We start from the raw sequence: 72,089 nt of genomic DNA on the forward strand, positions 1-72,089 counted from the left end.
TAAAGTTTTTGATTTACAGATTTACCTGATTCATCTTGATCTAATTTCATGATGAGCTCATGGGGGTGCTGATTGACTTGTTTCCTCCATATCAAACTTCTTGAGCATCTCCTTGACATATTTTGCTTGATTGATGAAGATGCCTCCTTCAGATTGTTTGATTTGAAGCCCAAGGAAGTAGTTCAGCTCTCCCATCATGCTCATCTCAAACTCACTCTGCATCAAATCAGCAAATTCCTTCGCAGAGGCGATTGTTAGTAGCACCGAAAATGATATCATCAACATAAATCTGTACTAATACATATCCTTATATTTGTTTTTCAGAAATAATGTTGTATCTACATTTTCCTAGAGAATTCATGTTCTAATAGGAATTTACTAAGTCTCTCATACCATGCTCTAGGTGCTTGTTTTAGTCCATAAAGTGCTTTGTTCAGTTTATACACATGATTAGGGTATTGATGATTTTCAAAACCAGGAGGTTGTTCTACATACACCTCCTCATTAATAACCCATTTAGAAAAGCACTCTTTACATCCATTTGAAATAGTTTGAAGTCCTTAGAGCATGCATATGCTAATAGAAGTCTAATTGCCTCAAGTCTAGCTACAGGAGCAAAGGTTTCATCAAAATCTATGCCTTCTTCTTGATTATAACCCTTTGCTACTAGTCTAGCCTTATTCCTTATAACAATTCCATTTTCATCTAGCTTATTTTTATATATCCATTTTGTACCTATAATTGGATATTTAGAAGGTCTCTCTACTAGATCCCACACTTTGTTTCTAGTAAATTGGTTTAGTTCTGCTTGCATTGCATTTATCCAATTTACATCATTTTCGGCTTCTTCTATATGTTTGGGCTCAAAGTGTGAAACAAAAGCTAGATGGTTATTTAGATTTCTAAGTGAAGCTCTAGTCCTAACCGGTTGAGATGGATCATCTAGAATGAGTTCCTTAGATGCCCGTGAGCATACCTCCAAGCTTTTGTTAGCCCATGATCCACAATAGCCTCTTGGCTTGATGATTCTCCTTCAATCAACTTTTGATTATCATCTTGTAATTCCATCTCATCTATCTTTTCCTCAAGTATTTCAACATCATCATCAAAATTAACTTCTTACTAGAGGAGATGTCACTAGAGTCATCAAATACTACATGTATAGATTCTTCTATGACTAAAGGTTCTTTTATTAAAGGACTCTATAGGCTTACTAGTTGTAGAATAACCTAAGAATATCCTTCATCAGATTTAGGGTCAAAATTTCCCTAGATTATCTTTCCCATTATTATGCACAAAACACCTACATCCAAAAACATGAAAATAATTAACCTTTGGTTTTCGTTTTTCACAGTTCAATAAGGTGTTTTCTTTATAATGGGTCTCAATAGAACTCTATTTAATATGTGACAAGAGGTATTAATGGCTTCTCCCCAAAAGTACTTAGGGAGGTTACTTTCACATAACATAGTTCTAGCCATTTCCTCTAGTGTTCTATTCTTCCTTCCACAACTCCATTTTGTTGTGGTGTCCTAGGTGCTGAGAAATTATGGGTTATCCCCTTTTTACTACAAAATTCATCAAATGATTGATTTTCGAATTCGGTACCATGGTCACTTCTAATGGCTATGACTGAAGACTCTCTAGCATTTGTTACTTCCTTATGGAACTTCTTAAAAACAGAAAATGCTTGATCCTTATGTGCTAGAAACATGACCCATGTGTACCTAGAGTAATCATCTACTATAACTAGACCATATTTATTTTCCACCTAGGCTTGTTGTTCTAGTTGGACCAAATAGGTCCATGTGTAGTAATTCTAGAGGCCTAGAAGTAGAGACACATTTATGGATTTAAAAGAGTTCCTAGATTGTTTGCCAAATTGACATGCTTCACATATTTTGTTCTTTTCAAATTTTAATTTTGGCAAACCTATCACGGAGTCTCTTTTAACTAGTTTAGTTATTGTGTCCATGCTTGCATGACCTAACTTACGGTGCCATAACCAACTAGCATCATTATCTTTAGTTTCATTTACAACTAGACATTGGTTATGTTTTGCAAGATCTTCTAGGTCTACAACATATACATTCCACGTCTAATTCCTTTAAAAACTAAACTATTATCAATAGGATTGTTATAATGCATAGTGATGGTTTAAACATAACATCATATCCTATATCACATAATTGACTAATACTTAACAAGTTATGCTTAAGGACCATCAACATATCTAACATTATCTATAAAAGTAGAAGGGGTGATTTGAACTTTACCAAATACCAATGATATGACCTTGGTTGTTGTCTCCAAAAGTCACAGCACCTCCCTTCTTAGCTTCAAGGGTGAAAAATTGATCTTTATCACCCGTCATGTGCCTTGAGCAGCCACTATCCAAATACCAGCGGTTTTGTTGACCTTGGCTGCAAGACACTCCTACACAAGCAAATCATGTCATCTTAGGTACCCAAGTTTTCTTGGGTCCTCATGGTTAGTCAAGTTGGTTCCTTTTGGAACCCATACCCTTTTAATTTTCCTTTTGTTTTACTTTTCCTATAGTCACATGCATTTGCCTTATGTCCTATAGTTCCAACAACAAAAGCAGGTTATTTTCTTAGTTTTAGTTTCTCCAGCTTTAACAAAGAAGTTACTAAGAAGTTTTTGTTTATTTCTTGGTTTATACCCTAAACCCGCTTTATTAAATACTGCTCGTTGACTATTTAGTATCATGTTTAATTTTTCAGAACTATATGTAAATTTTTCAACTAAGGGTTTGTATTTGTTAAGTTCTTTAGTTAGTGGTTGATTTTCTGCTTTTAGATCATTAAGTTCTTTTGTAAGATCCTTATCTAAGGTTTGTTTATATTTTTTAAGTTCTGAAAATTCCTTAGTTAGTTTTTCATTATCTTTAGTTAAGGTGTTAGTCTTTTGAGTTAAAGTGGTTGTTTGTTTTAAGTTCAATATTTTCTTTGGTGATTAAGTCCTTATCCTTAACTAATTTATCGTATTTATGTAGGTATGATTGATTAGCTATTTTCAGTTCTTTATTCTTAAGATTTATAGCCTTATATTCTACCATTAACTCATTAAATGCATCATAAGTTCATCAAAAGAAAATCAAGATGCGTATCGGAAGTTACCTCGTTTTCGTTGGCCATGAAGCAGAAATTGGCCTTCTCTTCTTGTTCATCATCTGATGAGGAGGATGATGAGTCGGAGTCGGGATAGTGTAGTGACAAGAGCCTTCTTCTTCTTGTACTTACTCCCCTTCTTCAGTAAGGGGCACTCTGCTCTTATGTGACCCGGCTTCTTGCACTCGTAACACCCAATCTCCTCGTTTCCCTTTCCTTACCTTTGTCCTTGCGGTAGAAATTTGAGGGGCCTCTCCTTTGATGATAGGACTTCTTGTGGTTGATGAATCTCTTGAACTTGCGCACAAGAAGAGCCTCACCACTATCTTCCTCATCTTCTTCTTCTTCACTACTGCTACTGCAAGATAAATCTTTGTTAGATGAAGTAGACTTTAAAGCTATTACCTTTTTCTTATGGGAGGACTCTTCCTCGTTGTGTTGTTTCATGGGTGAGCTCGTGCGTCATAAGGAATCCAAGAAGCTCCTCAAGTAGTAGCTTGTCAAGTCCTTGGCTTCTTGGATTGCCGTCACTTTAGCTTCCCACGACCTTGGTAGACACCGAAGGATTTTCCTGACAAGCTCACTGTTAGTATAGTTCTTGCCAAGGCTTTTTAGGGCATTGACATATCAGTAAACCTAGTGAACATGCATGTGGATTGTTTCATTGAATCCATTTTAAATAGTTCATATTTATGAACCAAGATGTTTATATTGGATTCCTTGACTTGATTCGTGCCCTCATGGGTCACTTCAAGTCTGTCCCAAATTTCTTTTGCAGAATTACAAGTTGAAACCCTATTGAATTCATTACGGTCTAAGGCACAATAAAACACATTCATAGCTTTAGAGTTTAATTGTGCCTTCCTCATGTCATGTTCATCCCAATCCGTTTCTAGTTTGGGTACCTTGACACCATCTACATATATGGATGGGATGTATGGGCCATTCACTACAATGGTCCACATCTCATAGTCTTGGGCTTGGGATGAATATTCTCATCCTAGCCTTCCCAGTATGAGTAGTCAGATCCATTGAAGAAAGGAGGTCTTTGGGTGACTGACCCTCAATGTGAGAAGATCCAAAATGGGGTTGTCATTTTGATCTTTAACTCTTGAGTGGAAGAGTTTTTGGCTCTGATACCACTTGTTGCCCAGATAGACAACCCAAGAGGGGGGGTGAATTGGGTTTTAAAATAATTTAGATAATTAAAACGATGTGGTTGATTAATTAAAAACTATTGCAAGTTATTTAATTAATGCTAAGTGCTGTGAGTGATGTGAGGGGAAGACGAAGAGAGACAATCCAATGCAAACACAGAGTTTTATAGTGGTTCGGAGCTACCCCTTGTTCCTACGTCCACTCCCCAAGTCTCTTGGGAATTCACTATAACCCCCTTGGATTACAGCCGGTTGTTTTGCAAGCTCACAACCAAACTTGTTGTTTTACGAGCTCACAACGAACTCGGTCGGTTTTTTCAGACTCACCGACTAGAACCAACCCCGATTGTTTTTCTCGGGCTCACAATCAAACCCTTACACACGTTGGTTTTTAACTTGGCTCACCAACCCAACCTTAGTCCCCTTGATTCAATCCCCGATTGAACCAAGTAAATACAAGTTATAGAAAGAAGGAAAATAAGCTTCTCAAAAGCAGATGTAAAACAATATAATCAAAAGAGGAGTTTAGAAGCCCTCAAACGCTTTTAAGCTGAAGTAGAGGAATGGCTTCTTGAACTCCGGTCTCCTCTCGAATGTGTAGTCGACTTGAATGCTGGAGGAGAAGGCTTTAATTGCTGGGAAGATGTAGGTGGAGCTGTAAATGCAGATCTTCCTTTTTTCGTTGAAGAGCACGTTGCAGAGCTTGAAAACTTGAATGCTTGGAGTGGAATATCTGTTCTCTGCCTTGCTACAGTCTCTGTGGCTATTTAAGCCAACCCCCATGGAAACTAGCCGTTACTCTGCTTTTTCTGGCCGTTCTGCACACTCTGCGCAGCCTGACAATATGACCGTTGGTGGGTTGGAGTCGACTCGCGCGATCAGGAGTCGACTCGGCTGTAGCGGAGTCGACTCACGCTTTTCCGGAGTCGACTCGGCAACTGTTCCAAATTTGAATTAAAGTTGCCGTCTGACTGGGAGTCGACTCGTCTTGACCTGGAGTCGACTCGCCAACTTCTGGAGCTGACCTGGCAATTTTGGAGTCGGCTCATCCACTGAAGTCCGTGGATCCAATTTTGAATTTTGTCCACTCGAGTCGACTCGACTGTCCTGGGAGTCGACTCGAATCTCAGAGCCCGAACTCCCGATTCTCTGTCTTTTGGCTCATCCAGTCTTGGAGTCGACTCGAACTTCCTTGGAGTCGACTCGGCTCTCAGTTCCGAAAGTTGGTCTTCTGCCTTTGACGTGAAGCTTGTCTCGGAGTCGACTCGAGCTGTCTGTGAGTCGACTCGAATCTCAGAGGCAGTAACATGTCTTCTGTCTGTGATGGTCGCTCAGTCTAGGAGTCGACTCGCGTACTGCGGGAGTCGACTCGAATCTCAGAGTCCGAAAATCTTCTCTGACTTTTCCTTGTGTTCCTCTGAGAGTCGACTCTTACCTTCTTTGGAGTGACCTGCCAACCATCGGAGTCGACTCGCGTTCCACTGGAGTCGACTCGAATCTCAGACCCGAAAACTGCTCTCTGACTTTTCTTTGTGTTTCTCTTGGAGTCAACTCTTACTACCCTGGAGTCGACTCGTTGAACATTGGAGTCGACTCGCGCACTTCGGGAGTCGACTCCGTTGACAGTTTCTGAGTTGAAGCTTTCTGTCCTTCTGTCTGTTCTCAGTCGGAGTCGACTCGTACTGATCTGGAGTCGACTCGAGCTCGTGCCAGTGAACTTGATACGCTTGGAGTCGACTCGTGATACTCGGGAGTCGACTCGAGTCTCAGACTTTGGTTCAGCGGACTTCTTACCTTATCCAAAATACTATGAACCAAATCTAGAGACACTTGGACAGGATTTTTACTGAAACACTCAATTGAATTCATTAGTAATCACAAGATATACTCAAATGCTTTGAGCTCATCAAAATCAAATGGGGTTTTAATCAATCACTCCACACTAAAGAAGTTTGGGAATGAAAATCATAAGGGAGTAGGCACTCCAATGAATCCTACTAGCAAGCTAGACAAGGATGAAAAAGGGAAGAGTATTGATATCAAGCTCTATAGAGGACTAATTGGATCCTTGCTCTATCTTACTGCTAGTAGACCCGGCATCGTATTTAGTGTAGGAATATGTGCTAGATACCAATCGGATCCTAAGGAGTCACATTTAAGTGCTGTTAAGAGAATTCTTAGATATTTAAGAGGAACTACCAATATAGGGCTATGGTACTCAAGGGACTCCTGTCTAAATTTGCTTGCGTATTCAGATGCTGATTTTGCCGGATGCAAATTAGATAGGAAGAGCACAAGTGGCACATGTCAATTCTTAGGAAATAACTTAGTATCATTGTTTAGCAAAAAGCAGAATTCAGTGGCACTGTCCACAGCTGAAGCTGAATATATAGCTGCTGGTAGTTGTTGTGCTCAAGTATTATGGCTTAAGCAACAACTAGAGGACTATGGAGTTAAACTAGATAATATTCCTATTAAGTGTGATAATACTAGTGCCATCAATCTTACTAAAAATCCAGTTCAGCACTCTAAAGCCAAACACATAGAAATAAGGTACCATTTTATTAGGAATCATGTGCAAAATGGAAATATATGTATTGAGCATATATGCACTGAAAAACAATTAGCCGACATATTTACGAAACCATTGAGTGAAGATAGATTCTGCATGCTAAGGAGGGAATTAGGCATATGTGATCCTTTTTATTGAAGAAATATAAAAGGGAGCTAGTAGTCTCATGATACATTCTTCCAATTTCTAAAATCCCATGAAACATGAGTCAAATTTGTTATCTAGAGATTCCTTACTCATGTATCATTGTCCCATAAAGAGTTTATAAGGATTGGAAGCAAGAAAAATTCTTAGAAGCAAAAAGGAAGAGAAAAGAAAAAATTCTGCACTTGGGTCGACCCAACCCAGAATAGGGTCGACCCAACGTTGAGTCGACCCAAGAAAAATCTTGAGTCGACCCAACGTCGGGACCCCACTGTTAAAAGGGGACCCGAGAGCATTGTTAGGGCACTGTTTGCCCTTGTCCTCTTCTGAATACTCTAATCCCCACTCTCCAAACTCCTCCAAACTCCTCCAAACAGTAGATTACCTTGAGATCTTAGAGAAATGGGATCCAAAAGAGCCGTAACCAAGAGATCCGGAAGAGTCACACGGATCCAACGGGAGGAAAGGCAACCTACGGAGCCATCTACCGTGTCTCCACGACGTGAGGCACGTGCGGAGGCCCCTCCTCCTCCTTCCCCCTCAGTGATACTTGCAAGATTTGCGGGGAGACCGGTTACAACGGGGAGAAGGATCCATTCCGAGTTCTTTGATCAAGAAGGGTTTCGGTTGAGGGAATGGATCCAAAGGCAAGGTTGGGAGTATCTTTGCTCCCTAGACGTGATGATCTACCCCGGATTGGTTCAGGAGTTCTATGCCTTCCTCAAAACTGGTATGGGAGGGCTTGTTTCGAAAGTTCGAGGGGTTCGAGTTCGAGTTTCTGAGGAGAGCTTGAGTGAGCTACTTCATCTACCCTGCGTAGGAGCCACTCCGGAAAAGCCTGAAAACAAAATGAGAGCTCTACAGTTGATCATGGAAAATGAGAACTTCGACTTTTCCGTGAAGGTAATAGCTAGTTCTCTTACTGCTGAAATGAGATTACTGCTCAGTATAATAAATAGAATCTTATTTCCAAAGACCGGGAGATTCGATCTCATCACAGAGCGAGATCTAGCAGTGATGGAGTGTATGATTCAGGGGATTCCCCTAAATCTTCCGGCCATGATACTGAGACAGATGAGGAAGGTGATGTGCAACTCCAGGGTATCACTACCTTATGGTATGATACTCACCTTGATTTTTCGACAGCACGGTTTAGCACTCGAGGAGGAGGCATCCAAGAGTCTGCATCATACTGACACATACACTGCACGGACACTTATACACATGGGATATGAGAAAGTGAACGGGCAGTGGATTCACACTGGAGCAGGCATTCAGGGTGAGGCACCAGAGGGAGATGCACCAGAGGATGAGGATGAGGAGCATATGGATCATCCTACTGCACCTTCAGAGGCTGGACCATCATCATCCGTTCCTCCGAGAGATACGGATGAGTTCTGGAGCAGGATGACTGAGCTCATGTCAGCTCAGGCGAGGACTATCACTGACGGGCTGACGAGCCGATTGGACGCCCGATTGGACGTCATGTCTGCTGAGATCAGTGATCTGAGGCAGCAGATAGGAGCACTCCGGAGAGAGAGAGAGACCCATGGACCATCTGTGCCACAGGCTGCTGAGTCAGAGATTTCGGCACAGAGTCATCCAGCTCGTCGTGCTCCACGCCAGACACAGTCTCACCAGGCTCGACCTCCCCTCGCCACGTACACTAGGAGGATGAGGACTAGATCCCAGCCGTTAGAGTCTCCCTAGGCTGATGTTAGCATCTATGTTTAGAGCCTAGGCTAGATATCTAGTTCTCATATGTATTTTGCTTTTATCATGTATCATTAAACTTTGATTCAGGAACATTGTATCTGTTTTTGTTTTTGGCATGAATGTATGAAAATGTTCCCATTTTGATCAATGAAGTTTGAAGTTTGGTATTTATTGCATCTTTCCCATGTATCTTTTTGATGATAACAAAAAGGGGGAGAAGTAAAGAAAGAGTATTTATTTTAGGAGAAGTAAAGATCTTAGGGGAGAAGTAAAGATATTGTTTAGAGTAAATAAAGTAACAAAAAGGGGAGAACTAAAGATATCTTTAGAGTAAGTAAAGAAAGAATAATAAGAGCAAAAGTAAAGAAAGTTAAAGAAAGGAGAAGTAAAGAAAAAGAAATAAGAAGTTATGTAAAGAAAGAGAAATAAGAACTTATGCAAGAAAAGAGAAATAATTGGGCAAACAAATTGAAAATCATATAAGAAAGTTTATACATCTAAGGGGGAGCAATTTGTAACAATGAAAATCATCAAATCAAAAATTTCTATCAAATTTCAGAATTTGGCACATATAATTTCAGAATTTGGCACGCACCTCTCGCACCCCGATACATAACCTGAAACTCATATTTTATCTCAAATTTTTGAAGTTTCATCGTTAATGAATTATAAATGAAAGGGGAAGCAATTCAAAAAGTCAAATTGGCAACATTTAAATGAAATAGGGGGAGATTTCACTCTTATATATGAAAAGCTGAAATTCAGCAAGTTAAGCCCTTTCAAAAACTGATCTTAAAGACAAGTATCAATAGGCTCATACTCTTTATTTTGTAATCATCAAAAAGGGGGAGATTGAGGATGATAGTGTTATTTTGATGATTAACAAGCAATTATCTAGAGTATGTTATAAGTTAAATTGATACTTCATTTATAAGACTATTACTCTCAGGATATTTGTATAAATTGATATAGATACATTTCATTGTTTATTTGAATGAATCTAACCTTGAGATGCAGCAAAGTGTGGATTGAGTCGACCCAAAGGATGATTGGGTCGACCCCGGCACATCAAGAAATCATTTGGCACACTTCTGCAAAAATGGCACAGATGAACAGTAAGTTGGGTCGACCCAAGGAAAGCATGAGTCGACCCAAACATCAAGATCCTCAAAACAAGACAGAACAATGGTTCTCTGGATTCACTGAGAGGGTCGACCCAAGAAGTAGTTGAGTCGACCCAAGCTTGAGTCGACCCAAACCCTGAGAGGGTCGACCCAAAGGCAAGACAGAAAAGAAGACAGAAAATGGTTCTCTGGAATTACTAAGAGGGTCGACCCAAGAAGAAGTTGAGTCGACCCAAGTGAACTTTGAGTCGACCCAAAGAATGGTTGGGTCGACCCAAGGAAAGAAAGGCTGAATTTCAAGTTTCTGTGTTTTCTGAGAGAGTCGACCCAAGGAATGTTTGAGTCGACCCAAGTGAAAGTTGGGTCGACCCAAGGACAGGTTGAGCCGACCCAAACACGGGCTGAAGCATAACGGCTAGTTCTGCAGATGTACTTTTTGTCCTTCCCAAAGTCAGTAACGGCTAGTTTTTGAATTCTAACCATTGGGGCTTGTCCAATGGATGTAGGAGACTATTTAAAGTGGCACTATTCATCAGATAGAACAACTTTTGAAAGGAATATCAAAGAGTACACAAGAAAACAAAAGTGCCCTAATCTTCTTCATCCAAGTGCTTCATTCAAGAATCAAAGAAAGGGGTTGAGCAGATTCAAAGAGTCATCAAGAGCTCCATCCTCCCTTGTAGAGTGAAGCATCCTTGACAAAGAAGAGAGAAGCCACTTCAAAGCGATAAATATTTTCTACACTCTTTTTTGTAGTTTATATTGTTTCATTTGCTCATTTAGGAGTTTAAATCTTCTTTCTTTATTTGTTAAACAACTTGTAAAGGTTGGTTGGTGAGCCCGGAAAACCAACGGAGTAGGTTGATTGGTGAACCCGGAAAACCAATTGTAAAGGTTCGTTGGTGAGCCCGTAAAACCAACAAAGGTTTTGGTGAACCCGGAAAACCAAAGTGTAAAAGTTCGTTGGTGAGCCCGTAAAACCAACAAAGGTTTTTGGATTGTGAGCCTGGAAAACAATCCAACTGTAATCCGCGAGATTATAGTGAATTTCCAAGGGGTCGCTTGGGGAGTGGACGTAGGTGCTAAGGAGAGCACCGAACTACTATACTTTGTGTTGTTTGTGTTGTGATTTGCTTTAGCTTAGTCACAATTTTGTTCGTAGATTCAGATTGCAGCGGGAAGAGGCATGCGCCGGGAGATCAACTGGTTCATCACTACATAATTTGTCACTAATTTGTTATTAATGTATAAACCCAATCATCGCTGAAATTAAAAAAATCAGATCAAGCGAAGAGCATCCGGATAAACTGTCACGCTTTGAACGTTGTCAAAAACCGTTCGTAGATTAAAGTAAAAACTTTTAAAAACATTTAGAAGATCAGATCTTCACCTTGTGCGGGTAGATGATCACCGCAAACTGAAGTTCGTAGTTTAGGATGAAGGTTCGCTTGAAGCCGTTCAAGTGCCCGGCCTCTACAGGTATCCACACGAAGCAGAAACCGATCAAAGCTTCCTTGTCTCCCCGGAGTGCTAGCTCCCTTGCAGAGACAACTTTGGATGGCTGATTTTCTCTCTTTCAATCAATGCTTGATTGTGTTTGAGAGGAGGAAGAAGAAGGAGGGATCTTGAAGAAGAACCAAAGCCCTCACTGCAGCCTTTCTTTTCCCTGCGTTGGATGAAGGAAGGGAAGGGGAGGAGGCCGCCAAGGCTTCTTCTTACTTTCTTCTTGCTTGCGGCTGAACCAAGGGAAGAAGGAGGGGAGGGCGTACGGCAGCAAGGAGAGGAGTTTCTCATATGAATTAGGTCAGCCCCAAAAGCCCCCTTTAAATAACAAGTGGAGCTCCTAACTTTTAGGAGCTCCCTTGAATTAATTCCAAGAGGGGCGCCGGCCCCTCTTGTTGCCGCACCCATGAAGCCAAGGAGGAGGGGCTTGAGCCCCTCCTTCTTGTGTTGCCCTAATCCTCATCTAATGAGGATTGGGTGGCCTTAATTTGGTTTAGCCCTAATCCAATTAGGGTTTAACCAAGGGTGAACCAATTTGGATCCAATCTAGGTAAGTCCTAATCCAATTAGAACTTAAATCAATTTTGACTCAATTGAACTCTTCAATCCTAATCCAATTAGGAGTCTTATTGATTCATTAGATTAATAATTAATTGTGACTTAAGAAATCCTAATCCAAATTAGGACATATTTAATTTTAGTCCTAATCCAATTAGGACTCTTATTTGAATTCGAAGTCCTAATCCAATTAGGTCTTCTAGGAATCCTATTCCAAGTAGGAATCCAATTTTAATTCAAAACTCCTAATCTAATTAGGATTGTAGGAATCCTATTTCAAGTAGGAATCCAAGTCCTACTCCAACTAGGATTTCCAGTCCTAATCCAATTAGGACTCTAGGAATCCTACTCAAAGTAGGATTTGTGTTTAAGTCCAATTAATTAATTCCCTTTGTTCCTTCTTCAACTGAATATCAATCGAATTGATTACTTGTGATTCCTAATCACGATTCAACCATCGGATCGGTCAATACTTCTAGTGTGTGTGACCCCATAAGTTCTATTCTGACTGGTAGTGAGATATATTATGATCTCTATCACAATATCATTGAAAACTCCTTTCAATGGATTGGAACAATTCCAACTCTACTCTTTAGGATTTATCGATCATCGAGATAATCCCTGTGAGTCCCACCATCCACCAGTGACACCTAGCAGCATGTAGTGGCTACCCAGTAGAATAGAATGATGAACCTCTAGGTGCAGTTATCGTGTGATACAATCCTACTATCGTGGATCCCTACAGGACGGAGGTCATGGATAACTCGTCAAACCCCTTCGTCTGTCATATGTCAAGATTTATTTGACTCGAGTTCGATAGTGGAAAACTCTTTCTCCACTTTATATTACTGCCCTGGCTAAGGTCTTAGAACTCAGTCTAACAAATCACATAGGATCACTCCTCTTCTATCAAGGTCGATAGATTCCATGTAAGTGCATACCCTACTCCTACAGTGAACTTACTGCAGCCAATCTATACTACAAGGACCCATATGACTAGAGACCATATATACGTGTAGTCAAACTACAATAACCTCACTGTGAGTAGCTGAAGCACCGCAGGTCAAAGGACCAGTCATACTACTGCAACATCAAGCAAGTCACTGACGAGTGGATAGACATCCAAGTGACTTCTTGTCTTGGTCACGCTCAGTACCCTTGTTCTCTAACAAACACCTGCACTATCACTTCAGTGTCCCTACACTGTGGACTCAAGTCTCGTCCATCCAGAAGAAAAGTGATCTGTGCACTGATCGGATCGATCACCGTCCTCGTGATGATCCATTGATCAGGAGCATTTAGAAATTAATCACCAATGATACATGGCTCAAATTCTCAACTCTTGAGAATATGCATCATGATCTTATTAATTTCTTGGACGATTCATAGACACATAAATAATATGAATGAAAAGATGCCTTTTATTTATCCAATAATAAATAGTCAAGTACAAAATTATATTCCTAGAATTAACAATGTGTCAGCCAGATTGGCTTCTAGGGCATACATCTAACAATCTCCCACTTGCACTAAAGCCAATTGGTCATATATCTTAGGCCCATCTTCTCAAGGTGGGCTTCAGTCTTCTGCTGACTCAGCTGCTTAGTGAACGGGTCTGCCACGTTATCCGTGGAGTTTACTCTCTGCACCTCTACATATTTCTTCTCAACATAGTCGCGTATGAGATGGAAGCGCCGCTCTATGTGCTTGGACTTCTGATGAGACCTTGGTTCCTTAGCAAGAGCTATGGCGCCATTATTATCGCAGTAGAGTGTTATGGCATCTGATGTCATCACGTCCAACTCTGCAATGAATTTCTTGAACCAGAAGCCTTCCTTAGCAGCTTCAGAGGCGGCGATGTATTCAGCTTCCATAGTAGAATCAGCAATGATCGGTTGTTTAGAACTCTTCCAATTCACCGTACCACCATTGCACAAGAACACATACCCAGATGTTGACTTCCTATCATCGACATCAGTCATGAAGTCTGAATCTGTGTACCCTTCTACCTTTAACTCTGATGATCCTCCAAAAATCAAGAATAAATCTTTAATTCTTCTCAAGTACTTAAGAATATTCTTCACAGCTGTCCAGTGTTCTTCATCTGGATTCGACTGATATCTGCTTGTGACACTCACAGCAAGGGCTATATCAGGTCGTGTACATAGCATGGCATACATGAGGCTCCCTATTGCCGATGCATAGGGTATCTTGCTCATGCGTTGAATCTCTTCAGATGTGTTGGGGCACATCTTCTTGGAGAGATGAATTCCATGCCTTAGGGGTAAGAGACCCCTCTTGGAGTTTTCCATGCTGAACCTCTTCAGCACCTCCTCTATGTACATCTTCTGTGAAAGGCCAAGCATCCTTTTAGATCTATCTCTATAAACCTTTATTCCCAAAATATAGGATGCTTCCCCAAGGTCTTTCATGGAGAATCTTTTGACAACCAGACCTTGACCGAGGTTAGCATGGGAATATCATTCTCTATCAGTAGGATGTCGTCCACGTACAGTACGAGAAATACGACAGTGCTCCCACTAACCTTTTTGTAAACACACGATTCCTCTTCATTTTTGATGAAATCAAACGTTTTGATTGCGTCATCGAAACGAGTGTTCCAACTCCAAGATGCTTGCTTTAGTCCATAGATGGACCTTTGCAGCTTGCAGACCTTGTGATCTCCATCACTGAAAGTGAAACCCAAAGGCTGTTCCATATAGATATCTTCATCAAGATATCTATTCAGGAAAGCAATTTTCACATCCATCTGCCAGATTTCATAATCATGAAATGCTGCAATGGCAAGCAATGTTCGGATGGATTTTAGCATGGCTACAGGTGAAAAGGTCTCCTGATAGTCAATGCCTTCGCGCTGACTATACCCTTTCTTCACAATCCTTGCCTTATAGGTCTCTACCTCTCCATCCGAACCTATTTTCCTTTTGTAGATCCATTTGCATCCAATAGGTACAATACCTTCTGGTGGGTCTACTAAGGTCCAGACTTGGTTGGAATGCATGGAGTCTAACTCTGACTTCATGGCTTCCAGCCATTTCTCGGAATCGATATCAGATATCGCCTTGTCGTAGGTTTTGGGATCTTGTGTATGATCCATATCTCCCACTAGGAACATTTCCTTGGTATCCTCTTCTAGTATACCTAAGTATCTATCGGAAGGATGGGAGACCCTACTAGATCTACGAGGTGGTCGAGGGACATCGTGTACTGGCTCTGTATGAATGGGTTCGATAGGATCCATGGCTCGTTGCTTTTCAGAGACTTTCTCTTCAAGCTCAATTTTCCTCCCACTGCCTCTATCAAGGATAAACTGGTTTTCCAAGAAGATGGCATGACGGCTCACAAACACATTGTGATCCTCTGAGACGTAAAAACTGTATCCTAATGACTCTTTAGGATATCCTATAAAATGAGCACTTATGGTCCTAGCCTCTAGTTTGTCCGCCTGTAGTCTTTTGACGTGGGCCGGACATCCCCAAATCTTGAGATGACCAAGACTTGGTTTCTTACCATGTCATATCTCATACGGTGTGGTAGGAACGGATTTAGAGGGAACTCTATTCAGTAGATATACTGCGGTAAGTAAGGCATCTCCCCAAAGAAACGTAGGTAAATCAGTGAAGCTCATCATGGACCTGACCATATCCAATAGGGTCTGATTCCTACTCTCTGACACCCCGTTGAGTTGAGGTGTCCCCGGAGGTGTCCACTGTGAGACTATGCCATTTTTCTTGAGATAGTCCCGGAATTCCCCACTAAGGTATTCTCCTCCTCGATCTGATCGAAGAGCCTTAAGAGGTTTTCCAGTTTATTTTTCTACTTCATTCTTGAACTCTTTGAACTTTTCAAAAGACTCGACTTGTGTCTCATAAGATACACATTCCCATGCCGTGAATAATCATCGGTAAAGGTAATGAAGTACGAATAACGTCCCCTGGCTAGCACATCGAATGGGCCACATATATCTGTATGTACTAGGGTAAGTATTTCAGTGGTCCTCTCCCCATGTCCTACAAAGGGCAATCTAGCCATTTTTCCTTGAAGACAGGACTCGCAAACTGGATATGACTCGGAAGTCAATGAGCTGAGAAGCCCATCTTTATCCATTTTGTTCATCCTATCCTCTCCAATATGGCCAAGTCTGAGGTGCCACAAATATTTTTGGTTTATCCCATCCCAGGATCTCTTGGATCCTTTGGCACTCACTTCTTGCTCGGTAACATTCACAGATACATCCATATGTAAATGATAGAGACTGTCAATCATAAAACCACGTGCAACTATTTTATTTCTGAAATAAATAGAACAGCAGTCTTTGTCAAAAGTAAAAACATGACCTTCCTGTGCTAGACATGAAACAGAAATCAAATTTCTGCTAGCAGCAGGTACATAATAGCAGTCTCTAAGTAATAAACTAAAACCAAACGGTAGTTGCAGATGGTAGGTGCCCACAGCTACAGCAGCAACTTTTGCCCCGTTGCCAACCCGAAGGGTTACTGCACCTTCCGCCAGCCTTCTACTTTCCTTTAGACCCTGCATGGTAGTGCACAGATGAACACTAGAACCAGAATCTATAACCCAACTAGAAGTAGAAGAAACCGTTAGATTAGTTTCAATTATGAGCAAGTCTATACCTTCTGAAGGTATGTCACCTTTCTTGTTCTTCAGGCTCTCGAGGTATGAAGGACAGTTCCTCTTCCAGTGGCCGTCAACATTGCAGTGGAAACATTTTCCTTTGTCATTGACCTTTTCTTTTGAACTTCCTTCTTTGGCTTCTTGTCTTTCTTCTGCTTCTTAGCAGGCTTCTTTTTCTTCCAAGTAGACTTTCTCTTGGAACCAGAAGTCAACTCAGCAGCAAGGACATTGCCCCTTGAACCTTTCAAGGCTCCCTCAGCAGTTACCAACATGTTTAATAGTTCAGTCTTAGTGCATTCAATCTTATTCATATGGTAGTTTACTATAAACTGACCAAATGAATCAGGAAGTGACTATAGGATCAAATCCACTTGCAATTCCTTGTGCATGTTCATTCCGAGCTTCTCAAGCTCCTCTAGGTCCTTGATCATAGTCAGACCGTGATCATGGACAGACTGCCCTTCGCGCATCTTTGTCTTGAAGAGCCTCTTGGACACTTCAAACGAGCTGTGCGACTCTGCTCACCATACAACTCTTGCAGGTGTGCCAGTATGTCCCTAGCAGTCTTTATATTTTCATGCTGGCATTAGAGTTCATTTGACATGGATGCCATCATATAGCATTTAACTCTAATATCATCATCCATCCACTTTTGATGCATCTGTCGCTGAACATCAGTAGGACGTGTTGGTAGTGTGGGGATATCTGAATCGAGTATGTAGCCTATTTTCTCACAGTCCAAAATAATTTTGAGGTTTCTAAGCCAATCCTTGTAATTGGTTCCGGTCAGTCGGTTGGTCTCAAGAATACGGGTCAAAGGGTTTGAAGCTGACATTGTATCTGCAGAGAGTAAAGATTCTAGTTAGACTTTTGTACTTGATCATTAATTTGTTCTAAGGTCTTTTAGAACAAATGTACCTCCCACTATTTTCTCGAATCCCTTACACTCCCCTGGTAAGTAAAAGGAAATCCTACGCGACTAGAGTTTCTAGAAGGTACTGCGGTCTCACCAATCTACATGGCACCTCACCTAACAGTTATTGGTGACACATAGATAGATGAGTGTACAACTTTTGTACAATGCTTCTCAAGCATGTTGCAGTGCAACTTGGTCTCTAAGCCATGAAGACCTCACCTAACAGTTATTGGTCCCATTTCTTAGTTAAGTCAGACCCACCGTATAACCGTAGAAATAAAGTTGTCATTGGGTCCTCACCTAACAGTTATTGGTGCCCAACCCCACCTTTACCCTACAACATCTCATGTCTATAGAGAGGTCCAGCCCCCCGATGCAACTTGACCACTGTATCCAGCCGAGACAAATCAACATCAGAAAGACCTTAGCAGCTCTACTACAGTGGAAGACCTATTGACTTAATATTGGTTAATCAGGTCTTAGTGTTTGCAACTTGAGCTCTTCATAAGAGGTAATCGAACAATTGGCCAGGTAAGCAGGTGGGAGGCTCCCCTCACTCAGAGAGTAAGGTCCTAATTAAGTAACCACCTTTCATGCTTTCCTAGATACCAATTAGATCAATTAATCTAATATGACTTGCTCATGTCGGTTCACTCTCGACTTGATTGAGGAGGTTTTAATTTAGGTCTCAATTGGGTTTGCCACATCACATGTAAACCTATCTACCCGACTCTCATTCACATCACATGCAAACGGCACATTGCAGGCAGTTATAATCGCAGCAATAATTAAAGCTAAACTTTAAATAGGTGATGATCATGGATTCTAGTTAGGTCGTATTACAAGCACATGCACGTCAATCGATTAACTGGTCTTCAACTCTTGAATTGGTTCCAAGCCTCCTTGATTCGATCCTTGATCAACTCTTGATCCAATCGCCATCAACCGCTTAGATCACCTGTTCATCTCATGCCTTGTCTTCAACTTGATCGTTGACGTACATCACATCACAGAAATACAACCAGATGTAAAATAAAAATAATAATAAATTACATCTCTTTTTAGGAGGCACGCAGGCCTCTCAAAACATCAAATAAGATGCATGCAAGCATCTGAAAAATTACATGACATCACAGATCATATCGCAGGTCATTACATTTGATACCAAAAGGGTTTGAATCCTATGATCATCACCACATGCAGCAATTATAATTTTCAGATCTGAAAACTAATTGATTATCTTATGACATAGGTTGTTGATCATGCTAATCATGATTCTAAACTTTGTAATCCCATTAACAATGCAATTAGAATCATCTTTTTATCACATAAAAATCAGCATGCAAAAATCAGCACCCTAGAAAAAATCTGCATGCAGAAAATTTTCAGCATGCATGATCATTCAATTTTCAGATCTAATAAGCCTATTAATAATTAATCCTTACCTTAATCTACGATGCCTAGGCTCTGATACCACTGTTATAATACCCCGATCATGCTGCTGAAATTTAAAAAAATTCAGATGCAGCGGAAGAGGCATGCGCGGGATCAACCGTTCATCGCATGAACGTTGTTCAAAAACCGTTCGTAGATAGATAAGGATTAAAAACCTTTTAAAACATTTAGAAGATCAGATCTTCACCTTGTGCGGGTAGATGATCACCGCAAACTGAAGTTCGTGGTTTAGAATGAAGGTTCGCTTGAAGCCGTTCAAGTGCCCGGCCTCTACAGGTATCCACACGAAGCAGAAACCGATCAAAGCTTCCTTGTCTCCCCGGGGTGCTAGCTTCCTTGCAGAGACAACATTGGATGGCTGATTTCCTCTCTTTCAATCAACGCTTGATTGTGTTTGAGAGGAGGAAGAAGAAGGAGGGATCTTGAAGAAGAACCAAAGCCCTCACTGCAGCCTTTCTTTTCCCTGCGTTGGATGAAGGAAGGGAAGGGGAGGAGGCCGCCAAGGCTTCTTCTTACTTTCTTCTTGCTTGCGGCTGAACCAAGGGAAGAAGGAGGGGAGGGCGTACGGCAGCAAGGAGAGGAGTTTCTCATATGAATTAGGTCAGCCCCAAAAGCCCCCTTTAAATAACAAGTGGAGCTCCTAACTTTTAGGAGCTCCCTTGAATTAATTCCAAGAGGGGCGCCGGCCCCTCTTGTTGCCGCACCCATGAAGCCAAGGAGGAGGGGCTTGAGCCCCTCCTTCTTGTGTTGCCCTAATCCTCATCTAATGAGGATTGGGTGGCCTTAATTTGGTTTAGCCCTAATCCAATTAGGGTTTAACCAAGGGTGAACCAATTTGGATCCAATCTAGGTAGGTCCTAATCCAATTAGAACTTAAATCAATTTTGACTCAATTGAACTCTTCAATCCTAATCCAATTAGGAGTCTTATTGATTCATTAGATTAATAATTAATTGTGACTTAAGAAATCCTAATCCAAATTAGGACATATTTAATTTTAGTCCTAATCCAATTAGGACTTTTATTTGAATTCGAAGTCTTAATCCAATTAGGTCTTCTAGGAATCCTATTTCAAGTAGGAATCCAATTTTAATTCAAAACTCCTAATCTAATTAGGATTGTAGGAATCCTATTTCAAGTAGGAATCCCAGTCCTACTCCAACTAGGATTCTCAGTCCTAATCCAATTAGGACTCTAGGAATCCTACTCAAAGTAGAATTTGTGTTTAAGTCCAATTAATTAATTCTCTTTGTTCCTTCTTCAACTGAATATCAATCGAATTGATTACTTGTGATTCCTAATCACGATTCAACCATCGGATCGGTCAATACTTCTAGTGTGTGTGACCCCATAGGTTCTATTCTGACTGGTAATGAGATATATTATGATCTCTATCACAATATCATTGAAAACTCCTTTCAATGGATTGGAACAATTCCAACTCTACTCTTTAGGGTTTATCAATCATCGAGATAATCCCTGTGAGTCCCACCATCCACCAGTGACACCTAGCAGCATGTAGTGGCTACCCAGTAGAATAGAATGATGAACCTCTAAGTGCAGTTATCGTGTGATACAGTCCTACTATCGTGGATCCCTACAGGACGGAGGTCATGGATAACTCGTCAAACCCCTTCGTCTGTCATATGTCAAGATTTATTCGACTCGAGTTCGATAGTGGAAAACTCTTTCTCCACTTTATATTACTGCCCTAGCCAAGGTCTTAGAACTCAGTCTAACAAATCACATAGGATCACTCCTCTTCTATCAAGGTCGATAGATTCCATGTAAGTGCATACCCTACTCCTACAGTGAACTTACTGCAGCCAATCTACACTACAAGGACCCATATGACTAGAGACCATGTATATGTGTAGTCAAACTACAATAACCTCACTGTGAGTAGCTGAAGCACCGCAGGTCAAAGGACCAGTCATACTACTGCCACATCAAGCAAGTCACTGACGAGTGGATAGACATCCAAGTGACTTTTTGTCTTGGTCACGCTCAGTACCTTTGTTCTCTAACAAGCACCTGCACTATCACTTAAGTATCCCTACACTGTGGACTCAAGTCTCGTCCATCCAGAAGAAAAGTGATCTGTGCACTGATCGGATCGATCACCGTTCTCGTGATGATCCATTGATCAGGAGCATTTAGAAATTAATCACCAATGATACATGGCTCAAATTCTCAACTCTTGAATTTCTTGGACGATTCATAGATACATAAATAATATGAATGAAAAGATGCCTTTTATTTATTCAATAATAAATAGTCAAGTATAAAATTATGTCCCTAGAATTAACAATGTGTCCGCCAGATTGGCTTCTAGGGCATACATCTAACAATTAATTCCATCACTGATCTAGTGACAAGGTTACCGTCACTAATTTGTCATAGCTCATTGAGTAAAATCAATTTTTAGTAACCAAAATTCTGTCACTAAGTTTATGGCTACTCGTCACAATACTTGGTAAACAATTCGGTAACCAAATTTAGTCAGTGATCACATTCCAATAACCTGGTACATTTGGTACATTGATTGGCTCATAATAATAATAATAATATCATTAATAGCAAAGGCATTCAACATTACACAAAAGTTTTTTAACATGTCATTCAAAATAGGCATCAACATGTCCTAAATCCATCAAAATCAAAGTACAAAAAGTATGTCATAACAAAGATTTAATTCCTCCTAGGAATGCAAAGACCTATCATCTAAGGCAAAAGCAATTATAATGAAGCATGATCAGCAGAACCAGAATCACCATTACCCCCCCTGATCTGCATGCCTTGGTCCAAAGCCAATCTGTTCTCTCATCTTTTAAAGAACCTCCTCTTGCCATTTTTTCTTTTAGTACTCAAGAATACCTAGAAGGTCTTCATGCGTGTACAGCTCTGGAGCTTGACTTGTAGAGGTAGAAGAGGATGATGATTGCCCAATAATTCCAATGAGATCCTATTTTGGACTAAAGCCATAGCTGAGGCGCCGGACATAAAATGGTGTCGTTCGTCAAAGGACCTGGCTCTCTTGAGGGCATCCTTGCTCAGGACAAAACCCTTGGCCAGCATGCTGCTCACCACATCCTCTGCCTTCCTCACTGCAGACTCAGTTGACGAGAGCTTCTTTTCCTTCTGCAGCACCAGAAAAAAAAGAAGATGGGAAGACAAAAACAGTGAAACCTTTTGAATTAATATAAGTAGGTTGAAATTACAAAACTGGAACTGGAAAAACAAAACAAAACAAAAGAACCAACAATTACAAGCCTGATAATCTCACTAAATGGTTCCCAATCCCTAAGACAGTAATATATAAAAGGTCGTTATCTCTAACATGTTCCTTCTTGTTGAAACATAACATGCGAGCAAGACCTATAATCCCAAAAATGAAAGACACAGGAAAAAATTTGGTCCACCAGTTCAAAACTTTTGTTTTTGAAAATTATTACCACAACCTACTGGTACAATTATAAAGTAACACTCGAACAATGAAACGCTAATGAATGTGGCCCACGCGGCTTTGTTTTTTCATTCATTCTTTTTTCAAGGAGAAAACCACCACGTATACAAAATTAAAAGCAAAAAGTCACAATATGGCTTTCATGTCATGCAGAAACCTGAGAGCATAATCTGCACAAATATCAGGGAGTCAGATTTACCAGTATCTCTTTGTAAGCTTCAGGAGGAAGCTGGTAATCCTCAACTGGCGTAATGCTGACACAAAGATCAGCTATAGTTGCTCCCTGCATCCATAAAGAACCGAAATGGTGCACCCAAAATCTTCCAGATTGTATATTAGAAAAACATGAAGGACATGAAGGTTATTTGTAAAATTTCTTTTCCTGAGATTGGAACATGTTAGCGAGTAATTTGCATTATTAAAATTTAACTCACTGAGAGAAGCATTGCTGTGTCTGCTCCCTGTGACTCCTTGAAAGTGACATAAGCAATCTGAGACCTTTCAAATTCGCTGCCGAAGTGAAAACAACATGATTTTGATAATAATTTCCCACAAGAGAAATGCATAAGACATAATTAGAAGGACAATGACCTCCGCAATTCAATATATTGAATGTCCCCTGAGAAGGAAAAGAATTCCTTGATGTCCCTTTTTGATGCAGCCAGGAAAATATTGCTGACTTTCACTATTCTTACCTGCAACAGGAGACAAAGACAATATTTCATGAACGCTGCAGTTATCCACCACGCAATTGATTTATCTCACAACCAATTAACTTAGCACACATTGAAGTGCACATGCCATGAATGGTTGTGCCATAGGAATCCTATCAAAGGCAAATTATATGTGTCAGTGACGCAAAAAGGTAAATTAAAAACTATTGAAAATGAGCTTTCTTGGGGAATATTATTAAAACAGTGATGGGAAGTCATAGGGAACTGATAGATATAATGTTAGATCAAATACAAATTTCAGTAAAAAAGGACACAATATCCTTCTTACTAAAAGATCCTACTCGTTGGCGCCAATTTGAATAACCATGCTTTGTTGAGGAACAAGAGATGGATCTACATGGACTATCTAGCAGCAGTTAGCTGAGACATTATGCACTATTTTCACTAACATCAGTAAATTAGATTGTTAAAAAAAAAAAATCTCTCACATCTGAAACATCGATAGTCCAATTTGATGTAACAGTCAACTGTGGATCCACTCTCATCCTCAAATAGCCCTGGTCCAAAGGGACCTGCAATAACATGCTCCATTAGGTGCTTCTCATGGAAAGAAGGGGGAAAATTTTCAAGGCATGTTCCAGCTCTACCTGATCTAGATGACTAATTGAGCTGATCATCCATGCAAATTTTCAAGCTCATTTACGACAGAGAAATGAAATTTTGTAGTAGAAAGGATACTAAATACGTAAAGGTTCAATATGATTACAAGCACTTCCTCTATTGGATAAATAGTCAGATAGGGAAATGCACTTGAAATTTTCTTAGAGAAATGTTTCACAGACGAAAATGAAGACGAGCCGGAGCTTGATCCCTCAGCCTCCTGGGAGTGGCGGAGGCCGTCTCAACCAAAAAAAAGTATGAACTATAGCGCTAAACAAAAATCTCTGCTGTATATCCACAAATTGCAGCCTCCTAGAAGCGGCGGAGACCTTTTTCTTCAACCAAAAAATTACCCCATTACATCAAAAACCACAGAATCATCCAAATCTCCGCTGTATATCCACAAATCGCATCGCAAGAAAAAAAAACCCAATAAATTAAGCTTACGTTCCACCATTTTATATGAACCAGACACCGAAATCACCCAGGAAAAAAAAAATAAAAATAGTAACAAAAGGACAAGCACGGGTACCTCAAGCAATATTACAAGCATTTCATCAAAAATCCGAGGCGAAGAGATTTATCAGAAAGACCGCCCCGATCTTGAGCATTTCATGAGAGATACAGAACGAAATCCCGCGATGCTGGCCTCGAAAGTGAGCTCTCGAAGCGGGAATCCGTATTCGAGGAGACTTGAAGGAGATCAGGTAGCTCTCGTCGGCGTAGGGAGGAGGAGAAGGGGTTAGGAAATCCGGACGGTCATCCCTGCCGTGGACGGCTTTCCGGTTAGGGATTTGTTAGATTTGGGTTGGGGGGAGGAGGAGGGGTTAGAGATCGCCCGGGGGGGGGGGTGCGGGGTGTGGGTGTGGTGTGGGGGGGTTGAGGGGCGGCTGCAAGGGCCAGGGTTTAGGAGGATTAGAATTTTGGTGTTGGCGCCGGGCGGGCGGGCAGGTCAGGGTGGGGGGAATTAGAAATTAAGCGCGGCACACTTAGTTCATTTTAGATTTCCTCCTTTTATCTTTTTTTCTTTTTTTAGTTATAATTACTCAAAAATATTATTTTTAATATTTTTGGAATTAGAAATTAAATTTGGTGATGGAAATTTATGTCAATAATCCGTCACTATCAAAAATAATCTTTTAGAAATTTATAAATATTTGAGTTACGATTTTTGTGATGGATGAATTTGTCACTGTCTCGTTGCAATTTCGGTTACCAGTTTTGTGACAGATATCCTGCCACTACGATGGTTACTAAGTTTTGGCGCCCACCCTACCCGGGTATTTTGTAACCAGTCGGTCACTAATCTGTCACTAAGTTCACGCTACGGTGATCAAATTTCTATCTGTCACTAATCCGTCATAAATAGTGACTGATAATGGGCCGTCACTAATTTTCCGTCACTATACGCATGTTTTCTGGTAGTGAATAGGTAATTAAACAATGTTCAAGAATATAGAGAAGGCTAGGGATCTGGAATCCTCCTTGACAATATTACTTTCAATAAATAAACTCGGCAATTCTTAATTAAGGATTAATATGATAGAGTAGTTCTAATCATGGAGTATACAATCTGAGAACATGAATTTAACATCCAAGTATTTATCGTGTCGGTTACGTCTACGACAAATCAAGCATTGAAACAATCCATGCATCAATATATATAAACCATACAAGATCTATCTAATAAATAAATATGCAAGAATCCAAAACATACCAATGGATATAAAATAATTAGAATAAAGGTTTAGAATGTACTTGATGAAAGCAACATGACAAGGGTTCATCCATCACCCTTTTGCCAAAGAAATTAGCTTTCCATTACAAAAATCACCTCCCCTTTTGTTTTTTTTCTTTTCTTTTCGGAAACAGGGCAGACCCTATTTCTCTTTTTCCTTTTTTCTTTGAATGGCTGCTTTCCCTGTTTTCTTTTCTTCTTCCCACGAATCAGCCTCCCCCCTTTTCCCTTCTCAGCCGACTCCTCTTATACTCAACTCTCCCCCTCTATGGATCTTGGGAATGCGCTGGAGGAGGCTGAATCTTAGGTGCGTGAGGCTGGAAGGTGATCGCGGGCGAAGATGAGCTGGAAATGAAGCTCGGACGGGTGAGTCACAGATCTGGAAGATGCCCGAAAGGAAGGAGCGTGGACGCAGGGATCTGTGCGAGGAGCGGACGCTAATCTCGACTGGGATATTGCGAAGAAATGAAGCCACGGACGCTGTGGAGGAGGCGGTGATTGCTGGATTCACAGATGGCGTGAGCGGACGAAGGGGCTGATCGCAGGTGCTGCGGAGGAGGCAGATGGCTGGGCGGTGATCGCGGGCTCGCAGACGTTGCGACGCTTCACGGGAGGCTCGCAGGAGGATGGGCTGCAATAGAGGAAGCTGGGAGATCCGTGGGTGTTGGGATGATGGCGAATCCGGAAGCTTTGAAATGGTGAAAGAGGAGCGGATGTTGATCACGGGAGAGGTGGACGCGCTGATGGAGTTGCAAATCCGGAAGACGGGTTGCACACGGATGCTGGGAGGATGCTAGAGGGTTGATTCCTAATTCGGAAGTTGAAGGATACAAGTGGAAGGGAGTTGAGGCACGCCTAATCCGGAAGCTGGGATGATGAAGAATGGACGCCTGGGATTGAGGCACGAATGCTGGCTCACGGATGAATCATGGACGGATGTGTGGGATGGTGGGCATGCTACTATGAACCGCACGGACCGTTGGATCCTCCCGGATAATGAATCTAGCTCCTTTGGTTGCTGTTCCATTAGACTGAACTTGGTCTGCTAATGCTCCTTCTGGTGTGCAAATGGGGCTGACCCTATGCGCTCAGCTGTTGGCCTGCGGTGATGCATCTTTATAGACCCAATGCGCATTTAAACTCTGATCTATGCCAAATAAAAATATGAAATTAATGCAGCACTTTTATCATTATTTGTTAGTAATAATATTAATTTAAGCAGTGTGTAGATCGCACTTTTGTGCTCTCATCACCCCTCCCCTTCTCTCTCTATCGCTCGCTTTCAAAAGCGATCCCTAACCCCTCCAGCCGTCGCACCCCCCTCCCCTTCTTTCTTCGTTGCTCTTTCTCGATCTCCAGATTCAAGAAGCCATCTTCTTCTCCGACCAAGTCCTCCTCTTCCTCAAATCCCCCTCTTTCCTCTCCATTTCCGACCTCCTCTGCCTCTACTACTCTTCCTCTCTCTCCATCACACCAGGCGGCGGTTGGTGGGCTGGCCCCATGGAAAGCGGCCTCATCTTCGGCTCCCCTCCTCTTTTCCTGGCTTCTCTTCGTGGCTTTTTTTGTTAACCAAAAGATTAACTAGTGTTTTTGGTTGTTTTTGTTCTGTCGGTGCAGCTTTAGAGAAGAGGAAGAGTTCTATTGTCATACAATAGATTTATCAAGTAAGTAGAAGTCCCAAGTTCGATCTCCTCCTCCATCTCTCTTAGTTATTGATGCTAAGAGGTTTTATTTTATTTTCTTTTTTTTTTTTTTGGTTATCTTAGGGATGAAATCCAACGCATCAAGGGTAGAAATCCGGACATCATCCACAGAGAGGCTTCACCTCTCTTAGCAAGAGGGAAGAGCGAGGGCCTTCGAGCGGGAGAAAGGGGCGGACGGAGCAGGAGGAAGGAGTGTTCAAAAGGACAGAGTAGGGAGTTTCATTTTTTCAGAGAAAAATGACGTTTGAGGTGTTGAAGGGAGAGGAGATGGAATGTGCCTATTTGGATGAGTACGAGAAGCTCATCATCTGGATGAACACTTCTAGGTTCGTTCTCTTGCTCTATGTTCTGTTCTGTAAGCTTGTGTTTCTTCCGGGTTTTTTTCTCCCTTCGTTTCAAACTGTTTACAACTCTAGTTGCTTGATCTCTACGTCAACGTATCTCTCTTATCGTTGCTGAATAGCGATCGGCAGAGATCCCCCTTCACCTCTGACCTCTAAAACTTGCTAAAAGAAAAAAATCTTTTTAAATATTTTTTTTTCAAAAAAATAGTTATAACGATGCTTTAAAGCGTCGCTAACTAAAAAATACGGTTAAAAGCCGACGCTTTAAAGCGCCGGTAACTGCATGATAGCGACGCTTAAAAGCGTCCTTAAAAAGCGTCGCTAAAAATCCTTTAGCGATGCTTTTGAAAAGTGTCGAAAAATATTTTTTCCACTCTTACATAGCCGACGCTTTAGCGACGCTTTGGAAAGCGTCGGGAAGATTTATACCGACGCTTATAAGCGTTGGTAAAGACCTTAAAAAGCGTCACCAAAACTTTCTTTTCTTGTAGTGAGTGCTTGAACCTATTAGTATATTATTAGAGTTATTAATGGAATCTTGGAGAATCCCTAGAGTACTAGTGGAAGATATATGGATCTTTGTTCATAATAATACCGCATAAAAAAGCATGCACAAATGTTAGAATAATTTATACTTAACTACAGTGATGTGATGCAGATTTTCGTGAACCTAGGAGATATTGAAGCCATGAAAGCAAGTGACTCAATGAGAATTCCGCAAGTGCTGCTTCAATCGACATGCCTATCTTGCAAAGCTTTGGGAGGCTATCTTTTAGTACTGTGGGTCAAGAAAATGTATTGCCGAAAAAACATGTCCAACAAGCTTTCATTCTCTCCTTCTCTCTATCCTTGAAGAAGAGGATGAAGATCCCTATGCTTCTCTCTCTCTCTCTTTCTTGGTTCCATGCAAAGGCTAGGATATGCCTCCTATTTACTACGCTATAGAGGTGGGGAATGTCCCTCTTTACTAAGTCCCAACAGGTTTCAGCATCCTAGAGAGGAAAGGAGGAGGGAGATACCCTTATATTTCGCCCCATCATAGGAATCCCATTTGGACTCCAAGTAGATAGGGAGAAGGGGCAATGGCCTGGCAGGTAGCCACCTTCTTTGTAGAAGCATGCTCCACTTAGGGCACTTCATATAGCAAGGACACCAACCCTAGCGACCGACTCCTACTTGGGTCTAACCTGAGTACTTTTGAAGAAAACCAAGCCAATTAGTCCTACTTGACCTAGCTTAGCCCAATCACCTTACCCTAGCTAATTTCCTAGTCCAATCTCTTCTCCAATATAATTTGGAGCTTATGTGGTCCAAGTAACGAGAGACCCCTCAGTTGGAAACTAGTTCTAATTAAAATAGAGATAGATGACATATACTACATACATTACTAGGATAGATTAATTCAGGTTCCCACTCAATAAAAAAATCTACCCCTGTAGGTCTTTTTAGTCACATATTAGCTATGTGGTCCAGTATGCGAATATGGAGCCCATTTTGTATTACTTAATCCTTTGATGAATAGAATGAAACTAGTTGATCTTTCTATTTTTACATAAGCCATATTTTATAATTCAGTACCCTATCTTTCTAATGCCTCTATATTACCATGCAGTGTCGCACTATGGGACCCTTAGTCATATAGTTTCATGGCCCATTAGAACCCTAAGTCATGTCACACATCCTTTTAAAACAAACGTTCTTAGTGTTTGTTTCAAAAATAATAAATTATATGCATAATAATTTATAAAACTATTATTTTCAAAAAAATTTAAAGTTATCATTAGGCTCTGGTACAAACATATTTGACATATTTCTATTTTGATATAGACATTATGCCATTATGATAGTTTTCATGTTGGACAGCTTGTGACCTTCATTTGTATTCAGATATAGTAAACCATTGTGCTTCCTATAAAGGTCAAAGTCCAAGATATATATTGTGGTCAATACATAGGTTTGGCCACAAACTTACTGACCTCTGAATTTTAGCGAATTGTCATACCATTCAAATCCAAGGGCCACTTGCATGCTCATGCACCTGGTTCATATCTCTTCACTTAATAGTGATTTAGTGTGATGCATACCTAATGTTAAGACGAGGCCTGACCTCAATGAAAGAGGAACTCCATGCCATCACCATCCATCACAGTAGCTTTAAGGCGCAATGCCCATCCTCATTCACAGCTATGAGCAAATTTTGAGTACCTAGGCCTATGCAATCACCCCTATGGATCCCATCCACTTGAATATATATGTATACATGTATGCATCTTTATATACATTCATTCATACATATATATATATAGAGAAAGAGAGAAAGAGAGCACATCACAGGCATGTGTACTAATATTACAAACATACAACAACGTATATCAGATCATATATGCAATTTATATCTCGTGAGGAAAATATGTTTATAAAACTAAAATGGTTAAGTCGCATCATGGTCCCCATGAGCATGGTGGCATTAGAATTTTCATATTATGTGTCCCGGTGCAGATTGAGTCCTTGCATTGTGCAGCTATAGTCCAGTTCTTCCATGCTTCATGGGCACCTCCGTGATAATCTCTATATATAAAAATTCAAAAATAGGTGGCCTTAAAAACAAGTGTCAAGACCCTCACATCATGTCTAATCCACTATTCCTATATAAGATTTTTATTGTAGGTCCTTAATTTAATTATTGATAACTCATAAACATATCACAGGTTACAACACACCATGCCACCATCCCACAATGTTCAATCAATGCGTCCTCAACCTACATGAAGAGTCTTATACATGCAATACAAAATTTGTGAGATCAATTGGATGAATATCGTGAACAAGGTACAATCGGATCAAGATCCTTCCCCTTAATCTAGGGTTTCATCTAAACAATTATCAGGTCAATCATGGAAGATATCATCATGCATGAATATCAATCAACTTACGATGCATCATTGGAAAAACATATGGCCTAAATTAAAAACCATAAATAAGATGGTACATCTATATCATCTAGGATCTGGTTAGTGAGAGTAATATATACGCTCCCACTAGCCATCTAGGAAATACATATCACATCTTACATGGTGCTCATGCCATTAATTAATGATCAATATCCATGATACATGTTGAACATAATTACATCTAAATCTATTACTAATAACTAATACAATCAAAAACCATAATAAATATTAATCATGTATCCTAGGCATGTTCAAGATACCAAACTACCATCATGAAAATAAAGCCCAAAAAAATTAACAAAATCAGATTAGGTAGTAAAAGGACCATAAAAGCTTCCCGTTTGATATATTAACCTAAGTGTTAAAAATTCTAATCAGTCATATGTGACAGCACAACATGGCATACATTTAAAGATATATAACTTGCAAATATGGTCCAAAAACATCACCATACCTGATGTAGAACAATTTGGCTATTATGGGTAGGGTTGGATGATGTCCAGAAGCGAGATCCACTACATCAAAACATCAAATAATAAATTAAACTTTCAAAGGCCATAACTTGGTCATATAATACCTAATTAAGCCGTGCGCTGAGTGTAGAGCTATCGCAACAGCCAGTCGCTTTCATGACAGCCCACTAACAGGACTGTCATACTTTGTCGGCACATCTCGATCGGCTTCTTAGCTAATGGCTCTTCGACTGGAGCCGAAGTTATTCACCTTGGTTTATATTAAGGTCGGTCCAGCCCGAGGTCGAAGCGTCCAATATTTCTTTCATCAATTAAAATTATTGATATTTTAAATATTTTAAGTGAAAGAGTTTCATAATATTATAAATAATAAAATAAATTTATTTATCTTTTGTTTTTTTAAAAAGAAGATGATTAATTTTTTATGAAAATAATTAATTATTAAAATAAAAAATATCACAAAATATTTAAAATAAGTATATTTTATAATATGAAAACTTTAAATAAGTATAATAAAGTATAACTTCATATAATTGCTAAGTAGTAGGAAATTATAAAAGAGGTCTTAGGTTTGATCCTTAAAAAGGTGTATATATAAAAAACCATATTCAAATCCATAAGATTTTCATCTAAATCCGACCGCATAATAGATACAGTGAGGGATTCCATTGGATCATTTACCAATAATTTTTTCTCTTTTATCATCAAAAAAATCATTACAAAATCTTTGTCTTTAATGATGATTCTCATTTCATCACTAAACGTATTAGCTTTTTGTGAACAAAAAAAAATCGTCAGAAAAGAAGATTGTTAGCGACGACATTAAATCCTCATTAAAATTTATTTTGATCATTAATTCCTTATCAAGTCATCATTTGCAGACTCTTTGATAGTACTTTTTTAATCTTATCCTCCAAACAAAATCGCCATAATGGTTGCCTTTAACAACCTGTTTCGTCACTAGATATAATAGTTCATTTAACGACTTTATATTTTTGTCACTAAAACTTTTAGCCGTGGGTCCTCTATTGACCACCAAGCGATGAAATAATTTTGGTTACCAAAATCCTTTAATGATGAAAGTAAAAAACTTTATGAGTAATTATTTGTCAGTAAAAATCTGAATTTTTGTAATGTTACCAACCATGATAAATTGGTCAAGAACATCCTGATCATGCTTGTGTACTTGAATGGCATCTTCAGCGGGATCATCATATATAATCTTCTATTGCAGCTTTCTTATTCTCTTCAATCAATAGCTTTTGCTTCTTTCATGTCTTGTATAGGCTCGAAAGACAAGTCAAGAATACAAATTTATTTAGAATTAAGAGAAATTTTACCTAAACTTGCTACCTTACCAAGACATAGGTCATTGTGAGCTTTCCTATTCTCATGATCATGATCACGATCTGATTTGGCTTTCCTTTTGTCTCCCTCAAATTCGCCATACATTTCTTTTGAGAAAGTCTCATGCTTCCTTCGCCGTTTTCACTCTCAAGTTCTTCTTGAAGGTCAACTTGCCCAACACTTGGTAGATGTAGGTCAAGATCTAATTGTCCTTTTGATATTCTTGCACCATTTCATCTCCTTTTGTGCTTGAGGGAGCATCTCAAACTTTTTCACGTAGAAAACTTTTCCCATGTACCGGTATGGAAGTAATAAATGCAATGAAAGCATTTTATTTATTTTATTTTCTATGTAGCAAAACATATAATGTGCACAAGGCATGGATGAAGAAACTCTAAGATTAAAACTATCACATCTTGAATTAAACGATGTATAATGGGGAAGGATCTGTTCTAATTGACTTTTAAAGTGAGTGATCAATTGTAAATGGTTACTACAGTGGAAGGCCCATCGGTAAACTTACAGTATGGTATATATATTTAAAAAATCACAAGATATTTCATTTGAAATAAATATGGTTAGAATGCCAAAATCCAGGTTTAAAATCAGGACTTCAACCCACAATCAAGACGCTCCAACCAGCTGACCAAAATCTTGGTGTGTACTCAAATATGCACTTATACCTGTCAATTAATAGAACAATTGACATGCCAAAAGTTGATGACCAGTCTATCTCTGGTTGATGAACTACATATCTATATATCTATATCAATATATATATATATATATATATGCATTATTTAAAACATGCATTTGTTTACCTTCCATCTATTTTCTTCCTCACGTACTTGATAGGACTAATGGGGAAGAGATGTAGGTCTGGCATGGCGGATAAAAGTCGCTCAAACTAGCCAAGGAGACTGCCTACGAGACCACCCAAAGCTTTTGAAACACTGAAAACACTCGAAGAGGACATAGGCAGATCATCCTTGGCTATCAAAGTCAGACTCCTATCTCCATGTAAGACCTCTCTTCCACTATACAGATACTGCGGTGGGATGATGTTGTTTGCTTCAGTACGTGTATTAATATTGTGGGAAAGAGGAGATCAGATTCGACTTTCCACAATCTGAACACATACCAATTTGCCTCATCCGGAGCATTCTCTGAAGGATATGACTGCCTTTCTTATCTTTGTTTTTTGCAGTCTCCTCCATACAGAATATGTTCTTTGTGATCTCTAGAGGACCAGCGTCCACATTGATGTGAATAATCCTTGCAATCTTTCTCCTAGGTGTCGGCAGCACATGGAGTCACAGCTGTGGATAAGTAAGAACTCTGGAAAGAGAGACACAGAGCATGCTTTACCATGCTTCTCCCATGGCAATGTAACAGAGCACATTAGTTAGGCAACTTGTCTTTGAATCAGAGTTAGTCTTGTGAAGCCTTCTTTGCCTTTGTTATCAAATTGCTTTGATCATGTCTTCCTTTCGGCAAGAAGAGATAATAATGATCGACCATGATAAAAGTAGAAGATGCCCACAATCCAAAAGATGGCTACCCATGAGATTCGGAGGAAAGTTAGGGAGCCACCTATTTTCCCACGCCCATTAAAACCGAAGCACCCGGTTTCACAGGTAAAACAGATTATTGTTCCAAAAAGGACCCCATAATTTCGAAGCCCAACTAGCATGCATGATCTTTGGACACTTTGGAGAAGACTGAACCTCAAGAAATTAGGTGGAAGAGCCAGAAATCAGTTGATTGCTGCCTTGTGTTGGAAAATCTAGAAGGAAAGGAATGTAAGAACTTTTCTCAAGAGGACGAGCACTGTTTACTCTGTTTTGCAGAAGGCTCCCCATACTTCACCAAACTGGGGAACGTTTATGCCCCAAGAAAATGATTGGCACGCACCAAAATTGTCAGGCCTGGTCCACCGACCGGCCCACACGTGACTTGGGCCGACAGCCCGTCGAGAAAAGGCCCAAACAGCCATGTGCATGGGGAGGAAGAATCGGAATAGGAGTCCTCTTCTTCCTCCATCCTTGCCAGGAGGAGGAGATCGAGGGGGATTGGGGCTCACCATCTTTGGACCGATTTTTAGCTATTAAAGGATTTCTCTTCCTCTCCTTTGGCATCCACCTTAGAAGATCTCTTATTAAAGGTTGAGGTCTTTTGTTTCTTCGCAGCAGATATAGGAGGTTTTCACCATCGATCCGACCGGAGAAGGTACCGGAGAGCCTTGCCGGACTAAGGTACGAGTTCTCCATTCTCTCTCTTTCATCCTTTGTGTTTTGGGATTTGGATTCCATTGTTTGAGCCGGTAATCGCCGATGTTCCTTCTAAAATATAGCACCTCTGTTTTGATTATTTCCACCGGGTTTGGCCGCCGCCAATTGCCCTGTCTTCAAGGGCTTGTGTCCTGGTCGCTAAGGATGCATAGATTGGGAGCGTAGACTAGGAGCTCAGCCTGAGAGCTCGGCATGGCTCTAGTCGGGGGTTGCGCATCTCGGTCTATAGGAACTTGCATTTTGGTCTCCGAGGATGTACGGACTTGGAGCTTGACCTAAGAGCACAGAATAGGAGCTCATCATGCTCTGATCAGCGGACGCTCATCCCAGTCTCCAGAGACTTGCATTCTAATCTTTGACGATGTGCGGAATGGGAGCTCGCCCTAAGAACTTGGCATAGCTCTTGTCGACGGTCGCACATCCCAATCTCCAGAGACTCACATCCTGGTCCCCAAGGATGCGCGGATTGGAAGCTCAGCAATAGCTATGATCGGCGATCCCTGTCCTATGTGCACGGCATTTGAATCTTAGATAGCACGGAAAGGCGACCTCTAGAGACTCGAATCCTAGTCTCCAAGGATGCAAATCTCGTACACACATTGCTTAAATCTCTAGTGGCACTGAAGGGCGGCCTCTAGAAACTTGCATCTTGGTCTTTAAGGACGCGGATCTTATTCGCACGATGCTTGGATCTCTAGTGGCACGGAAGGGCGGCCTTAGAGACTTATATCCTGGTCTCCAAAAATGCGAAAAATCAAGGGATTGCTATAGCTTCCTTTCTTATTTAGATTTAAATCTGTCATAATCTCTTTTCTTATTTGGATTCCGCCAAAAATTTAATTTTTTTTAAATTTAAATTATTTCAAAATACTAGAATCATGTCAGATTTAGGCCACACCAGGTCTACTATACTACACTTGCATATCATAGATCCCTGCTTTGATCCGATTTTCTTCCAGCATGTCCCGTAGGATGGAAATCAGGTGGCAGATTGGGCTGTCGACAAGGGATGTCTTCTTCTACGGGAGGACTTTGTACCCCTGAGCTCTCTGCCGGATCTCGTATTTTGATCTCCGTGGCTCTCCAAACTGGACACTTCGGTAAACTGGCCATCATATGAGATATTCTTAGAGGTCTTCAGATACAACGAGTATTTCTTACAATTCGTGCAGGGGGCATGGAAGCGTCACGCATGACGCTCGCTAAGAAGAGCCCGACTCCCAAATAGGCGCAAAAGGTACTTTATATAGCAATCCAACGTCACCCCTTGTACATCCCCACCATATAAAAATGATAATAATATTAGCAATATTAGATTTTGCTTACCGCAATTGGATACGTATCTCTAGTGGTGCTTTATTGCACGTGCTGCTTCGGTAGTAGCGTGGAAATATCTAAGAGCCAGCGATTAGGTAAATACTTTGTAGGACCTCTCCCCTATTTGTAGGACCTCTATCTTATTTGTAGGACCTCTTCTTTAGTAGTGGTGTTATAGAGCAGTAGAATTAGGTCCCCTGCAGAGCTAATGGACTGCTCTAACCATGCAAAAATACATACAAACATTGTTGTATTATGTGTTTTTCTATTTTTATACCATTTTGTGCATATGACTTTATAGTTAGATTGCTCAGCAGGTGGATCTGATCCAACCAATAAACATCGGTTGCAATTAGGTGCATCAATGCTTAAACATAGATTATTTTTAATATTTCTTCTTTTCTCACACTCATATTGAAAAAATAATATCTTAAGATAGTTTTATTCATCTAAAATTAAATATAACATAGGTAATGTATATGAATAAGAAAAACTAAAATGAGGGGCTCCAACATATCTTTCTCAAAAGCTTGCGTTGCAGAATAAAAGAGATAAGTTAATGAAGATGGTACATGTGAGGATCCGTGCGGGTGTGTGTTTAGTCCAACATCGGTTATTCGCTGGGTAGATCTTGAGTACTTATACAGGATCAAGAAACCCAAATAATACCTTCCGGCTAGCCATTTTGGATGAGATCCTGGGTTGTTACAAATGGTATCAGAGCGGACCCGGCCCATAACCTATGTGGACTAGGGGACACTGCAGTACGGATCTATTGGGGCTGACTACGGGCCAATCGTGGTGTTTGTGATTAGATTTGAATAGATATGAACCCTTAGCCTGACGAGGACGTCAGGGCTTGAACGGGAGAGTATGTGAGGACTCGTGCGGGCGTGTGTTTAGTCCCACATCAGTTATTCGCTGGGTAGATCTTGGGTACTTATACAGGATTAAAGAACCCAAATAATACCTTCCGGCTAGCTATTTTGGGTGAGATCATGAGTTGTTACAGTACATGCTTAAGAAAAGTGCATATTGTTACCTTATATTATAGCCACTAGCGAGTTATCTTATCCCATCTTCGAGCGGTTAGCTGTAAAGATCTGACACATAATGATACAAATTATAACACATCCAAGTTTGATTGTAGTTCAATTATCAATTATCAGCTATAGAGTTGGCTTCTCATGTATTCATGGACACAAGGCTCTCAATGGAAAATTATTATGATGATGATAAAAGAGAATGGAATTCATATAAATTTTAGATGAAAAGTTGTTCTTATCCAAAAGAAAGAAAAAGTATTCCCGGTCTTCAATTATTGTTTATAGGTGACATGTGTAATATCGGACCAAAGGTAAGACGTCGCCCTCAAAGTTTTTTTTTTTGTTTAGGTTTCTATCAAGCATATAAGTGTTACAAATGACAATTTCTTTTAACCTATTGTCTGCTAAGAATATGTTGATGAATTTAAGGGACATCCCAAGGATGACTAGGGATGTAATATGACAAGAAGGTATAGGAATTCAAGTTAGTGTGGAAAAAATTAAGAAACAATATTTTTATGTAACATAAACCACAATTATCAGTGAGTACTTTTTCTTGTGTATAGGATTTAATCTTAAATCAATAGTTAATGCCATAACTTTGACTGAATTCTAAGAAGGAGCTTTGTTGATACAAAAATAATATTTAAATCATTAGTATTCCATAAGAATGGAATATACAATAAGAATGCTTTGAACCGATTTGCACCACCCATAATAATTATATTGAGATGCATATAACTACCAAGAAACTTGTAAAGGACCTAAATTTAAAACTCAAATTTAGATCTCAACAACTATGATATGAGAAATACCTCAATGGCCAAATCATTCCGTAGGAGAAGGTTCTAAGTTCGAAACTACCACGATAAATAAGCCAATGCATTCCTTCCTTATCTCTCAACAAAATAAAAAAAAATAAAAAGTTTATAATAAGTGGTCATGTCTTTTAAACAAAAAAGCAGGCCTAGGGCAAATGAAAATTTTGTAAGATTTCAAACCTACATGCACTATAACATAAAATTCAACTTAAGTTAGATCAAATATATGTATTTCTAAATTTAGCTGGTGCTCCAAGACTTGGGTCATATCTTATTACTGGCAAAATAAGGGGAACAAAAGCAGAAATGAAAGGAATTTTTTTTCTTAAAAATTGTTCCTTCCAAATCAAAAGCTACTTTCTCTGAGATTTCTTTTAGCTCAAATTTTCATTGCACTTTTCTTATTTTCTTCCATCAAATTACTTCCTTCTTTCAATTTCCTGGCAAATCCTTTTTTCATGCGCACGAGATGAAAAAGAAACATCATGTTTATCAAGAAAAAAAAAGGCATGAATTTTCGGAAATATATCAATAATTGGTGCAACATGCAATCAACCTTTTGGCTGTTTGGTGTACTTTATTTTGATCACGTGCTTGTCGGCAATGCGAAGTGGACCCCAAAGCTTTCAGCATGCACGTTTTTCCCAGCTTGATGTGGGCCCCATCGAACAGTTTACCAAGGTCGGGACAGTCAATGGTGGGCCCACCATAGCTTTTTGGTTGCAGCCTTATTAATAGCGTGGGGTCGGTCCGTCTCGGCTGTGTCCGCGAGTGCACTTTTTGGTGTGGGCCTCCCAATCAAAGGTTATTCTACCCATTCCGTGGCTGTTGACCAGCTCCCCATTTTCGTTTGGTTATATTAGCTTATTATTAGTGTGTCATGTCATAAAAGATTGGAGAGAATATTCTAAGTGCATGTCTTCCCTCCCTTCACTTTTTTCCATGGTTAATAATTTATTCAAGTTGTTGTTATACAAGATTACAAGTCTCTCAACTTGGTTTATCTTGACTCCTCTTTCAAGAGATCTCAAATTCAGCTCAAAATAGTGTCATTTCTACCTTGATTATTTCCTTAAAAGAAAAAGGTAAAAAAGGAGTTTGAATTGTATTTGGTCATAATAATTCTTGCCTTTCTCTTTGAGGATTTGAAGTAGGAATTTTGGCTTGATTTTTGTCCATTATATATGTTTGAATAAATGGAATTGAGTTTGATTATTTGAAAGGTCAACCTATTAGATCAACCAATCAAGTGTTAACCTAGAGGAGCTGACCTTGTCTAGAGGTGAATTAATATTCAATACAGGGTTGGGGTCAAATTCTAGAGTCAATATCAAAGAATGAAGGCATACGTCCATATCATGGAAATGTGTAATAAGAATGAAGGCATACCTCCAACTACTAGTTACATTAATATAAAGGAGAGGATAAAAAATGACTTTGACCTTTTTAGATCTGACTTTAGTCTATATGCCATTCGAATCAAGTCAAGAATATACTCTTATTTAGACAAGTTCATTAGAAAGAGTTATATATATATATTGAAAGAAGAGAAGGGTCCAGAGAACCACCCTCAAACTTTCGTTCAGAAGATGAAATCAGGAAACGAAAGAGGAAGAATTATGTATGATGACATAGATTTGGACCCTATATCCCATGATCTGGATCTTTGTTTAATTCAAGCCAGCTTGAGCTAACAAAGTTGACCTAGCTCTAGCTTAAAGCACAGCACCCTGGCTATACCAAGTTGCGAAGGAAGGTAGGCAGCAACATTGCCAAGCCTTGGGTTTCAGAGGGTCGGGTGTCAGAATGGCTGATTCGTTATGATTTTAGTGAGAGAGTGAAATAATCTTCATCAATTTATGACATTGTAAGGCATTTAATTCAAAAGCCTACGCTTTAGTTCAATCCTACCCTCTTGGGCATGCTACGTCAATACTCAAAAGCCATTTCCAGGGTGTATAGTTAATTTAGTTTCACCAATGCATGCTCAAAAGCTATTTCCAGGGTGTATGGTTAATATGGCATCACCAATGCATATCAATCCTACCTTCCTACCATCCGTGTACCCATTGAGAAAATAGTTAGACCTTTTAGTTCCACATACAAACCTTTGACCGTCGCGTGCATGACATTTGGAAATTTGATTTTACTAGAAACTTTATGTATTGCAAACTCTTTAAAATAAAAAAAAATATTTCTTACACTGCATGCACCATGTGGCCTTGCGCAATGCCAATCACATGCTCTCATTTCTATAAGCTCAATTCATCATGTGATTGTCTCAGTGATTAACCATAGAAACGAGATCAAGTGGTTGGCATTGTGCATGACTACATTGGTGCAGAGTATAATTTCCCTTGAATTGGGGGATGGAAACTTAGGCCCTAATTTAAAACATTTGTGGGCAACATGCATGCGAAAAGGAAGATTGATTCATGCATATCAAAATAGTTGGCATTGGTCATTTCCTCCAAGGATAATGAGACCTACCAATTCAATTTTGTGACATAAATCTCTTTCGACTTCCTTCCGCATGGGGGTCACAACTTGACTTGGTCATAGAGAGAAGACACAGAAAAATTAGTGTTTGACATCACAATTCATTGCATAGGAAAACACCTTTTTTCCATTTACACTCAAAAATAGACATCACAACTCATTACATGGGGGAAGTACCTTACTTCCATTCACACTCAAAAAAAGACAACACAGCTCATTACAAGGCATTAATTATAGAAAATCATCTGTCCACCTTTTTTTCCTAAGGGAAAAAAAAAGAGTTTTTGATTGTTTGAGTTTATTGAGACATTTCAAATATTGAAATAGACCAGCCCCATTTGTCTCCACATGCATTAGTATTTAATCAAAATATAGTACTACACTCAAATTTTGCGCTTGTATTGCTTTCTGATTTCATATGCATTAGTATTTAATCAAAATAAAGTACTACACTCAAATTTTGTGCTAATATTTGCTTTCTGATTTCCCATTGCATGAAACACACCTATTTCAACTGAGATTGAGCAACTTGTAAGGACGAGAAAAATTTATTCTATCATGAATATTCACTTCTATCTCAGAATTTTAAAGCCACCTATTTTTTCCATCAAAATAAAAGGCATTTGTACTTTTTCCTGAGAAAATTTCAACCTGGCTAGCATTATCAATCAAACATTTGACCAAGGTTTATATCCTAATTTGCTTATATAGGGTTGATGAACATGATGATGCATTATGACAGCAACTAGGATGATTTATTATAAAGCAAAAAAAAAAGTACTGCTAAATAGTAGGTGTCTCATTAATTATTTGTAATCAACTTATTACAACAACTTAGATGTACTCCTAAAATAACTAATATGAAATTCAATAGGGCATGCAGTTCGCACTGAGCACTACTACCTGCATAGTGCAATTATAAATATTATACAAAATGGATTAGGGCCCTCGTTTAAATGTTAAAATTTTATATAACAAAGAGAATGGTTGCTAAAATTATTATAATAATTGTTGTTTTGTGCCAAAGTTCATCATCTATAATGTTAAATTGTAATACTTCTCAAGGTCTTTTGATAGATTTTAAAAGACACTCTTATCAACTATCAAAAAGTCAATTGTAAAATGTTGATATGAACTAAGGTTGCCCTGCTAATCGCTCTCCTCTACTTAATAATTAGCAGTTCTAGGTTCAATTCGCAATTCGCATGGACTTCTCTTCCATTCTTTAGAGAAAAGAAAATAAAAAATTTTGATACATAAAATTACTAAAGAGAGTAAAAATGAATATCCAAATACAAGAATCAAGACACTTCACTCGTAGAAAGACGCAACAAAGATACTGAAAATGTAAGATTGCTAATTAAGATTTAAATGTATATCATAAACTCAGATCATGTTTTTGCTGGCCAATTGAGAGAAGATCCATTAGCTCATCCAATGTGATTAAGCCATCGCCTTTGGCATTTAATGTGAAAAGTTCCTGTAGACCTACCTTTTAATTGCACATTGTATCCAGACCTATTAGTGTAGTGAGAAGGCAAGGGCCAAGGGTTTTTTTTTTTTTTTTGAATCCTTGTGGCACATAGCACAGGCTCTAGACAATGAATCTCATTTCAAGTTAAAAATGTCTCCACAGAACTCTAATCGAGCTCTGGGGAGAATAGAGAGCATCCCTACCAAAAGAATATCTTGAACCAGATAATGGATTCTATGCTCTCTATCACAACCTGATGTATCTGGTTAGAACGAAACAATAGAGTGCTCCGGTTCCAGACATGCTCCTATCAAAAGACCACGAAACATATAGATTTCGAACCCCCAGTAGAAATCTGGATAGTACTACCAAGCAACTGTACGTGAGTCTTCTTCAAAACAGGCCAAAGTGACCGAAAGGTGGAACTGATTGAAGCAAAATATGGTGGATAGAAAGTTCAATAGAAGAATAAAGATTTTTCCAGAGCCACTTTGGTGAGGTCGGTACTTAGCTCGATTTTGACTTATCTTCTATCCAACGCCATTCTTCTGGTGGCTCCGCTGAGGACCCTTGAACAGCTCTTCAGAAACTTCATCTAGAGGAAGCCAGATGGTAGAGGGGGTATTCATCTGATTGCTTGGGAGGTGATTTGCCAGCATGTTAGGTGTGGTAGTCTGGACATACTTTCTCTGGTGGCGAGGCAGCATGCTCTTGCAGCAAGACATGCAGCCAGATTCATTCTAAAACCTGACAGCCTGTGAAACACACTTTTGAGGGCTAAGTATGGGGCCTTCTCGGCGGCGACGGATGTCCAGGTTGGGCGTCATTGTTCCTTTATTCGGAGGAAGATTTGCGCCCGAGCCCCATTGGTGTTTCCTGCGGTCAGATGGGCTATTGGTGATGAGCGCCTGTTTTTCTTGTGTTGCTTCCTTCTTTTGAGCAATTCCATTGATGTCTTAGGGGACAGTTGGGTGACCGAGATGCTACTCTGTTGTTTGTGGATGATGGTGGATACGGCAAGGCTTGTTAGGTGTAGAGTCAACGACCTGCTCGTCCTTGATGAGGGCAGGTGGAGCGAGGGGCTGATCCGAGAGGCCTTCGAGGAGCAGTTGGCGGAAAAGATGTTAGCCTTACCTATTCTTTTCAGAGAGGAGGCGGACAGACTGGTTTGGGCACCGACGGAGTGATCAAGGGTACCCACCAGAGATCTTCATGCTCTTTTCAGCAGGGAGCCAGCTCATTAAATCGACGGTGGCTGGATCTGAAGGATGTGAGTACATCCTCACATGGCCCTATTCTTCTGGAAGGTGGTATGGAGCTGCCTTCCGACCAAGAGCATGCTTGCTGGGAGAGGTGTTTGGACCACTCCATTTTGTGAGGTCTGCCCGGACACCAAGGAGTCTATTCCCTCTTGGATTGTCCTAGGGCAACGCAGATCTGGAGGTTGGCTTCCATTCCCTTACCAAGGGCTTTGGTGTCGGCAAAGAACCTTCTATGCTACCTGAGGGACTCCCTGTGGAGATCGAGCACCGCCAAGTGGGGGGTCACGTGTGCATACCTGGTCTATCATATTTGATTAGACAGAAATGCCTATCTCTTCGAGGGCAGGAGGTCAACATTGAGAACGATGGTGGAGAGAGCCTTTCTTCATGCTGCGGAGATCACTACGGTTGCCGCTTCGATCTCATTTAGGATATCCAGGGACATCTAGGATCCCTGCTCCGCTGATACAGCGCCCAAGTTCATCCTTGTCTGTTGGGAGCCCCCACCCCATAGCCATCTCAAGGTGAACTTTGACGGTGGTGCATCGGCTAATTGAGCTTATGGAGGTGTGGGCTTTGTGATTAGGGATCACAACGCCAGGTTGATTGCGACTGGGGGGCATCGCACTTTTGGCTTGATCGCCATTGGGACGAAGTTGTAGGTAGCCTGGGAGAGTATCACCTTTGCGAGGCATGTACTTGGTGTGGGCAGTGTATGCCTCGAGGGGGACTCCACCATGGTGATCGACTGGATACGAAACGAGGACAGGTATGGGAATGGTCACCTGCTGCTTCATGATATCCACGGTCTGGTCAGGGGTTTGGGCTCTTTTCAGGCTACCCACATGTATGGAAGGGCAAATAAAGCCGCTGATTGGGTTACCTCTTTTGTAGCTTGGCATTCTGGAGAGGTCCTCTAAATGAGTGTGACGGCTGTCGCTCCTCCTTTGCGTTATTTTTTTTTTCTTGATTCCACTGGATATACTTATGTAAGAGGTGTATCAGCAGCCGTTGTTTAAAAAAAAAAAAAAAAAAACTCTACAGTAAATCACCTCAGGACGTGGTGAGGCCATGCACTACCCCACCATGTTGGAGTACATCTCTATAGTTCTCGTAAATAAAGAGCTCAAAGCTCCTATATATAATATTCCAGGATCCTATATCTTTATCTGTATATATAATAATGGGGAATATCTCCATTTTCAATTTTTTTAAAAAAAAGACTCTAGCATACCATAAGTGAGAAAATGTTCAAAAGAAAAACCAAAAAATGTAAAGCTGGGAGATCAAACTTGAAGACTTTGCTATTATAATAAGAGATGCTAAAAATAAAAATAAAATAAAAGCTACTTTTATATAGTTTTTGAGAAGCATTTAAAAGATGTTCTTAAAAAGAAAAAGATTTAAAGCCAAGGCCAAGGAGGGAGAGAGAAAGATAAAAGAAACCCGTACATGAAGCCCCTGTTAAATCAATAGTGGCTGAGGTATGGCATCCGTTTTCTGACCCATCAAATAAAAGTATCTCCATTGATATTCTCATCCCTACCATCCCACCAATCCCCTGCCCAAGAGCTAAAGTCAGGAGCTTCGATTTGTTTGTAGTTATTTTTTGTTTACTATTTTGTTTACCCTTGAGAATTCATTTCTCTTATTGAATTAAGTATTTGCTACTTATTTTTTTATTTTTTATTTTTTTTGTTTGAATGGACGATTTATATCTGATGAGTACAAACACAACCAATAAAGTCAGAAAATAGAATATCTCCGAGTCCGAGACAGCTTCTCAACTCCAACCCATAAAGTATTATTCGTATGGCTAGCCACATAGGCGGCCACCCAATCCACAACCTTATTAGCATCATGGAAAACATACTTAGCCTGAAATGCCACTCCATCCCTCGTCATAGCCCAGATGTTACGAAGTAGAGGGTGGATGTCACCTGCAATTCTTGGACTCTCCTGGATCAGCTGATAACCGTGGCCGAGTCATCCTCCAGGATGACTGAGCACCCCTCTGTCTTCTATTTTATCCATGCATGGAGTGGTTCATTTTATACAATAATGCTTATGTTTATATCCACCATCCCAGCAATTGCTACCGCCTATTTCACTACTATTAACTAGCTTGGGATCATAAGAATAGTTACATCTTACTGAAAATTGAGATGAAATATAAGCAATGATGGAATTCGAAATTTGCAGCATCTACTCCACTCGCCATCACATTCATTAGCTGTTAATTTGACATAAGTATGCCATATATATCACAAGGCCTGATTCATTGGTCCCAGTACCACGCCACAACATTGCCCCTTCAATGGTGGTTTTCATAACTAGGGCGCTACTAGTTTTCTGATTTGAGGTCATCTTTTGGGAAAATTTATATGGTGTGGGTTGCTGCCTTGCTAAGGTTTCGTTTCTGCCTGTTGAAGAAAGAAGTCTAAAGACTTTCATCACCATAACTTTGTGATTGCAAAATAAGCATGATCGTAGGCACCTTCGCCTTATAGAAATGTGGTATTGGTGCTGACTCTCCTAAGACTTGCTATACATAATGGGAAGGTAATCAAACCACCGTAGATGTTAGTTAGGCTTGATTCTATCAAACTTTTAAGAATCTGTTTGCGTAATTTAGTAGAATTGGACTGAATTTTTTGTTAGATTCATGAATTGCACCACCCATTTGAGCACGAATTATGTCAACAATTCTCAATACAAATCTTGTGGGAAGAAAAAAACCTAGGATTTAGGCTAGGACTTCGGTAGATTTTTAAGAAATATGGATTGGACAAGTTAGCAGACTCAATTTCTATGAGATAATCATACATGAATATTCTAAAAATTATATATTTTAACTCTCCTGACATCATCCAAGAACTTTATCTACTTATTTTAAAAAATAACAAAAAGAAATTAATATTATTAAAGAGCTATAAGGCTGCAAATGGATCGAATTGACTTGTAACCCGACCCGGCCCAACTCATTTTGGAGGATCCGTGGGGCCGGGTCAGGTTCAAAAATTGGACCTATTCTATTTTTCGAGTTGAGTCTGGGTTTACTGAATTCAGATCCGACCCGACCCATTTGAATTTTGATTGTCAATAACTTATTGCTGCTTGTTAGCAATCTCAACCGCCATTTGCACTAAAGAGTCTTAAGGTATGAGCAATGAATGAATGTGTACAATTGTATCATTTTGCTTTTGTCCCTCTCCGAATTTTATCAAAAACAGAACCTATTAATATATTGCAGATTAACAGTTTAAGCTTTTTAAAAGGACACCAACAAAAAAAAAAGGTACAATAGATTGGTTCAAAAGTAGCCAGTTTTGGAATAGTTGCGTACAATAATTTGATACAGCAGGAATGGGTCTATCCTTAAGGAAGATCTTAGCTTTCCTATATGTCATTAGCTGTCCAAAGAGAAACAAGAGGAGGTGATCTAACTCTACTATTATTAAGGAATTTGTATATGTCACTGGTGAGAAGCTTCAAAATGGAGTTGGATTCCTTTGAGACTATATATGAGGTGGTCCGTGGCCTAGAATTTGAGAGGAGGGCGACTAGTTGAGCCGATACGATAGGCGGGCGAAGTGAGCGAGACCAAGCTGAGCCAGGCGTGGAGTGGCGAAGGGGGCCTACTATACGTATACATGATTAGTAAGCAGCGAAAGACATCAAACGAAAAAAAAAGTGAACTATTGAACAGTGTGATTAATCGACAAGTACCAAAGATTTACGGTAGCCTTTTTTTATTTCTAAATTTGCTTACGAAAAGTCCTTGCATTAGTATGAGTTCGTTGACCGCATAAGGGTGATCTATCTTGATGACGAATTCCACGATAACGAGAAATAGAAATAAATCGTTCGATGTCTGCTCTTTCTCCCCTCTTCAATGCCTAATGAACAACATGATCTTGACCTCTCATTTGTTCAATTTGGTCGATCTGATACTTAGTTAACTCATTCATCTTGATGTTCCCACTGATACTTAATCGATAACGAACTTGAATGGCTTTTTTAGGTTCAATTCCATCTATTTTTGTTGAGGCAATTCTGACTTGTTCATCGAAACTGATCTAGCTCCTGAGATATATGACATTCTTTATCCTTCTCCTTTTCCTGATCGTCTCGACTGGAATCTACAATGGTTCTCTCCCTCTACTCCCGAACCAAAGACTATATCACTCGAGCGCCAGCAATTTCTCTTGACTATCAAGATCATAGATCACCCCTATCCTAACAAGACCATATTTTTTCAATACTCTAGCATAGAAAGAAGGAGCTATTTCTTTGATTCTTCTCTGAATCTCCGAAAATATTGGAAAGTGTCCCTCCCAAGATTCCATATAGGCAAGAAGAAGCCTGTCTTTATCCAACTTTCTTTATCTATGATAAAAGAACAGATAGATATTGTAAAAGATTTTTCTCTTGTTTTTTAGGCCTTGCCTTGTTAGATCTATTGTCATTGGCTTTCCAAAGAGAAACAAGGAAAGGTGATCTAACTCTACCATCGTTAAGGAATTTGAATATGTCACTGGTGAGGAGCTTAAAAATGGAGTTGGATTCCTTTGAGACTATGCCTGTGGTGGTCCGCGTCCTAGAATTTGAGAGGGCGTTGCTGGTCCTCCGAGTTTGAACTACCAACTTGTTATGTTAACATTTTATAGTCAACATCTGGACAACCAGAACATACAGGACATCTGAGCTATGGGTTCTAAAAGGAAAAATACAGTTTTCATTGTGATAATTTGTTTGTTCTATTGTATATAGTTTATTTTTCTGTTTTGTAATTCCTACATTGGCTTCCAATATTCTGATCCGAATCAGATCCTAACCAAACTCCGATTCGGATTCGAATTTTTTGGGTTGGGATCGGATTATGCATAGACCCGACTCAACCCGAATGACCGTTGTGTCAGAAATTTTAGCAATGATTTCGATCCGATCTGGTTTTCTATTGAATTGAGTGTAGGTCTAATATTAGAACTCAAAAAAAAAAAAAATAGATTAGATTGGGATCATCCATGATCTGGCGACCTATTTGCATCCTAACCAGCAAGGACCCAGTATTTGTTTGTATCACCAGTTTAACACATGGAAGTGAATAACTTTTGCGCTGCCCGGACGGGTGAACTGCTAAGACCAATCCGTGCTTCGTCAGAACTGCAGCTCAGGAAGTAATGCCCTGGTGCCACGACATCTTGCAGTCCGGCAGATTTCTTTTAAAAAATTCCAAACCCAGGGTGCGAGACGCACGTGCCGCTGCACCAGCCGAAATACGAACAGCGGAGGGGCGGAGTGCAAGATATTATCCGGTGGCGGGTCCACCCAACTCTCCAAATATCGCCCTCTCCTCCCCCGCGGTCTTCTTCCACCTCTCCCCTCGTCGAGTAAAACTCTTCCACGTCATCCTGTAGCCTGATTGCCGTTTGACTTGTTGCAGCTGGTCACCACCCTTCCCCTCCCTCCCCAAATCCCTCGTGCTCCTCATGCGCGCCTCTCTGCCCTATGGGGAGGGAGAGAAGTCGGTGGCGTTGTTGATAAGTATTTGGACTTCGATCTCCTTCCTCCCTCGTTTCTCCCCTCGCAGAATTCCAGGGTTGGGGTTAGGGTTTCATAGATTCATCCTCTTAGTGTTCTGAGATCCAATCCTCTCTGGAGAGACGACGACGACGAAGAAGAAGAAGAAGAGAAGCAGCTTAAATGGAGTAGAAGGAGAACGATCTCCTCTCCGTTCTTCTAGGATCAATATTCTTGGAAGGAGCTCGGAAGATCTCATTTTTAGGTTATCGGAGGGAAATGGGGGAGGAGAAGAGGTCGGAGCGGATGCCGTGCGACTACTGCAGCGAGGCGGCGGCGGTGCTCTACTGCCGCGCCGACGACGCCCGTCTCTGCCTCTCGTGCGACCGCCAGGTTCACGCCGCCAACGCCCTGGCCCGGAAGCACGTCCGCTCCCTCGCCTGCGACAACTGCGGCGCCCAGCCCGCCGCCGCCTGCTGCGCCGCCGACGGCCTCGCCCTCTGCCCCGACTGCGACTGGGACGCCCACGGAGGCGCCACCGTACACCCACGGACCTCCCTCGAGGGCTTCTCGGGCTGCCCCTCCGCCCTCGACCTCGCCGCCTCCTGGGGCGTCGATCTCGCCGCCAAGGAAGCCGCTTCCCCTCTCCACTCCGCCCCCAACCAGCTGTTCTCCGACTGGCCCTCGCTAGATTCGATTCTCGCCGGAGATCCGGTATCGCGGGAGCTCTACGTGCCCTGCGCCCCGGAGATCCATGCCGGGCCGAAGCGCCAGAAGAGCCCGGTCGGAAAGCAGGCGCTTTTCCAGCAGCTGACAGAGCTGGTTAAGATGGACTCGGCGGCGGCCTCGAGGCCGCCCGACCTGAGCCCGAGGACGCCGTGCCGGACGGTCGCCGGAGGGAGCGAAGACGACCGGGGCTCGTCGCAGCCGATGCCGTACACCTCCTTGCTCATGCTGGCCCCCTCGGGGTGCGCTGAGCTGAAGGGGAGTGATAGGCTTGTGGAGGATGAGGATCTGCTGTGGGACTGCGGTCCAACAGATCATTCCACTCAGGTTCAACATCCTTCTGAAATTTCTTTAATCTGATTCAGTTTTTATTTTCTTGACATATTTTTTGATTTTTGTCTTATGAATTCTTCATTTGGATTCAGGTGCTTTAGTGCTTAGGTGGACATCACTGGATATAAAAAATAAAATTGTTACAAAAGCTCAACTTTTTGTTGATAGATGAAGAATGATACATGAAAGTGTTCTCTTCATTCAAGCAATATGCTAGAAATAATGGGTCTTGGATCTATAAAATAATCAAATAGTTTCAAACAGGGAACACTGAATGTCTATGATGTTAAAGACTTATCTACAAAGACTTCTGGCATGAGCTAAGGCCAATGGATATTTAATGTCAAAGATTAACCTATTCCTTTCTTCAAATATTTGCCACCATCTTGTTCGTCTCCATTTTCCTTCAGAAAAAAAAAGGCTACCTTCACTCGTCCATTTTAAAAAGGATCATCTTGACAGAGCATCAGTGAGGGAATCTCTTAAAAAACTGCACTGTAGAAACATGTGATTAGTGGGATCATCTTTTCTCCAGCACAGAGTACAATATTGGTCTGGTTCTATTCTTTTTTGGGAGATGGTCATATTCTAAGATCTTAGCCCAAACTTGTTATTTGAGAAAAATGCATGAATATGATCCAAAATGCTGCATCTGGATCTCTATCAGCTGGTTGAAGCGAGAGCCCTTTGCCTGGTGGGCTGTGGAGAAAGATTTTAAGCTGTTATAACTTGAAGGATATGGTGAGGCAGAAGCACCTCAGTGTAAACTACCCACGGGTTCCACCTTTTATCTTGGATTTAAGCAGCTTAATGCTTTTTTAAAACTAAAAATTTTGATTTTGTGCTTCTTTATCCATGGCAATGAGGAAAGGGAAAAAAATTCCTTAATCGACTTGCAAGGGAGGAACGTAGGCTCCTCAAAAAAACTCAGTCATTCACCAAAGTCCATTGTTATGATGATGACAGCAAAGGCTCACCATTTTCTGATAGTTAGTATACTGTAACCATTGTTATTATTATAATTATACAATTCATAGATGGTTACTAGTTCCATCCAAAGTGTAAGTGGAGTTAACAGAAGGCTCAATATGAATAACAAACATTGAAGTGGATTTTGACTGCGGTTACTCAAGCGATTGTAGGTTACATCAGAAAATATGTGCATTCATTGATCTATCATCTACCAGTTAAAAAAGCCCATTGGCAGTGGATATTCCAGAGTTTTCAAAAAAAAATTTCTTCTATCCAAAATCAATATATTAAATGCATAGTTAATTCTGATTAGATATTTGAATGAGAAGTTATGTGGCAGCTGCAGCTAAAATTTGTGGGTTTTGTCATCCCGTCTGTATCTCTTTTTGTTACTTTTTTTTGTTAAATTACTCATGTTATTACATGCACACCTGTCTATAATCAACTTGTGGTAGTTCATTCTTAGTGGCCAGATATCTTCGAACTGGTAATATGTTATATCTATTACCTTGCAGATATGGGATTTTAATTTAGGAAGGTCAAGGGATCACATTGAATCTTCTTCACTTGAAATCGGATACGGTACAAGCAGTGGAGGTTTTATTATCAAAAGTTGCAATGATCTTCTCATGGAGAATTCCTTTGCAACCACAAAGATCTTGAAAGACAAATACAACACAAATTGCCCTTCAGCAAATGAAGATATCTTGCCTTCTAACATCTGTCACATACCGTCTCAGAATGTAAGTCATCTTGCTCTTATATTTTCTATAAAATGTAAGTGATTAGAGACAAAATGTTCAATATCTATAATTAAAAAAATGCATATGCTAGTAGCTATAACTTTTACTTGTTATGATATTAGAAGCAAGACTAATAATTTTCCTGTATTAGAGAGCTCTAGGATTAGGCCTTATATGTGTTGTTTCCATGTTGTCATCTCATATCCTGTAACATTGTTAGTCTGTATTCATTTTCTGATGAAGCATTAGTGCAACTTCTTAGGTTGGAAAGAACTATTTCGTAGTGAAGCCCTATGTTTGTTTCTGTGCTTCTGTGTGTTTGAGCGCATGCATGCACATGCATGTTTTTCATGTGATATGCATAGGTCTGATTGGCAATTTCCCTTTCTCATTCAAATTTTGTGGTTTACCATAGCACCCAACACCTGTTGAGTGAACCATTTAGAGTGGGTTAGAAATCTAGAAATATGGGCTTCAAGCCAGGCCATTATGCTCATATTTGTTCTGGCTATCTGATAACCATTTCTTGACCTTGACCCCAGCTGAGACCTGAATGTGTTAAATTATTATTTATTATAGCGAAACAAAAAATAAAGTAACACTGACCCTATTACTCAAACTTCTTTCCTATGTGAAGCCACACCTATCCTTGGTTCCCTTTTGCTAACCATTCTGCAGCATAGTCATCCAAGAATTAAATCACAAGTCAGCTCTGGACTTGCCAGCTTCATGAGGATGAATGAGCCAAAGAAAGATTTCTTAGGTTCTTTGTCTAATGATGTTTAGACATTTGTACATGCTAAATTGTACATCCTAGAAGTTCTTGCAAGATGTAAATATAGGAGTACCTGATTTTGTAACTTTATTATCAGTTCATGACTACGAGTGTGATGCTACAAAAGTTGGTAGGGGAGGAGGGTTGCTTGATATGATGATATCCAATGCCAACTATACAGTACATGACTGTGAAAGCTGAACATCCTGTATTGCTTGATTGATAGGAATGATAATTATTCGTACATTTTTTAAATAAACATTCGTAACTAAAGCAAGCTTGACTTTGCTTCCTTTGTACAAACTGTACTTACTATGAAAGTGGAATATCGCATCCTTTTGGCCATCTACACACATGCACACAAAAGCCCAGTATCACGGAGTTAGTCATTGATTGATCATCTACTTTCAGAATGCCAAACAGTACATATATTTTGCATAGCGAAAACAAAATATTGAAGGCTACATAATGTTTTCCTGTGATATATCCCTTGTTTTTTTCTGATGTAAAGCTTTAATTTTTCCTTTTATGTTTGGCAAAAGCAAACACTTGGAAAAAAAATCAATTTTATTTTATTTTTTTCTAAAATACCGTTGTGTTAATTGATTGCATAGGGTTTTTATCTTGTCTTGCCTTCTCTTGTCTCCAGTTGAGCACAGTAAACACAACCAGCAAATGGAAAAGTAATTCAAATAATTCAGCAATCAATGGACCAGCAGCCTCTGGCAACAATGCATCAGTTACAGTTCGGCCCTTGTGTTCCTCTTCGCAAGATCCTGGACCTGGTGGCAGCACCAGACAAATTTCCTTTGGCAAACAGCTCCTAGGAAATGAGACAGTGAAAGCAACCACGAAAGCTGATAGCGAGTTGCTGGCCCAAAATAGGGGAAATGCCATGTTACGGTACAAAGAGAAGAGGAAGACTCGCAGGCATGGAATTAACTTTCTTATTTATTTCCTCTCATTTAGTCTTCTTTTTATGATTCATGCTTCGTAAGATGATTTTCTTCTCCGAAATTGTCTGAACTCTACAGATATGATAAGCATATCCGTTATGAGTCCAGGAAGTTAAGAGCAGACACCAGGAAGCGAGTAAAGGGTCGTTTTGTGAAGTCTACTGAAGCTGTCGATGTTGGAAATGGTGGTTAAATGGGTCTCTGATGGAGCCAACTTCAGCTGTATATATCACTTGTGTTAGTGTCTTTGATGAATTTGTTTAGAGTTAAGCAATTTGTTATTGCTTAAATGCTGTTTGTTGTAACATGGATTCATCCCCAGGTATTCCTAAATCTTGATCAGCAGGCGCTGATTTATGGGTAGCAGAAGTTCCTCCTTGAGTTTGAGTGGTTCTTGTTTTAAGCCGTACTGTTTTATCTGCCTTCAGTGGAATTGGCTGTGAATTATTATTATTATTATTTTGCTGACTGGTTGGTGCCATTCTTGAAGGCTATTCGATATCTGATCTGTAGCCAATGTGATAATTGAATTGGGTAAGCTGCTGTAGGAATGCTGTATCTTATCTTTGCATTAAGTAAGCGATATATATTCGTAAAAAGGCCTATTATGCCGTCGACAAAACAACATAAACAAGTTCGTGCATTTCTCCCTGTACAAAGTCATGTGAAGACAGCTTACATGTGGACAGCCTGCTCTTTTAGGTATTCTGCTCATGCCTGAGAGATAAGAAATCATGCGACAATGCTGAAGATTTGAAAGCGTTCCCAGAGTTTTCTTGATTGTATTTAGATTTCATTTAACTCTTTTCTCACCACAATTTAGGGATGAAAAGCCATGAAATTGTTATTCCTAAGCAAGCATTTTCCCATTATAGACTACAAATCCACTCCCTATATTGAAAACAAGAAGATGGCCAATTTACAATGAAGTCAAATGGCATGTATAATTTCCGGAAGGCAATTGGTCGGAAGTTTAGGACCTTCTATTCTTTCGTTGTAGCGGTCGGTTGTGGGCCTAAAATTCTTCCTTTGTTGCTTTGTCTCGTCTTGTACACGGAAGAGAGGGCACATATAATTAGGAATAGCAGTATACCGACATATGAGCAGACCAAAGAGATCGCAGCCCTCTGGCAGAACTTCTCAAAGAAGGAGCACACTTGCGGCCACCCGACCTCATCATTCCCCTCCTTCCCCAGATGGCCAATTGCTGTACCCGCCGAGGCTGCGGCCGTCGCAAGCACCAAGCTTAACTGCATACACCATAACCACCAACGTCAAACTTGCTATAGGTATTCAGATGTGGCTTTGCTTGTCCTTGTTCACTTTTATATATATATATATATATTTATTTATTTATTTATTTATTTATCGTAGATCAGGCTACGCTCGAGTGTACACAAGTCTGGACTGTGCCCATCCCTTAGGATGCATCCCTTCTTTATCCTCCGCTCGAGGCTAGAACATCTTGTATTTATTTTTACGAGATTTGTATTTATTTCCAAATACTAGGTATTTATCATCTGAGTATAATTAAGTATTTACCATAGATAACTTAGTATTTATTTTTATAGAGTTAGTGTTTACTTCCAGCAGGTTAATGTTTATTTTCAACCACTTAGTGTTTATGCCCAACAAGTAGTTATATCTTTTTCTATTTATTTATGTAATGTTTGTGTTTACTCTTGCAATCTAGGTGTTATCATTTTGGATTTAGTGTTTATCTTGGAGAGAGAGGAAGCAAGAGAACGGATGATACACATCTTGAAGGGTGGGCACGGGCATGGGCTCCATATCCGCTCCTGTCCTAATTAGTTATTCCTTTTTTTCTTTTCATGCAATAGACGGGCAGTTAATCGCTACTTGGATGCTTCAAAATCCGTGCCAAACAAACGGCAGTAGCGCCAGGCTGTTTGGATCTGAAGTTGGCTACACTCGAGTGTAGCCTAGTCTCTCTCTCTTCTCTCTCTCTCTATATATATATATATATTCCTACTATGAGTTATCTCAAGTGTTACTCGAAGATTTTTCAGGTTTTCCCATAACTATCATCTATATTAGGTAAGGTTACAAATGGGTCGGGTTGACCAGTGACCCGACCCGACCCACTTAGATTTGATCCAACCCAATTTAAATAACTCATAGGGCTAGGTTGGGTTCTAAAATTGGACCCGTTTTATTTTTCGAGTCAGACTAGATTTATCAAATTTTGACCCAACCTAACCTGGCCCATTTGATTTTTGGGACAATTTTGGATTTCCTACCCTATGACCCAACTTGATCCGACCCGAATCCAGTACATTATTAGGGCCTGCAAGGGTGCTTAAGGATCTCTAACTCTCTATTCCTCTAATCTCTTATTGTGTTTTAGAACGAGATGAATGGAAGAGATTGTTTCTTGTGTACTGTCAAATGACAAGAATTTTATATTAAGGCTTAGGTTGGTTATATTAAATGAGAATATTATTCTCCTAAGAAGGAACTTCAAACTAATGAAAGCAAAATAGAGTTAATTTTGCCATGTGGAAGAAGATGGGTTCATGATGAGTCCATTACAATTGAACTTTATCATGCGTCATTATCAAAACTATATTCTTTATTTTGGCCCATGTATGCTTTTTTATTAGTACGTTTAGCAAAAATAGTCGTAGATGTATTCTAACAAATTTAGGATATATCACCCAGATTCAAATTTTTTGGGTTGTGATCGAGTTATATATGGACCCGATCTGACCTAAATGACTCATTGGGCCAGAAATTTTATCCATAGACCCAATTCGATCTTCTATTAGGTTAGATTTAGATCTAACATTAGGATTCGAAGAAGGAATCAAATTGGATCGGGTCTCTCATGACTTGGTCCGACTTGACCCATTTGTACCCCTAACATTAGGTGAATTGGAGCTCAACCCACTAGTCTAACCTCTTTATCTGCTACAAAAGATTCCAGGTGTGAGTCATATGTGATGTATTCCCAAATATTTGCATCTATAGTAATTATATAATGGGTGTATCCCCCCAGCCCCATCTCTTTCAAAAAAAAATGAAAAAAGGAAAATGCTTGTGTGCGTTTAGTTGCATCCGAGACTCCATTCTCTCAGGTTCCAGCCATGTGATTAGAAGTTTTCATCTTGATAACAAAAACAACTGGAAATTTAAAAAAAAAAAAAGAAGATGAAGGAACCTTGAAGCTCCTTTTAACTTTAAAATTTGGTGAGTTGGCCAACACACTATAACTTGCTTTAAAATTTTTGTAGCACAAATTATTATGAATAGACAAGATTTAAAAGCTAGCATGTGCGAACATGTATATAGATATATTTGTCAAGCTAACTATCTTAACCTTCAACACTGCCCCATCTTTCAATATTTGTTAATATGATATTATTGCTAAACTTATTTTGATAAAATAAATGTACCAATCGAATTAAAGTGCGATATTAGCAGTGCCACAAACTGCAAGATCATACATGTTCACATTGGAATTAAATTGGAACTAATATATTTTAGTAGTGTACTTTCATAAAAATTGGGGTTATTAGACCTAGATTCAATTTTCACTAGAAAATTAAAACATGCAAAGGAGTAAAATTTCTTTTTAGTTTGTTGTAAATTAATCAGGACACATGATGGGAGTTTATCTATTCACCTTACATAAGTGAAAGGCACCAATACATGTTATCAAACATCCATGCAAGTCCCAGTAGTGCTTGTGCACCATGGTTTTCATTCGAGATTTATGTAATAGTTAAAATGTGTTATATAGTGGATAGGAAGTAGTCATCTTAATGTATAAAATGATGTTATAGCTCAGCGGTTGCACCCACTTCGTACTTTGAGGGATAATCTTACTCTAAACGAGGTATTTCTCTAAATAACTCGACTAATTATATTTGGTGGTTCTCCCATCACTATTTTTAAATAAATTAGTAAATCATAAATTGAGTAATTGTAGTAGTTAAGTTGTGCTATATGCAGTATATAGAAAATTAAAGACTTCAGTAAACTAGATTATAATCTAATTGTTGCTCCTATTCTATACTTGATAAAAGAATCAAAGTTAAAATATTGAGAGTGTTTCTCAAAAACAACTCAAACAATTGCATATTGTCGTGCTCAAATCATTATAATTAATAAAATAGATAGATAAATATAGCATGATGCTTAGGCACCTTTTACCTGCACCAGAGAGAAGTTTAACTCTTCCTAATCATATACAAAAGTTTATTTATCTGATTGATAATAAATTATTACAACAGTGGAAATTTCATGGCAGATAATTGAAGGTATGGCTATATGGTTGTCTTGTGTGTTCACTATCTTTCATACCTATTTAAGGTTAAACTTCCCTGGATTGCATGGTGTATATGTGTTTCATAGATCTCCAACTGTACGATTAGATATTGAAAAATTGAATTCAAGAAAAAAACATTAAAAAAAAATCAAAAAAAAAGGGTATAAATTGTCTCAAACGCCCTTACAACACTAAAGATCAAACTTCGTAGGATCTCTATTGCAAGCAAGGTAATAAAATGACATGGCATACCAGATCCAACACGCCCAATATGTAGCCTTCCACCAGATTGGAAACAAAAGGCAGAGAAACCATTGAGTACCCACAAGCAATCGCATTCCCCGCCAGAAAGAATCTAAAAAAAAAAAATCAAAACATAAACAATGCATGAATACAAATTTCAAAACATATAGATTAGATCAAATATTTTTTTGAGTAAAATAGATTAGATAAAACGTGATATATAGAACTTACTCAAAGGCAGGATATCTGTTGTAAGTAACTACGAATTCGTACCCAGCAATGATGCTGGTTTCTTTGTTGAACCCCATAACCAAAGCTGCAGCCAATGTGGCCACACCTGCCAACAGTCTGAAAAGAGCATGGGCCCTTATATACTTCTTATGGGCATTCTTCAATGTGTCTTGATCCCTCTTCATGGTGTTTTCTCTGTGGTATAAGTTGAGCCTCTCTCTTTCAATCTAATCCAGATAAGAAAGAAGAAAAAGAAATCCAAGTCTAAGGAAGAGAGAAAAGAATGGAGAGAGTTTGGGAGAGAGGCCTCATATTTTTGGACAAAGAGATGGAGACGGAGAGAGCCTGGTTTTGAGAGAGAGAAGCTCCTAGCATCCAGCGAAGGAAGCTGGGCGTTGGAAGGACCGTGCGAAAGAGGTCCGGTCACCGTCCGTAATAGGCTCCCTCTTTTATCGTCAACTGGTTGACTCTGGCCCGCAAGGATGCTGAAACCTGAGGCGGTGCACTTTACTGGAGGTGTCTGAAAACAGAAACGTAGAATTTTATTCCTTTGTTGCCATGGGAATTGAAGTTTTTCTATCCATCATTCCTAGATGTGGGGTTAACGGTCCGGACTTTGAGCGGAGGATCCCCACACAAGTAATGGAATGGTGCTGCTTCTTAATTAAGAAAAGCTTATCAAATTCTAAGATTGCTGCAAAATATGTATTTTTTTGGCCTTTTTGAAGGCACTGCTACACCCATGGATTTGTATCATTCACCTCATATATGTTACCCATGGATGAGGAAGCTCAGTTTGGTCACCGGTCTTTGATGCATATGTTGGGGAAATTATATTATCAGGGTTAACCTTAAGATTTCCTTATATTAGCTTAGGTGTTGAGATAAATATCCGATATGAGGTTGGATTGTTTTGGTGAGTGGATGTGTAACAATCTAAGACCTCATCCAAAATGACTAGTCGTAAGGTATTATTTGGGTTCCTTGATCCTGTATAAGTACCCAAGATCTACCCAGCGAATAGCCTATGTGGATTAGGGGACACTATAGCATGAATCCATCGGGGCTGACCACAGACCGATCGTGGTGTTTGTGATTAGATTTGAATAGATTTAAACTCTTAGCCTGACGTCCTCGTCAGGGCTTGAACGGGGAGAGTATGTAAGGACTCGTGTGGTCGTGTGTTTAGTCTCATATCGGTTATTCGCTAGGTAGATCTTGGGTACTTATATAGAATCAAGGAACCCAAATAATATCTTCCGGCAAGTCATTGTGAGTGAGATTCTGAGTTGTCAAATGATATCAGAGCGAACCCAACCCATAACCTATATGGACTAGGAGACACTGCAGCACGGATCCATTGGGGCTAACCATGGGCCAATCGTGGTGTTTGTTATTAGATTTGAATAGATTTGAACCCTTAGCTTGACGAGGAGGTCAGGGCTTGAACAAGGAGAGTATGTGAGGATCCGTGCGGGCGAGTGTTAGTCCCACATCGGTTATTTGCTGGGTAGATCTTGGTTACTTGTACAGGATCAAGAAATCTAAATAATACCTTCCGGCTAGCCATTTTGGGTGAGGTCCTAGGTTGTTACAGGATGCGTAGTTAGAATTAGCTTATTTATGAGCTAAGTATAAAGATTGATGCAATTTGAGTTTGATTTCTTTTGCTGGCTAACAAACTTGAAAGGGCTTGTCACTGCACCGACAGTTAGTTGATCACTTTTAGTTCGCAACTTCTGCCTGGTAAGGTTGAATGAGCAAAATAACAAATATGGTGCTTTCTCAAAGTTAATGAACTGAAACAACAAATTCTTCTTGTTTTTATCCAAAGAAGAGAAGGCATGCCTTTGTTTTAAGTGATTCTATCGTGCCCCAAACCCATTATTCGGATCAGCCACATATGACATGGCCGCACACTCATTAGGACAAGGCCCAAGAGAACATGCAAGGCTAAAAAATCACTACAACCTTAATATCCGTAAACAATAACGATCTCAATTTATAATAAATAACAAAACTTGTATAATTACAAAATTTAATCATCCTTTCATCCGTTATCCCAACCATAGCCAAGTAATAAGCATTCTGCAACTCAGAAAAGAAAACAAAAAAAAGGTGGTGTTAGCTTTATAGCCCAATAAAATCTCCACACATCCACATCAATATAATAATATAATTTGAAAATAGCAATAAACAATATCAGAATGAAAGCATTAATTATAAAGCTTTTTTCAAAAAAAAAATCTAGTATCAATCAATTAAACTAATAAATATCCGCATAAACATACATCAAATATATATCTTTTCAAAAGAGATGTATATCACCAATACCAATAGGTAAAATCTTTATTCAGTATTTGTTTTATGGGTCTTATCATCCGTTTCTCATTATCTTAATTTCAAATTCGATAACAATTAACCAAACTAATTTTTATTCGCCTGATTATTACACATTATTCTTGTCAAATCAATTTCAATTAACAGTATATTCCTTATAATTTTTAGTAGATGGAATCATAATAAACCCTTATTAAGTTTATACTAAAAGTCATATAAACCAAATCATCTCGTGCAAAAGCAAATCCATCAACACAAATCTCACGATACAAATGCAACAGTACAAATCAATAAACATATATATACTAGTGGTCAAATATAGAAATTCTTACCTCTATTGACAATAATTATTAACCCACTTTACGATCCACGAGCTAAGGTGTAGAATCTCCCACTCAAAGCCTTCTTGTGTAGACGACTTACCCTACAAAATCAACTCAATTATTAAAAAAAAATCACATAGTAGACTAGTAGCCTAGGCCTTCTACTATGTCCATTAGGGGTCCATCACTAAGTCCCTTAAATCCCTTTTACCACTCAATTGGATCAACTAGAGAGAGAAAAGAGAGAGAAAGAAAGAATGAGAGGAAGACAAAAGAGAGGGAAGGGAGAGAGAGTTAGAGACAAGAGAGGGAAAGAGAAAGAAAAGAGAGAAAATAAGAAAGCTGCTGGAGCTCTCTCTCTTTCTCAAGATGGAAGAAAACCAGGGTGGAGTAGCCAGCAGTGGCCGAAGATGGCTTGGCCCAGGTGGTTGCAGCCAAAGGAGGCCTTCACTGGGGATGGTGGTCGACTAGCAAATTGAAGAGAAGAAGATCATCACAAAACAAACCCATCAAACTCAACCAAGATCATGGCCTTCCCACTGGCCGACAATCTCATGACATTAGAGGTCCTGGAAAGCAGTGAAGTTCGGCACCAACCGATGGTTGGCAGCGGTGAACACGGAAGAAAGGGGCCAAAATGGGGCACCCCTATTTTTGATGGAATTCCGATGATTCATTGACTCAAATCAAGGAAGCAATAACATGAAGATCGGAAAAAGGAAGAGAAAGAGGCATAGGATGAATACCTTGCCAACGAGGTGGTCCAACGATGTTTCCGATAAAGATCTAAAGAGAAATTCTAAAAATAGAAGCTTTGAAACTAGCAATGATCCCTTAAAAAACCAATTGTGGAGTTCATTGTCGTCAGAGGAGGCCCTTTTATAGATACGATTCTAGGGTTTAGCCAAATTTGGCTTGTCCTAGGATTTCCAAAATCTACCATAGTCGAGAGTGTTGCCCAACTATGCAGCCCAAGAGGGAGGTGAATTGAGCTTCTCACAAACTTAAGTATAATGCATTAGAACTAAAAGCTTAACATATGATTATTATTTTTAGAAAAAGAATGATAAGTAAATATGCAAGAAATTAATGTAAATAAGTCAAGCAACACAAACACAGAATTTATAGTGGTTCAATGCTAACCCTGCACTTACATCTACTCTTCAAGACTTTCTTCTTGAAAATTTTACTATAATCTTTTCAGGATTATAGTTCGATTATTTTACACGGGTTCACAATCAACCTAGTTGAGGGTTTCTCAAAAACTTAAGTATAATGCATTGGAATTAAAAGCTTAACATATGATTATTATTTTTAGAAAAATGAGTGATAAGTAAATATGCAAGAAATTAATGTAAATAAGTCAAGCAACACAAACACAAAATTTATAGTAGTTTGAGGCCAACCTTGCACCTATGTCTACTCTTTAAGGTTTTCTTCTTGAAAATTTTATTATAATCTTTTCAGGATTATAGTTCGATTGGTTTACACAAGCTCACAATCAACCTAGTTGATTTTTCTAGGTAATCAACCAAAATGTACACTAACTATTTTACTTGGGCTCACAATCAACTCAGTTGGTTTTCCTAGGCAATCAACCAAACCTTTTCTGAGCCTATCCGAGGCTCAATACAATCCAATTCAAGATTTGGATGGACCTTTTTCCCAATTTAGTTCCTAAAACTTGTTGCAGCAAAGTATTAAGTTTAAGCACGATAAAGTACAGGTCCTAAATAATAAATACAAAGAAATAAATGGAGCTTGACTTTATTGGTTGGCTTTGATTGATTTTGAATACGCTTTACCAACTCTCAGCTGTAGAAGATGTGATCATTCAGCTCACTATGAATGCTCTTAAATAATTTTCTCTTTGAAACTCTCTTTCTTTCTTTTTTTTCTCTTTCTTACATTGATGGATTTTTTTTTATACTGCTTAAGCTCTGCTCTTCCTTTGGCGTTTTCATGTATTTATACCCCTTGGAGGTGGTTGGAACACTCTTCCAACTGTTAGACAGGTTAAAAGAGTCGTTGTGAGATAAAAATAACCGTTGTGACTTATAGAAAAACTAGCCATTACTATTGTCAGACGCAGAGAAATTGACTCGACATTTTTAGAGGTTGCCTCGCGATCTTCAAAAATCAACTCGTGATTTTTAGGAATCGATCCGTGATCTTCAGAAGTCAACTCGATCTTGCATCTTCTTTTCTTATACTCTGTCTTTTTCTGTGTATACTGTGGAGCTAGCTCTCTCAGTTTATGGTTCGACTCATCTGGTGCCAAGAGTCGACTCATTTTTTTCTAGGATTGACTCTTCAACGAACTAAGTTTTACTGTTCTCTGTCTCTCCACTATGACTATTCAGGGTCGACTTGCTTATTTCTGAGGTCAACTCTTGTTTGACTAGAGTCAGCTCGTGCTTTCCATGGGTCGATTCACCAATGCAATGGAATTTTCAGCTCTTTGTTTTTTCACTATGGCCATTCTGGGGTCAACTCTTATTAGACTGGAGTCAGCTCGTATACTTCATGGGTCGACTTACAGTATGTTGAACTCTACAGCTTTTTGTTTATCTTCTAAGACTATTTTAGGGTCAAATCATAATCTACTAGAGTCGGCTTGTGAAGGCGTATCCGTCAGTAATAGTGTGTCAGGGCCAATTTGTTGCAAGCTTAGAGTCGACTTTTGAGGTAACTTAGGATAAAATTTTCTGTATCTGCATGTGAGCTTCTAATTTACGTGGCCTTTTGGGGGTTATGCTTCTTGATGTGGAGCTTCAAATAGATGATCTCCTTAAGCTCCCAAATAACCTTCCCCCTTAGAGTGCTTTCTCCGCAAGATCTCGACATAAAGAATTATATGGCATCTCAAGACTTGATCCTTTCCACCATAAGACATATCAAGTTCTCCTAATCTCTTTCCAAAGATCACCAACCTTCCAACCTTGGATTAAAATACTATATTTCTTTGCCCTAGAAATTAATTTCTCTTGATTAATTCTACATAGAAATCCTAATCGGCCCAATCCACTCTTAACAAAAATAGAAGAAGGCTTGAGCATTAGAGATCTTCATGATCTACAGCCTTCTTTCTTCTCTTAACTTTTCATATGATTTAATAAATAGACTTTATCCTAGAGTAACAATGTCAGAGCTAGAAGAAGGCGATCTATACCAAAACATTCCAGATCCGAACTTAACCAAAGAATCATCAATCTATTAACACTAAATTTGAAATGCCAAAAATTCTCTCAAGGATTGTCAACAATAAGAGTGCCCACTGGTAAAAATTGCAAAGCTACCTCCAGATTAGTCAAAGAATCAGCAACATTCCACTTCTTTTTGTCAATAAAAGCCTCCTTTACTAGATAAATAACTCAACTTTTTCATCATAATGCCTTTCGGATCAAGAAATTAATATTTCTAACCAATTTCAAAATAACTCAAACCACCATTCTTTTGTTATATACTTTGATCTAAATCTACCAAAATTTATAGGTTCACTAAACAGTTTCCACCCAAAATATCACTTTGTTCTAGAACTGAGAAGACCAAAAATTTCCATTTTTTAGGTAGAAACTAGAGCAAAAATTTTGAGTCTCTTTATTTTAAATTTGCATTGAGCATCCTTATCACAATTAACCCTCAAGCTAATCTCCACAACCCTTCAAGAACCCAATAAATCTAAAACTAATCTAACTCGAGTTAACCCTAAGTTTCTTGATAATTCAATTAGACAATTCCAAATTGACTTTTATTTTAAACGATTAATTGTAAATTCCAATGAGTTAGAAGATCCCGAGCCAATATCGCTATGAGTAGAATCAACTCTATTAACCTCCAAATCTTTCTTCACCAAGATTTCTAATATCTATAGGCAATGTTATATGGGATAACTCATGTAAGCATCTCAAAACCGAAGTCTCTACTTAATATTTTATTTTACCAGTAGCTTCATCAATAGTAGCAAAAGATCTTTGATTGAATCATAAACCTAAACTTAAGTTTAATTTAACACATCCAATAATCTCTTACAAGCCCTACCTCCAAGATCGAAATCTAAGATGGAATCTTAAAAAAAAAAGAAAATAGACACAATAAGGAGCTGCTCTAGTCATAAAACTCATAAAACTATCCACCCCCCCCCCCCCCCCCCCCCCCCCCCCCCCCCCCCCCCCAAGGGAGGTCATAGTTAAGCTTTTCAGTATTCCTGAAAGGTGTGGACGACCTAATAAGGTACTTGCAAGAAAGCTTGATCTATTATTGTGCATCTTAGAGAAGTTTCATTGTCTCTCGATTCTTCTTTTCTTTTTTTTTGTTGTTGCATACTTACATAATTTAGGACTATTGCACCGGCATAGTCCCTCCTTCTCAAGGTTTTACGGGAGGCGAAGTGTTTCAATACCTCTCCTTTTTTTGCAAAATTCACAAAAATCCTAGGTTAACATCACTATATTATTTTCTTGTTTTAGCTGAGATTTAGCTCTTGCACCCATTAATCTACTTTTCTCTAAATTTCTTCTTTAAAATTCAATACTCCATACATAATTATGTTAAATTGGGAGACGATGAAAGTACATATTTGAGAATATTAGCTCTCTAAAATGATAAACAATAGGAGGGTAGTTGCGGTACATAAGAGAGTTTTTTTCAATTTTTTACAAGAGAGATGAATAGATCCTTCTCTATTTTATTAATGCTAACAACAAAAGTTCTTGATTGATTGGATTCTTCTAAAGTTTTGGTTTGCACATTAAATTTTTCTCTTGTTCTTCCACTTTTGATGATATTCCGGGAATGAGAAAAACTTAAAAATGCTCCCCAACTAATTTCCTATTTCTTACTATTTTCACAAAAAATTTTTTGGCTTGTGAGATATTTATGAATTCATGAGAATGGATAGATTAGAGGTTTTTCCTTGGAAGAAATGCGGCATATTTAATTTTAATATTGTTTCTTGTTCAACATAAAAAGGAAGAAAAAAAGCAAAAAAAGAAGAAGCAAGAAAGAAGAAAGTGTCAAAAAATTTCGATTAATCATAATAATAACGATTTAGAATCACAATAATATCGTATTCCAGTTTGAGAAATATATCTGTGAAAGACATATTGAATACGTTTTTTAATAACCTGAAATAATTGCGGCTGAATCTTTCCTTCCTTGCTTCTCACAAAAGATAGTCGTTAATGGGGCAAGCTATCAATCATATAAAGATGAGGCTTTTCTGGCCTACATACCAAAATTATTATAATAAATAGGACTCAATCCTATATATCCAATATGCACCAAAGCCCATAAAACAAAATCATCACACATCATATTGGACTTAACCATAATACTATTATGAACTATACGTCCAACTGATTTTATAAAACAAAAATATATAATTAGTGAAAAATTATATTTTAAGATTATTCTAATAATTTTTTATGTGCGCCTCACTATAACATGGTTGAGCGTGAATCCCTCGTCTTTGACCTGCAGCACATGTGGGATTGCCAAGTAAATTACAAATCACAACCTTTGCCGGTACGCTGTACCCATGTCTTAGAGGTGACAGGCCAAAATGGAAGCATATTTTGGAATTGAAGAGGGTTGATTTCCATCAAGTTTTTGGAACTCTAATATAGTGATTAGTTGGTTGAGGACTTGTAGATGCTCGACGGGTGGCCATCCACTTCTGACAGATATCGAAGATTACGGCAGATTTGGCTGACTTCTGAGCTGTCCATGTCTATCGGGTGGGTGGGTGAGTTCTGACCAATCAGTGGATATTATCTGGGAGGATCTAGAGTCGGCGCCTAATCAGCTTCAGGATAAGCAGCAGTGTATTTAAAAAAACCGGAATCAAACTTTAAATAGAATATTAACTAATCGGAGCTAGGTGTTTTTGACAACGCATAAGTTATGATAGTTTATGCCTAATTGCTTAAATTATTCAGAGGCCCACAACTTTTAATGCCGTCGGCTCAATCATGCATCTGGACCACCTTTTGAACGACAGGTCATGTCAAAACTACGCTAGCCCTTCCTACCCGCCGCCCCCCCCCCCCCCCCCCCCCCCCCCCCCCCCGGGGCCTACTATAAAATCCCTATTCAATCAATCAAAATCTATTATATAATTTTCTTTACTACATGAACGAAATACAGAAAGGGTCACACGCGAGTGAAACGTCCACATATAAACTTGTGTGGAATGTATGTTGGGTTGTGGAAGACAGCCGATCCGCATGCCCAAATTTTTTGATAACAAGCATTAATTCTTGACTATATATAGAGCCGATCCGAACGTTAGACGACCGAGGCGGTCGCCTAAGATCTCGAGCCAATGAAAAGCTTTCGGAAGGCGCGACCAAAAGAAAGTACTTTGGCCACTGCTTGGACTTGAGGTATAGGATCGCTCTTGAACCGCTAGTAGCCGGGGTGGTGCCGGGTGTGACGTACTCACACTTGGGACTCGAGCCAGAGCCCAGAGGGGTAGCTGAGCCGGGCCCATGGGTGGGGAGGGTATGAGTAAAACCGGTCGGGGTGCCCAACACACGGCCATTTCTGCCCGCATCGAACATTCTCCTAGCGGAGCGGGGGCTCAGTGGAGGCTGCTACGCGGGGTTGGGCTTGTTCCTTCCTCCCCCTATCCCTTTTCTTTAGCCAAAAAAAAAAAAAAAAAAAAAAAAAAAAAGGAAGCAAAGCCCTATATAAAAATGGGAACATGAGTTAACTACGAGTCTTTCCCCTTGATGGAAGGGAGGTGGAGAGTTTCCTGACCTGCAGAGTGGCAGTTTGGAAAGTTGGGGACAGTAGTTTTGTTTTGGGTGGAGAGAGAGGGGGGGGGGGGGAGAGAGAGAGAGAGAGAGGAGGGATTTGGTTGGCTTGATACATGCCTGAAGCCATTCTTATCTTTCATCCCTTCTCTTTTTTGGTTTTGGTCTTGGTCTTGGCACGCGACCGGCCGCATGAGCCCTAGAACAGTGCCCTAAAGATCATGCAAGGCTTAAGATAAACAAAAATTCCAATAAATCCATAATTAATGTATTTAAAACAAACCAACTAAAATGTACTAATTTATTACATAATTTCAAATGTCCATAAATAAAAGATAGATTAACTTCTATCTATCCAGCAATCAGACTCCATGCTGATCTGATTTCTCGTCCCACCCAATGGTCTCTACAAATCCAGTGCCTCTGAAAAAGAAAGTAAGTGTAGTATGAGCTTTTCCAGCCCAGTAAGAATCCCAACAGCCATACACAGTAATAATAATAAAATAATCAAAACATCAAATATATGCCATTTCATCTTTTCAAAAGCTCAACAAACAACAAGTGTATATAATCAGTACATATACACAAATCTTTTTTCACATTATGTGATCCATTCACGTATTACTCTGATTCTCAAGTTTTCAGACTTTTCACTTCTGGCTTTGGACTAACCAAGATTATGACCCAATCCAAGACTGCACAAATCCCACGCATAAGCTCGTGGCAGCTATCCCACGCGTAAGCCCGTGGAGGCTATCCTACGCATAAGCTCGTAGAGGCTATCCCACGCGTAAGCCCGTGGAGGCTATCCTACGCATAAGCTCGTAGAGGCTATCCCACGCATAAGCTCGTGGCAGCTATCCTATGCATAAGCTCGTAGAGGTTATCTCATGACAAGGTTAGTCCAACCCATTTTACATGTCTAGTTTTACATGACAAATCACATTTCAATCACGTCACATATTTTCATAATTTCTCGAAAATATGTTAATTCTTTCCAATTTAATTATTTCAATATTTCCATAGCAATCAGAATGCACATCTCATATGTGTCATACAAGCTCATAAAATTAATATCAAAATACTGATAAATTATAACCAACGATAAATTCCATATATGCATAAATAAAGGTGCTCAGTTGTAGGGATTCTTACAGAGATTGTAGACTGACTCAAACACGGATCTGAATCACAACCTACGCGCTGGGGTGCTGAGTCCCTTGATCAAAATCTCCTGGCACCGCCGACTCTTCCTCTACAACATCAATTATAAATCACAACTAAATTATTTAATATTTAAATATTCTAAACCATAATTCATATCTACTATGGGGTCCATCACCAGGTCCCCAAACATCTCAATCCCTCCAGATCTAGGGCAGTCGGGATAGCCCGACTCCCATCTTGTACCACCGGCCTACGTCGTCGCCAACCGTGGCCGCTGCCACGCCGGCGATGATGGCCGGTCTCGGAAAAGAGACCAACATAAAGGAATGATTCTTCTCTCTTCATGGTTGGGAGTACATCTCCCTCCCTCAAATCTTTTTGATCCAAGGGCAACAGCCATGGTGGCTGTGCCCTCTCCTCCCCCAACCCAACAACACCACTGGCCGAACCATCACCGGCCGCCACTGTTGCAGTCGCCGGCGATGGTGGCCGACCAAGAGAGGGAGAGAAGAAGAAGTTTCTTCTTCTTCTTCTTCTTCCCCCAAAACCGGCAGACCTCCCCTCCCCTCCAGCATCACCGACAGAAAGCCACCATGATGGTGGCTCGGCCTTCATCCGACGGCAGCCACACAGTGGCTCAGCTCCCTCTGTCGTCGCCGGCCGGTGGCCAACCAACGAGGGGAAGAGGAGACAACAGGATCACGAGGAAGAAGGCCTCGGATCCTCCATCTTCAAATAAATCATAGAACCCCTCACACAGACCCGATCAACCCCCCAAGGCCATGGATCCCGGCCAACCGGCGGCCGGTGGCGGCAAGATCCGGAAGAGAGAAGCCGAAACAGGGGTACCCTGTTTCGGACTCTTCTCCGACGATTCACCGGCCAAATCTCCAATCCAACACATCCCTAACCCTAGCAAAGGAAGCACAAGGGTCGAGCCATGCTTACCTCGGTCTGGTGGGGGTGCTCCGGCGTTCTTTCCGGCGAGAAATCGGAGAGGAAGCGAGCTCGGATCAAACTCCTCTCTTCTCCCGATTTGTGGATGGTCTTCACCGAAGGAAACGAGGCTTGGAGCTTCCCCCGTGGCCGGCCGGATCTCGGCGCTTGTCCTCCTCTCCGGCATCCGGTCTCCTCCGGCGACCTCCGCTCCAACGCCGCCGCCCCTCCCTCAAAATGGTTTCCTCCACGATCGTGCCTAGGGCACGATCATAAGAGGGATACGGGTCCGGTCTTTTCGGGCCGGCCCGTTAACCTCTTTTTTTTTGGGTTTTTACATTCTCTCCCCCTTAAAAAAAAAATTTCGTTCTCGAAATTGACTTACTTGAAGCCTCAAACTTTAAAAAAATATGCATCCATTATATCATTCCTGATATTTCAAATAGTCTCCCTCTCGGAGTACCTACTCACAAGATTTTGACAAACAAAAATTACAGCATCTCGAAACTTGATTCTTTCTATTTACCACACGTAGTAAGTTCTTTTGATCTCCTTCAAAAGAATTCCAAACTCCCAACCTTGGATTAAAATGCCATAATTATATCCCAAAGAAATTAATTTCTCTTAATTCTACCGAGAGATCATAATTGGCTTGACAGAAATAGGAGAAATCTTTAGTATCAAATGCTCTTAATATTCTATAATCATTTTTCTTTTCTTTCTCCCACATCATTCCAACAAATAAGATATCCATGTTAAAACATTCCAAGTCTAAGACCAACCAAAGAATCATCATCCGTAAATGCTAAATTTAACATGCCCAAGATTCTCCCAAAAGTTGTCAATAATAGAAGAATCCACTTGTGAGAATTACATAGCTACCTTTAGATCATCTATAGAATCAACAACATTCTCCTGAAACTAACTCAAGTATTTCATCATAATGCCTTTTAGATCAAATATTAATGATCTTAACCAGTTTCAAAATAAGTCAAACCACCACACTTCCGCTGCACTCTCTGATTTAATTCATTTAATTCTCTAAAGTCACAAAATGATTTCTGACTAAAGTATCACTTTGCATTGAGACTAAGAAAATCCAAATTTTAAATTTTCAAGTAGAACTAGAGCAAAACCTCTAGATCTTTTTTGTCCTTGATTTATATAGAGTATACTTACCATAACTAACCCCCAATCCTTTAGTCAAGTTTAAGGTCACTACGTGATCTCCACAACCTTCTTAGAATCCAAAATATCTAAGTTCAATTTAAAGGGAGGTAATTCTTGTATTCCTTTAGCAATTTAATTAGAAGATCTATTTCCTTCCAACAGAATTTACTTCAAATTCAATGGGTTAGAAGTCATTGAACCAATACACTATGATTAGAATTTAACTCGATCGATCTCCTAATCTTCCTTCACCAAGATTCTTAACATCCATCAGTAATGCTATATATGATAATTCATGTAAGCATCTCATGACCGAAGTCTCTACTCAATATGACATTTATTAGTGGCTTCATCAATAATGACAAAAGATCCCTGCTCAAATCTTAAACCTAGGCTTGAGTTTTAAATTAACACATCAATTAGTCTTCTACAATTATAAGTAAAATCCAGTAGCCCAATCCAAATATGAGAATTCAAATAATTAGAATTCTCCCATCAATATGCATACTCTATGGCCTCAAAATAATCAAATACATCCATAGGAAATAGACCTATTTGCAATATCCAACATGCCAACACCAGATATAATCCACATACATTTTCAACTTCGAAGAACGTTCCTTTCAATATTATGAAATCTCCTTAGCTTACTCCAATACTAAATCAACGTACAAATCCCACTCTAATAATTAGCAGCAAAAACAAAAGTATGATCACATCAAAACCCAAATCAAATTTGAACTTTCAAATTATTTAAATAATATCTGAACATGGTATACTCGATATGCCATTGTTGACCTACACTTATCTTAGGTCAAACCTCTCTTATCATGATCAAAGACAATTTATACTTTCCTTCCGTATGCATCGAAAACCAAACCGATGTATACATTTTATCACAATGCCAAGTGATCTTACAGCTTAAGTACTGAATTTAATTGTCATGTCCAAAGTGATCATAACCTTAAGCTATGATATATTTCTGTCACGATCCCTAGTGATCTTAAACATATGCTTAGATTCCAACTGGTCACATTTTTCAATAATCTTAAACCTCAAACTTTAATGCCACTAAGGCCACAGTCCCTAGTGGTCTTAAACCTTAGATTATAATATCATTCTTGTTACAATCTCAAGTGATTATAAACCAAATCTCTGATAGTTTTTCTATCATAATTCTCCATTGATACTCACCTGAACATAAACCCTAGGATACCTTAACCTTAAGCTCTGATACCACTCTGTCACGCCCCGAACCCATCACCCGAGTCCGGCACACGACCGGCCGCATGAGCTCTAGAGCAGTGCCCTAAAGATCATGCAAGGCCTAAGATAAACAAAAATTCCAATAAATCCATAATTAATGTATTTAAAACAAACCAACTAAAATCTACTGATTTATTACATAATTTTAAATGTCCATAAATAAAAGATAGATTAACTTCTATCTATCCAGCAATCAGACTCCATGCTGATCTGATTTCTCATCCCACCCAATGGTCTCTACAAATCCAGTGCCTCTGAAAAAGAAAGTAAGTGTAGTATGAGCTTTTTCAGCCCAGTAAGAATCCCAACAGCCATACACAATAATAATAATAAAATAA

The 72,089-nt window shown here is 39.6% G+C and overlaps 3 protein-coding genes across 3 annotated transcripts; 1 reads left to right on the forward strand and 2 right to left on the reverse strand.

Annotated features, from left to right (window-relative positions):
* Positions 1 to 22,487: 22,487 nt before the first annotated feature.
* On the reverse strand, positions 22,488 to 23,656 carry LOC120111979 (binding partner of ACD11 1-like). The gene is made up of 4 exons (XM_039130553.1): positions 23,561 to 23,656; positions 22,990 to 23,093; positions 22,833 to 22,908; positions 22,488 to 22,681 (listed from the first exon to the last, which is right to left on the reverse strand). The coding sequence occupies exons 1-4, from the start codon at positions 23,654 to 23,656 to the stop codon at positions 22,580 to 22,582; spliced, it is 378 nt and encodes a 125-aa protein (XP_038986481.1). The 3' UTR covers positions 22,488 to 22,579.
* A 24,744-nt stretch (positions 23,657 to 48,400) lies between these two features.
* Positions 48,401 to 53,494, forward strand: LOC103715325 (zinc finger protein CONSTANS-LIKE 13-like). The gene is made up of 4 exons (XM_008802910.4): positions 48,401 to 49,574; positions 51,068 to 51,295; positions 52,720 to 53,000; positions 53,105 to 53,494. Exons 1-4 carry the CDS (start codon positions 48,801 to 48,803, stop codon positions 53,217 to 53,219), a joined length of 1,398 nt encoding a protein of 465 aa, XP_008801132.2. The 5' UTR covers positions 48,401 to 48,800; the 3' UTR covers positions 53,220 to 53,494.
* A 308-nt stretch (positions 53,495 to 53,802) lies between these two features.
* Positions 53,803 to 58,303, reverse strand: LOC103715324 (CASP-like protein 1C2). Its single transcript, XM_008802909.4, has 3 exons — positions 57,792 to 58,303; positions 57,570 to 57,672; positions 53,803 to 54,276 (listed from the first exon to the last, which is right to left on the reverse strand). Exons 1-3 carry the CDS (start codon positions 57,974 to 57,976, stop codon positions 54,010 to 54,012), a joined length of 555 nt encoding a protein of 184 aa, XP_008801131.2. The 5' UTR covers positions 57,977 to 58,303; the 3' UTR covers positions 53,803 to 54,009.
* Between the last annotated feature and the right edge of the window lie 13,786 nt (positions 58,304 to 72,089).

This window comes from Phoenix dactylifera, chromosome 9, assembly GCF_009389715.1.
Source record: "Phoenix dactylifera cultivar Barhee BC4 chromosome 9, palm_55x_up_171113_PBpolish2nd_filt_p, whole genome shotgun sequence".
Lineage (NCBI taxonomy): Eukaryota > Viridiplantae > Streptophyta > Magnoliopsida > Arecales > Arecaceae > Phoenix > Phoenix dactylifera.

Bases quoted from the DNA above. Each gene is read 5' to 3' on its own strand.
- LOC103715325 (XM_008802910.4), top strand. From the start codon at position 48,801: ATGGGGGAGGAGAAGAGGTCGGAGCGGATGCCGTGCGACTACTGCAGC. The intron at 51,296-52,719 runs GTAAGTCATCTT...TCTTGTCTCCAG, and splicing joins GTCACATACCGTCTCAGAAT to TTGAGCACAGTAAACACAAC. The intron at 53,001-53,104 runs GCATGGAATTAA...TGAACTCTACAG, and splicing joins GAGAAGAGGAAGACTCGCAG to ATATGATAAGCATATCCGTT.
- LOC103715324 (XM_008802909.4), bottom strand. From the start codon at position 57,976: ATGAAGAGGGATCAAGACACATTGAAGAATGCCCATAAGAAGTATATA. The intron at 57,673-57,791 runs GTAAGTTCTATA...TTTTTTTTTTAG, and splicing joins AACAGATATCCTGCCTTTGA to ATTCTTTCTGGCGGGGAATG. The intron at 54,277-57,569 runs GTATGCCATGTC...TGGTGTATGCAG, and splicing joins TATTGGGCGTGTTGGATCTG to TTAAGCTTGGTGCTTGCGAC.
- LOC120111979 (XM_039130553.1), bottom strand. From the start codon at position 23,656: ATGTTATTGCAGGTCCCTTTGGACCAGGGCTATTTGAGGATGAGAGTG. The intron at 23,094-23,560 runs GTGAGAGATTTT...CTCCTGTTGCAG, and splicing joins GGACTATCGATGTTTCAGAT to GTAAGAATAGTGAAAGTCAG. The intron at 22,682-22,832 runs GTGAGTTAAATT...TTATGGATGCAG, and splicing joins ACACAGCAATGCTTCTCTCA to GGAGCAACTATAGCTGATCT.